This window comes from Pristis pectinata, chromosome 21 (assembly GCF_009764475.1).
Source record: "Pristis pectinata isolate sPriPec2 chromosome 21, sPriPec2.1.pri, whole genome shotgun sequence".
Taxonomy (NCBI): domain Eukaryota; kingdom Metazoa; phylum Chordata; class Chondrichthyes; order Rhinopristiformes; family Pristidae; genus Pristis; species Pristis pectinata.
Window position 1 is genome coordinate 20,999,351 of NC_067425.1, and position 72,089 is coordinate 21,071,439.

Here is a 72,089-nt window from a genome sequence, read left to right on the forward strand (position 1 = left end):
CCTGAAACCTATTCCCGAAATAAATCCTGGAAATATTCCTGGAGAAATTCTTGATTCCTGGAAACCCTGAAAAAAGACTGAGTTCATTTACCCTATTGATGCCCTTCATGATTTTATACACCTTTGTAAGATCACCTCTCAGTCTCCTAAACTCCAAGGATAAAAAAATTCCTAGCCTGTTCAACCTCTCCCTATAACTCAGTCCCTATAGCCCTGGCAAAATCCTTGTATATCTTTTCTGCACTCTTTCCAGTTTAATAACATCTTTCCACAGCACGGTGACCAAAACTGAACACAATACTCCAAGTGCGGCCTCACCAGCGCCTTGTACAACTGCAATATAACCTCCCAATTTCTACACTCAATACCCTGACTGATGAAGGCTAGCATGCCAAAAGCCTTCTTCACCACGCTGTCTACCTGTGACCCCACCTTCAGGGAACCATGTACCTGAACTCCAAGATCCCTCTGTTCTATAACACTCCCCAGGGCCCTACATTTACTGTGAAAGTCCTACCTTGATTTGACTTTCCAAAGTGCAACATCTCGCACTCATCTGAACTAAACTCCTTTGCCATTCCTCAGCCCAATTATCCCACTGATCAAGATCACACTGTAATTCTTGATAACCTTCTTCATTGTCAACCTATTTAATGTCATCTGCAAACTTACTAACCAAGCCCTGTACATTCTCATCCAAATCGTTGATATAGATGACAAACAACAATGGTCCCAGCACCAACCCCTGAGGCATACCACTAGTCAAGGGCTTCCAATCCAAGAAACAACCTTCCATCATCACCGTCTGCTTCTTACCATCAAGCTAATTGTGTATCCAATTAGCCAGCTCTCCCTGTGTTCCATGCGATCTAACTTTCCAGAGCAGCTTACCACGTGGAACCTTATCAAAGGCCATATAGACCACATCTACTACCCTGCCCTCATTGACCTTCTTAGCCACTTCATCAAAAAACTCAATCAAGTTCATAACACATGATCTCCCACGCAGAAAGCTGTGCTGACTACCCCGAATCAACCCCTGTCTTTCCAGGTGTACATATATCTTATCACTCAGAATCCTCTCCAGTAACTTACCTACCACTGATGTTAGGCTTACTGGTTTTATGCCTGCCTCTTGCCTCCAGCACATTTTCTGTACTTCCATACTGCAGTGTGTAGATGCAGATTCAGGCAGTAGGAACCCAACAATAACTTTTTAAGAGGAGGTTGAGAGATGACCTGCTACTCTTTATCAAAGGGTCCAATAAATTGGATGTAGAAAAATTGTTTCTGTTGCGGAAGAGGTCAAAATTAGGGTCCATAAGTATTAGGATAGTTATCAACAAATTCAGATGGAATTCAGGAGAAACTTCTTTGTCCAGGAAATAGAATGTGGAACATATGAGTGTTGTTGACGTAAATACCATGGTTGCCTTTAGCTATTTAAGTACAGGAGAGTGAAAGTAATAGTAGGTTGTGTATTGGCATTGAATAAGAAGTGATGGACAAAGGCTTATGTGGTCAGTTTAATCTAAGGACATGTTTTTTCACTGTAAATTCGAAGTAATTCACTGTATCTCCATCTATGCTGTTGTCTTATTAATATTCAGAAGGGATGAGCCTGTGCTCTGACAAAATTATACTTCTCCCTGGCAACCCTATGGTAGAACCTCCAAAGCTGCAACCTGGGAGGAGGATATTTGTTGCCTTGATCTTACCACAGCTGCTGTGATCTGTCAGGAGTGGTACAACTTCAAGGTCACAATATAGGATTCAACCTTCCTTTATTGAAAAAAAGTTGTAGATGCTGGGAAATAAAAACAAAATAATGCTGCAAATACTCAACAGGTCAGGCAACATCTGTAGAAAGAGAAACAGAGTTAACATTTTAAGCTTAAGACTTTTCATAAGAACTATTATTTGCATGTCAGCACACATCACAGAAATTTCTGGTGCATAGAACCAGGCTCCTTAGATTATCATTGATTCTTATGTTGTGTTTTATTCCTGTGTGTTAAGTCAGACTCAGGCTGTCAGAGTTGTTTACATATAGCTATACTGCAATTGTGCCATTTGGTTTCCTCTGGAAATTTTACGCACTCTCTAATTTTTGTTGAATGTAATTTATAATAGCCAATGCTTAACATTAGATCTCTTCTGCTATTGTTCATGGTTAACCTGGAGTGCAGCTTCTGATGTTTACACCCACTGCAATCCAAATATGACAATGCTTTACCCTTCATTGCAATACAGGCAATTTACTGAAATGACTGAGTAAAAAAGCAGATGATATTACTGAGGAACAAGTAAGCAATTTTAGTAACAAATAGGGCACAAGGGTTGAAATTCATCTTGGAGTTGTTGAGGCCTTGAGGCATAGTTGTATTTATTTAGATGGGTATCTGAAAGTAAAAAACAAATAGCAGGAACTACCCTCTTAAGGGTAATGTCATCAGAACTTAAATGCATCATGAGAATTTTTTCATTGGCATTCCTAACATTAAATAGACAATTGACTGCACATGTTCTATTTTTTCCCCAGAATTGTTCATTTTTATGTTTGTTACATTATTAATGGAAATGGTGGTGTAGTGTTTCTGATGCTGGAATGGAGAAATGAGTTTGAATTCCACCATGGCAAATGGGGAATGTAATTTTGCTTAATTAATTATCTAGAAAAATGATAGCAGTAGTAATGAGGACTATGAAACTACCAGATGGATGTAAAAGCCCATTTTGCTCACTGATGTCTTTAACAGATCTGACATGTATGAGACTTGTATGTATGAGAGACTTAGTGACCCTCTGTGATAGCCTGGTTAATCCATGCTGTTGTATTGAAACAAAACAAAATAAGCTTTAAACTGGATAAATCACACAACCTCAACTTAGATACTGGATTTGACCATGACAGAATGACATATACTAAAATTGACCCTTCAAAGTTGTCCTCACAAACAAATAGGATGTATCTACTTTGGGACAATTGTCTCTCACACCCAGTAAGCAACATAGTCATATGCACAGAATTGTACCTTTCTGCCAACATCCCAAGCTCCTCAGTAATGAAACCTGGAAGGCAAGTCAAAAGATGAGTAGCCTACTGCAAGTGACTTGCCTCACAATTTTGCAAAACCTTCCACAAACACTTCAAAGTTACCAGGTCAAAATCTAGACCTCTCTAGACCTCTCTACCACAAAGAATACAGTGGTTCAAGAAGGCTGCTCATATCCCCCTTTCTAAGGGCCAATTAAAGGTATTAAATGTTAGTCTTGCTAACAATGTCCATAATTCGTGAATAAATGAATGCAAGCTAATTTCCAGGATAACTGTCTTGATCTGCATAAAAAAGACAGCAGAAGCTGAAAACAATGCAAGAACACTTTTATGCTTTGTTACTCAGAAATGTAATGTTTCTGAATCATTCGGTAGTTGAATACAAACCTGATACTGGTGTGTCCATGCATATGATTGCTTCCACATTGATTGTCTTACTTTTGCATGGAGATTCATTGACCTCTATTTGATTTGCGGTGAGAAAATGCCATCATTTGAAATCATTGTTATCACGAGTTGAAAAAAAAGCTTCTTTTCCAGGAAGATACAGTTACTGAAAATAGAAAGAAATTGCAGAAGCTGGAAATCTGTTTCCCTTTCCACAGATGCTATCTTCTCTGCTGAATGTTTCCAGCATTTTCTGTTTTTCAATGTTACATTCCAACTATGATTGGAGAGAAGATTGTTCAGACTAGAGCTATAATTTTATTTTTACTTTAGACAAATGCTGACATTTATTTCCATTTGATCACACATTTATTGTTGAGGAAGAGCAAAGTACAAGTGTAGCTTACTAATTAATTTACTTAGTACACAGTTTTGACACATCAGATTACCATATTACAGCAGTCAATTTAATAAACATGAACTTTAGCCCAAACAAAAATTAAGTAATGACCTTATTAACTAATTGAACAGCATTTTATCTATTAGTTCCAAAGGTATTTACTGAAACAAAGTGACTGATAATAATAGAAAAGCAATAGATTTTACTCATAATGCTAATACTAATTTTACCCTTGAAGTATCAAATATTCTGAGCAGACTGTAAAATATGATACCATCACTCACTGATAATTCAGCTATTCCTTGACATGTTTGCAGTGTGAAATCCACTTTGCATCAATGTATGGTTTAACGCCACTGAATGGTATCCCTTAGAGAAAGAATTGTTCGTGCATGTGTACTGTGTGAGGTGTTTCCTGAGAGTGCTAGATGATTGGGAAATGTTGTTGAGTTCGACGCCCAGGACTGAACAAATTATGTGAAGCACAACACAAAAATCGGCAGAGTTGTGCATAGTAAAGAAGGTTGTCAATAGAGTCAGCAGGATGTAGACCAGTTGGAAATATGGGCAGAGAAATGGCAGATGGGATTTAATCCATACAAGTGTGAGGTGTTGCACTTTGGGAGATCAAATGCAGGCAGAAAGTATTTAGCAAATGGCAGGACCCTTAGGAGCATTGACGCACAGAAGACTATCGAAGTGTATGTCCATAGATCCCTGAAAGTGGCAATACAAGTAGATAGGGTGGTAAAGAGCTGCATGGCATACTTGCCTGCATCATTTGGAGTGTTGAGTATAGAAGTCAGGAAGTCCTGCTGCAGCTGTATAAAACTTTGGTTAGGCCACATTTGGAGTATTGTGTGCAGTTCTGGTTACCTCATTACAGTAAGGATGTGAAGGCTTTGGGGAAGGTGCAGAAGAGGTTCCCCAGGATGTTGCCTGAATTAGAGAGTATTCGCTATAAGGAGAATTTGGACAAATTTATATTGTTTTCTCTGGAGCACTGGAGGCTGAGGGGTGACCTAATAGAAATATATAAAATAATGAGAGGCATAGATAGGGTAGATAGTCTTTTCCCAAGGTGGAAATGTCAAATACTAGAGGGCATAGGTGTAAGATCAGATGGGGAAAGTTTAAAGGAAAGTTAGGCAAGTTTTTTTTACACAGAGAGCTAGGTGCCTGGAACAAGCTGCCAGAGAAAGTGGTGGACGCAGATACATTAGCAATGTTTAAGAGGCATGTAGACAGGCAAGTGAACAGGCAAGGGGGGAATTATAGACCACGTGCAGGCAGATGGGATTAGTTTAAAGTGGCATTATGGTCGGTACAGCCAGTGTGGGCCGAAGGGCCTATTCCTGTTCCTGTTCAGTACACTGTATGCTGATTGCGAACAGCTGCAGTCGGCGTCAATATTCATATATTCCATGGAAACTCTGCCGAGAAAAGGATCGTTAACAAATATAAAGTAATTCCTGCTCTCAGCCTTTCTCTCGGCCCACTTTGTCTACGAGCCATCTCCGATTTCCTGCTCAGGAATCCCCCTCTGTTGAAAATAATGTCATTTGTCGCTGTCCACGTGCTTAAATTTATCGCCTGATATCCAAACTCCTTCCTGCGAGAACACTGTGTCTTTTCTTTCCAAGTTCGGAAATGGGTGTCCGGGCAAATGCGATTCACTTAACCAGTTCTTACAGTTCGCACATGAATCCTTTTGCTCAGAGAACATTTGAATGAGCCGATAGTGTTTCGCAAGCCCTTTAATTTGTGACTGTAGACTATGGGGTTACTTAAAGAGTTCAGCGTTATCATTATGGCAGTGAAATTTCTAAAAATAAAAACGTGTATGTGAAGGTCCCGAAGGTGAGAGTGATCCAGCGCATCCCAAAGGACACCTGAAAAGAAGGGGGCATAAGAGACTACGGTCATGATCCAAATGATGACACTTGTCCTTGTTACGTGGGTCTCGGCCACTCTGTACCTGTTATTAACGTAACCCTGGGCTGCAATTATGCACTTCTGTCTCTTTAAAATAACAATGATGGCAATGTAGGTGAAGAACAGGCAAACGAATGTTATAACGCCGTTAGGAATCGTAATAAAAACCAAGTAATCGATGCAGAGGGGTCGGTAAAGAGCAGAAGACGTTGCTTCATCGTCCAAGCAATTCCAACCCATCAGAGGCAGTGCTCCGAAAAGGCCCGCCAGTAGCCAGCTGGCCACGGCCATCGTCCAGGTCTGAGAGTGGGAGATCCTGCACCTGGGTCTCAAGCAGTTTGCCATGGTCAGATAGCGTTCCACACCGATGCCGATCAAGTTGTAGGCGGCTGACAGTATAGAGATGGCAAGAATGGCATAGGGGTGCAGCAGTTCTCTCGAGCCGTATACAGTATTCTCCGGCTTATAAATGAACAGTAAAGCAATCCAGAAGGAAGATATGCTTGAGAGGAGGTCAGACAGAGCCAAGCTCCCAAATAGAATGAAGATGGGCTTGTGCAGATGTCTTGGAGAAATGGTGTTGAGGATCACTAAACAGTTGCAAATGATGGAAATTAAATTGATGCCCAATTGCGGGATTCCCAGCGACAAAACCAACCAGTAGCTCCAGGTCACGCTGGTATTGCCGTGTCCCTCTGAACCGTTTGACACACGGTTCATTTTGCTGAATCTACGTATAGTGATTGGAACATAAAGGTTCAGCAAAACTAAAGACCACGCCGTGTTTCCTGGACGAAATACATCGTTGATGCTTCCAGCCGGTCTAACTGTGTTGTTTCTTGATAGGAATAGTACATAAGGTATAACCGCGTTACCTAGTTACCTTCAGAATGGTGCACATTTAATACTCGGCATCATTTGTCTTATCTTCAATGTGACATCTGTTTTGTTATCATTTCTCAATGTAAACATTTATTTTGCCTCTGTTACCATTAATTCAATTTTTAATTAATCCAATTTTTACACAGGAAACTATTATTGCAGTTGGAATGCTTTTTCTAAAAAAAATTAGCCGAAGATTTACTTTCACAACTTCACTTTGCAGCGAATGTAACTCCATTCTGACTCGCAGCTTCAGAGATGTTCGGTAATGTGAATGTTAAAAGTTAAGTATTGAGACATCAGTGTATCAATGGGATTATGAGTAGTTAAAATTATACAAAACAAGGGAACATATTTCGAAAACCAGCCCATCTCCTGAGATGATCCATATAAATTGCAATTATGATACACGTTTAAAAATATCCTTTGTTTTTGAAGCTAGAGGGGTTGATTGGTAGCTATTGTTAGATGTTAAATTGATGTTTTTATTGGACAAATATACAAAGAAACGCAGAATGCTGACGTTTTAAGTTCCTCCATCATGCAGTTTCCGCAGGGTTTACTGGACCAGATCTCCACGGTGAGATACCGTGGACTTGCTTATATTTATTTCGAATTTCTATCAGAATATCATTTCAATATTTTGCGTATTAGGACATCATTGCAGTCCACTCCCACTGTAGAAAATGGAATACATTTTTAAAACGGTGATATAATTCAATGCCAATATGGTACAACGTTTAACATGATAACAGCCGGTCAATTTAGCAATAATATATAATTTTAAATGTGAACATTATTGGCAGAATTGCAAGCAGAAAAATATTGTCCATATACACAAAACTAAGAAACTGCCCTCTCACAGGGTTCTCAAAACTGAAAAATACTGTGTCTAAAGTGTATTGCACCCATGGAAGGTGTTAAAGCAATAGGTCTGGGTAGTAATCAAACATTACAGCGGCGATTAACAACACTTCTAAAACACGAGGTCGTGAAGGACGCATGTTCTTAGAACAAGGAAACATGGAAGTCTAGCTTTCCGTTCGCAGTACTTCCTGGAGACAAAACATTTAATGGAGGTGCTACCACAATAATCAACGTTCTCAATTTCTGGGTTTTAACAAAAACGATCTTTCCACCCCTACGCCAAAGCAGGAAATTATCCCCAATTCCCCTTAAATTGACCAATCAGCCTTATTGGTAAAGTATTAGAAATCCATGCTCTAGATGTCGCTGTGCTCCTTTGGCGACGCCTCGCATCGAAGTCGAATTACTAATCACAGTACTTATAATAGCGCCGATAGCCAGGTCACCAGCACCTTTTATCTATTTAATTTTCTAGTTTCAAAACTCTAAATATGTCAAATCAATTTATTCCGCTCTATTAATTAAGGCGTCAACCTTCTGGAGACGAGTTGCTGCAGTATACAGTAGAACGTTGTTTGGTATTATTTTTACTTATTGTATTGTTTGGTATTGTTTGGTATTATTCTGTTTACTTAAGCCGGACTTTTATTTACACAAGTTTCGGATAAGATGTGAAGGGTCGTTGATGTGATGTGAGATAGGGGTGGCGGTGGTGGCGAGGGATGAAATATGAACAGAAAATACTGGAAAAACTCAGCAGGTCAGGCGGCATCTTGGAAAGAGAAACAGTTTCAGGTCGAAGACGCTTCATCAGAGCTGAGAAAGAGAAAGCAAATTAATCTGGGGTGCCGAGACTGGATGGATGGAGCACAATGGATGGAACAAAGGGAGTTGCTGTAATAGGCGTAGTCACTGATTAGATATTTAAACTGTTTTGTCTGTGATGTGTTGCTAATATTGTGAAGTCAGGGTGATTTTGTATTGTCTGGTTTAGTGGGATGTGCTGAGCAGACCAGCATATATCAATGACAGAAAAAAGTGAGGGGGTGGGGGGGGGGGGGGAATGAGAGGGAGGAAGGAATGTCAAGCACAAGTAACCAGTCCTGAGACAAACATAAAGAAAAAGCAAGTTATCTGAAGTTGGAGAATTCAAATTTGAGTTCTGCAAGCTGTAATATTCCCAGATGATACATGAGGCTTTGTTCCTTGAGCTCATGTCAGGCCTCATTGTAACAGTGCAGGAGGCCACAGACTGAGAGGTCAGAGTGGGAGTGGGACAGTGAATGGCAAGCAACCCAAAGCTCAGGGTCACTATTGTGGACTGAGGCTTCTGCAAAGCATTAACCCAACCTGCATTTCGATTCTCCATTGCAAAGGAGGCCACATTGCAGTACACTAGATATGAAGAAGCGCAAGTCAATCACTGTCTAACCTGGAAAGATTGTTTCGATGGTGGGAAGGGAAGAGGTGAAAGGACAGGTATTATACCTCTTGCGGTTGTATGGGAAAGTGCCATACAGTGAGGAGTAGTAGTGGGGATAGAAGAGCAGACCTGAGTGTTGCGAAGGTAGGTGCCAAAAAGGGAAGGGATGGGGATGTGTGTTTGGTGATGGAATCCTGTTGGAGCCAGCGGAAATTGTGAATGATGGTTTGTTGAATGTGGAGGCTGGTAAAATGGAAGGTGAAGACCAGGAGATCTCTGTTCTTGCTCCAAAACTGGAGGAGAAGGGATGAAATCAGAGGTGTGGGAAATAGTTAAGATGCAGTCAAGGGTTTTGTCCACTATGGCAGAGGGGACGCTATGGTTCAGGAAGAAGGAGGACATTGTAGGAATACCTGTGTGGAATGTCTGATCATCGGAGCAAATGCAACAGAGATTGACAAACTGAGAAAATTGAATCGAATCCTTACACCAGATATGTTTGGAGGAAGTATAATCAAGGGAGCTGAAGGGGTCTGTGGCCTTGTAGTTAATTATTGTGTCTAGTTTATCCCCTGAGATGGAGATGAAGAGATCTTCAAAGGAAAAGGAAGAGTCTGAAATGGACCACATGAAGGTGAAGGTGAGAGCAGGGTGGAAATTGGCAGCAAAATTGATGAAATTTTCAAGTTTGGCATGAGTGCAGAAACCAGCACCAATGTGGTCATCAATGTACTGGAGAAAGAGTTGGGGCAGTCTCTCAGGATTGAGGATGGCCTACTTCCACTCTGGTTTTGTCAGTTCTTAGGTTGCTAGTGAGGCCTATGTGGAAACCAAGCCTCTCCCACATATAGGGCAGAACGTGGGTGATGGGGTGAGTGGTTGGATAGTTTGTGAGGAGGTCTGCTCCTCCCGCCATTTATGCAGGCCTCCTCTGTGCTTCAATGTATATGTGTATTGCCTCGAGGTTCACAAAAACAATCTGAATGTTCCTTCTCCATTTTCTGCTGTCATAGGCTAGAGATTCCCAAGAATCAGTGTGGAAGTTGTGCTTCTTTACGGAAGCTTTGAGCACATCATTGAATCTGTTTCCCTATCTGCCTGGTAACCTCCTCCCACACCGGAGTTCAGAACAGTGTATTTCTTTCAGGAGTCTGGTGTCAGGTATGTGATCAATGGTGGCCTGTCCAATGTAACTGACTGAGAGTAAACAGGGTCTTGATGCTGGGGATATTGACCTGGAAAAGGATGCTGACATTGGTTTGCTTATCCTTTTAGTAAATTTGAATGATTTTACCAAGACTGCATTAGTGGTATTTTTCCAGTACCTTGAGGTAATCCTATAGTAATCCAAGTCTTGGAAGCATATAGGAGGGCAAAGATCACAGTTGATCAGTAGATCATGAGTTCTGTGGCAGGTCTGAGATCATGATCTTCCCAACATGATAGATCTGCACGCCGCAATAAAATGATCAACTGTGAACTGGCCTCCAAAAATACAATCAGAAAACAAGTGCCCTCCTTGTCAGCAAAGTTCAGATCTATGAAAGAATGAAACAAAAAACTGACAGGGTAGCACATGTTTTGGAATTTTTTTCCCACTTACCTTTACAAAACGAGTCCCTACAGTTGCATTTCACTGGGCAAGCAGTGGGAAGTTTATTAGTGCTCTGTGTGTATTAATACACAGTGTGGCCGTAGCTAAATCTTTCTCTGGTTTCTATCATATATCATCATCTTCCCTCTTTCTACTCTTCTCAATGACAGCCACCATCTGTCCCTTGATCTTAATACCACTGTTGACTGTCTAAAATCACTCCTTTGCTTCCTTATTAGCTGATATAGCTCATGTTTTTTCCCATCAGGCATTGTCCCTCTCTTTCAATCTGCTGCCATTATAAGTCTCTAAAAAATAATCCTTAACCCCACCCCTCCCTCCTTCACACTTGCAATTTACTGTCCCATTTTAAAGCTCCAATTTCCTCCTTGGAATGTGCTGTCACCTTTGTAATCTGCACATATCATTCCTGGAGCTCCATGTTTCATTTCCTCTAGTTGGATTTCTGCTCCTGCCATAGTACCAAAACAGTTTGTATCAAAGTCATAAAGCTGTAATAAAGATAAATTATCCCTCTCTCCTTTTCCTCTTGCCTCCAGCCTTTGACACGATTGATTGCACCATGCTTCTAAAATATCTCTCTGACATTGTCCAGTTGCATCAGACTGCACTCATCTGGTTTAATTCATGCTTGGTCAAGAGGTTAAATATAATAAGCCCAAAGTCAAGTGTTATGACTAGAAAAATGCATTTAGTAATTCAATATTGTTATCATGCTTAAACAAGACTTGACTATATACTTCTTAATCTAGTTTTCAAAAACTTCCATGTCCTAATCTATCTCTATTTCCAAAACCCACCTTCTGAGCACTCCCAATTTTAATCACATTATTATTGGCTGTCATAGACGTAAAATATTAACACCAATTTATCTGGGGGTCCAAGATGGAGCAAATCTGATGGGTCACGATGCACAAGGCCAGAGAATGGGGGCAAAAGTGTACCCAATGTTGTCCTCATTCTGACGACCACCTTCATGTGTGGCTGCATCAGGCTGTGTGTGGAACCAAAGTACATGGGCACCAAATGTCACTACGTGCTGAGGTTCTACCTGTCCCTGGTGTTGCAGAGGATAGATCTGGCCCCATTGCCATGCAACGTCCCAGTCAGCTGGATGTTGCCGCACTACCTGTCTTTTGTGGAAGAGATCTTCCAAGCAAACACCTTTGACTACAAGTCCATCAGGCTGTGGTCAGCACAGAACATCCTGCAGACATTGTGGGTCAGCGACTCCATGAATACTGTGGGGTATCCCTGAGCAAACTGTCCAAATCATCTGGCAGAACGCCTTATCACTAGAATTTACCATCAAGCACCAAGACTTCGCTTGACTGATGGTGAGAGGGGCTGATCTGCTCTCTCTTCCTCCCCCACACCTGCCTATCACTATCTCTTACCTGCATTTACCAATCACTACATTGTGGCCACCCCGCCTCCCCTCTTTTGTCCACCTATCACTGCTCTGCTTTTCCCTCCAATATATTGGGCTTCCTCTTTTCCTATCTTCAGTCCTGAAGAAGGGTCCTGACCCAAAACATTGACTGCCAGCTTTTCCCCATGGATGCTGCCTGACCTGCTGAGTTCCTCCAGCATCACTGTGTTTTTTGTCTAGATATTCCAGCATCTGCAGTCCTTTGTTTCTCAAATATCATCCTGATTACACGCTGCCCTTGGGATGGCTGCAGTGGGGAAGAGATGCTCACCTACCTCTTTGCAGACTATGGATTTGCTCAGAGGGTATGGAGAAGAATGCAAGAGTCTTTATCTTGGTTCATCCCCAGCAGCTGCGTAACAGAGGACTCTCTGATCTACAGGCTGTTCGCAGGGGCACACACCGAAATAGACATCGAGTGCTGTTGGAAGCTCATCAACTCGGGGATAGACACTCTTTGGCCTGCACAAAACTTGTTGGTCTTCCAGCACAGCGAAATGTCCATAAGGGAATTTGGCAGCATTTCAGGCTGCAGGAGTATGTGCTGAGGGACGCACTGAAGCTTGATGCAGCCAAGGCAAAGGTTCTGTGGGGAAGGACCACAGTCTAGGCTCCTTCCACTACCACACATGGAGGGGCTGAGTCAGATGGGGAAGCCCCTCAAACATTGAAATAGGGTGTCACCCTAGGGGGCTACATAAGTGGCAATGGTGCTATGGTTTTAAAAAAAAAGTTAACATTACTGAATGTATTGACCTTGAATGTTTTGCACTGTTTATTCTTTTGTATATATTTTTGATTATGAATAAAGTTTATTTTTGAAATAAAAAAAATTGAGACCTTTTACGTCTCCCAGCTACAGCTTCCATGTGTGGCTCAGTTCAGCAGTCACAACACAAGTATGTGCAAGCATCATCTGCATACTGCAGCTCAGCCATTGAGCTTGAGTTAACCTTGGTTCTCAAGTGGAGGTGATGTAGTGTGAACAGTTTCCCATTAGTCCTGTAGCTTAGTTCCACTCCAGTGGGAAGTCTATTGCAGGTGAGGTGCAGCACTGGGGCAAGGAAGATGGAGAAAAGTGTTGCTTTGTACTGGTGCACATTGAGATTAGATCTGTTGTGGACCTGTTTTTTTAAGATCATGGCTTGCGTGCTTTTATGAAGAAAATATAAAACAGAGGTGAATTTCTGGAGGAGAATGCTTCACAATCCATCTCAGTTGATGGAGTCAAAGGCTTTCATGTCAGTAAAGGCTACGAACAGTGTTTGGCATTGCTTCCTGCATTTGGTTTGGAGCAGTGACGATCATGTCCATTGTGCCTTCAGGTGGATGGAAAAATACACTGCAATTTGAAGAGCAGCTTTTCTTGTGACAGGCAGCAGGGAGACCCTTCTGTAGTTAATGCAGTCAGGTTTATCTCCTTTCTTGAAGATGATGACAACTATAATGTCCATGATATCCCCTGGCATACCCTCCTTTTCCCAGATGTGGTTGTGGATTTGTAAGTAAATGTTCTCACTACCAAGAAGCCTGTCAACACATCCCCTCAATGCTTACACATGAATAATGGCTCTTTTGGAAAGATGCCAGAGAGCAGTTGGTGCCCCAGCAAGAAGCCAATGCTTTCAAGAGGAACACAAGTGGTGAACAATGATATGCTTAAAAAGAAATTAGATTAAAATAGTTGTAGATTATAAAACCAGGTGTAGGCATGGATGATCAATTGCTCAGGTGTAGGCATGGATGATCAATTGCTTAAGTGGCTTCAACCAGTGATATACATTTGAGGACTCTAGTGAATGACTAATGCAGATTGTAACATTGATTTATATCATGCCATTTTACCTCAAGGTTCATGCATAGGGAATACCTACCAGAGCTTATCCTTATTGGAAATTCTATTTGAAATTTCATTTTTCAGTAGCCAAAGTAATTTTTAAATCTATAATTCCACAACTTGTGTATTATCCACTGAAAGAATTGAGGTTGATCAATGACTTTCTCTCATTTCCTGCTTTTATATATTTTTGTTCATTTGATTTGGTAGTTAGAAAATCCAAGCTCAACTTGTCCACATGTGTTGGATATAAGCTTTCAATGTAAGACCATTTTCCAGTTTCAAATGTTTTATTTTGGAATTCCTGGGGGTAATGTCAGATAGTGTGCAGGAAAAATATCATAATGATAGAAGAGGAACCTCTTCTTAATCCAGAAATCATTTTACTTTGCAACTGAAATTATAACTTGCTTTAAAATTTTATTGTTTTACGTTTTAATCTAACTAACTAGCGTTGATCTAACTAACTAGTCATGGGGTACCATTATAAGTCCTACTCCTGGCCAAGATGATGTTGGTGTGTGCTAATATAATATGAACCCATGAATTCATCCCTCTACCATTCTAATGCGCACGTAGATGCATATACTGAATCTCAACTGCTGCTGTAATGAAACGAGAAGGAATTTAATGCAAGCATTTGAAATTTAGTGAGAATGTCACAGAAGAATTTAGGCCAATGTTATTAGCTCCAGCAATTATGTGCAAAAAAAATCGGTAGACCTACTCCTTGGAGGTGACAATATTCCCCACTGTGTAAGACAGTGGATCGGAAGTCCCCGCTGGGAAAAGCACTTTAGACTCTGTGATCTGATACGGTTAGACGAGCGGGTTTTTAAAAACTCTTAGGGGTTACCGACAATTTTTACGGTTCTCCGTGGATCCCTTCACACTCCCCATTTATCCCTGGTAACTCGCATGGTGACGGTGCCAATGAAAAGCTCGAATTTTCCGTTTCATCCACATTTTCTAATATTTCAGAAACGGTCAGGTTCAGGTTTCCACTGACACACCAAGAAATGTCTTAAATTATAAATAGTCTCAAAAATTGTGAATTCTAAACCAAAATCAATATGTCTCCAGTGGAATTTTGATTAACAAGATATAGAACAGAACTCGTGCACCCAATACATGTCCAGCTCTCGCTAATACCAGCTCTTGTCCCTCTGCAAAAAGTGATCTCTCTTTCCCGCTGTAATATTACAATATTAAGCCAACGTTATTAGTTTGCTCTTGCATGGGCCATGACTCACAAATGTCATAAATTTTGGTCGTCATTTTATGTAAAGACTTTCTTTTAAAAAAGCCCATATAAGGCAAATCCCACCGAGAAAGTAGCAATGAACCGATTTAGACAAACTGAGCCCGGCGTTGTCGCGGAATTGACAGGTACTTTGAAAGACGATGCCCTCCAATCCGAGCTGTTGATTGGCCCCAATGCCGCTTACCTGAATGTGAAACTACAACCGAGATTGCTTCCCCTCTGCAGAGACATTAGCCAACCCCTACCCCCATCTGCACACCCCACCACCACCACTGCCCGGAACTAACAGACACAGAACACCCGCATTGCGTCCATTGCCCTGGTACGATCTGAAGGAATGTGCTGAGAGGAGGATCTCGGAGGAGGAGGAGGAGCTCATCTTCCTGAACCAGGTCCCGCTGTCCCGGGCAGAGATAAAAAGGCCAGCACCCCGTCATCGGGAAGTTGCTGCAACGTCTTTCCCCCCGACAATTTTGTCACCAGAGAAAGAAGAAAGGAGAGAAATGCGCTCGCTTATTCTCTTCCTCGGCAGCCTTTTATTGCCTTCGTTGACCTGGGGAGCAGGTAAGACTTCAATGTCTGCAATGTTTAAATTGTTGCGATGCGACCCAGTTTCCTGAACTTTCTTGTTTCATGTGAATGTTCATTGGGCAGCGAGATAAAGCCGTCTCGAACTGTTGCTACTGGCTTCTGGCGTTGATCAATAGTGCGACCATTTCTCGCTAAACCCTAAATGCTGCAGTGGCCTCGAGTAACGGCGCGGCGCAGCACAGGGGTTGAGCACCAACTCACTTAAACGATGGAAATCTGCTCAGTGTTGAAACCGTGTCCGTGCATTCCCTGCCCTGCTCCATTCTCCTAGCTGCCCACACTCCCGTTTGTGTCAGGGAGATCATTTGGAATGACTATCCTAATGCAAAAATCGGGGTAGCATACAACGAGCCAGATCCAAACTCAAAGGATTTGCGGGCGAGACGGGATTACATCCTTATTCTATTGTTCTTCAGTAAATTAGTGCACTGCGTTAGATGCAGCGTACATCCAATTTCGGTCTTATTTGGTGCCATCCCTGGTCACTGTATTTGCTGACTGTGGGTTAGCTGCGTGTCACTGACGTGTTTACTGAGTACAAGGATATTTGCTCAGAACCCAGAGTTTTCACTGTAAAGTGCCAGCGAGTGACAGCAACCGTCTGTCACCCCAAGGAGACGCTCGCTCACTAGCAGGATCACCAGGAGATAGGAGCGGAGCAGGTGGCCCGGACCCTCAAGCCTGTCCCCCCCCCCCCCCCCCCCCCCCCCCTTCAATGTGATCATGGCTGATCTATGCTGGCCTCAACTTCTCTGCTGTGGTAGTTCCCCTTAACCCTCAATTCCTCGATCTTTCATCTGTCTCCACCTTAAATGTATCTAATGATCTGGCCCCCACCACCCTCCAGGGCAAAGAGTTCCAGAGATTCACTACCCTCTGTGAAGAAAATTCAATGAACCGCAGTTTTGAATGACCAGTCCCTTATTTTGTAACCATGTCCCCTTGTTTGTGACCATCCTGTGTGAAAACACCTAGCATCTATTTTGTCATGCTTCCTTAGGTCTTATCTTAGGATCTTACATGGTTGAATAAGGTTATCCCACATTCTTCTAAACTCCAAGGAATCTCTTGATGGAACAACCCTCTCATCCCAAGAATTAGCCCGGCAAATCTCCTTTGGACTGCTTCCAATGCTACTAAATCCTTTTTTAGGCAAAGGGACCAAAACTGTGCGTATACAGTATGTCAGGTGTGGCCTCACCAACACCTGTACAACTGTAACAAAACTTCACTATTCTTAAATTTTAATCCCTTTTGCTATAAAGGACAATATGCTGTTTGCGGTCTTAACCATTGGTTGGGATTTGTCTGCTAACTCTTTGTGGTTCACTAGAATACCTACAGTATATCTCTGTCACGAACCAGCAACAAAAGAAACACACTGAGCATGATTCAGTGTTAAAAACTATTTTATTAATCACTACTTATGATAATATGTAAAATAAAAGTAAAAATGTTAGTATGTTAGAATTCAAAAATGTTAAACCTTGAACGTTAACCCCTAAAGCTAAACTCTTCGTGTGTGTGTGGCAAAGTCCCAAACTCCAAGTTCAGGAATGGTTCTTAAAGTTCAGTTCCACAAGCCATAAGGTGAAACATGAGCAAAGGCTTCTTCAACAACCACCGTCGTCTGAAGATAAGACGTAGATGTAGAGAACATAAGGAGAGTACATACGAAATCCAAATGTTCCACGATGGAACCCAAACGACACTTCAGTGTTTACTCGGTAGTGAATTCCTCACCCCGAAAAGCATCCGAATCGTGGTCGTCCACACACAAATACCTGTTTCCTTCTACAGGTCAGCAACAAAGTGAACTCCATCGGATTACTTCCAATTTCCATACATGGATATCAGTGGCAGACACAGTTATTGTTTCCCATCCATCGATAGAGAAAACTAGCAGGCTGGTGTCCCTCTCCCTTCTCTCTCTCTCTCTCTCTCTCTCTTTTCTTCTGACTTCTTCAACAATGTCATTATGTCCTTTATCTTCTATTGACGTAAGCGTGCCACACACACACACACACACACACACACACACACACACACACACACACACACACACACACACTCTATCTTAAAGGGATATTCACTGAGTCCGTAACACCTCCCACCTAAAAAGAATTTTTCCCAAGAAAAATTTAACCGCGCATACAGTTAGTAATGTTAATAATTATCATGCTACACAACTACAGACTAACAGATTAGTACAGATACATGTTTCCCATTTAACATCGGGAAAGACAATCAGCAATCACATTATCTTTGCCTTTAATGTGAGTTATCATGAGATCAAACTCTTGCAAGATTAAACTCCAGTTTGACGTAGAATGTCTAATAATATCATTTTCCAACATGTATTTTATCTCCTGATCAACAAGTTTACTTTTTTCCACATTCATTCGATATGGGTGTTGTTTGATTGGTTTTGCATCCCCAACATCAACATCATGGGTAATTATTGATGTTCTGTTTGGAACATCTGGGAACAGATTTTTAAATTTTGAAATTAATTCTCTCATCTGTTGTTTTTGTGAAACTTGTAAATGGTCCAACTTTGTTTCAAGGTTCTCCAGGATATTTTGGTTTTTTAGTTTCGATGGAACAATATTTGGTCTAAATTGGCCTTCCTCAATATCGACATCAGGCATTCTAGAAACAACCAAGGCCACAACTGAATCCCTCTCATAATAAGGCTTTAGCATGTTTACATGACAGAGTTGTGTTTTCTTGCGTCTATCTGGTGTTTTGATTATATATGTTAGATCAGTCACTCGAGATTCAATAACATAGGGTCCAGAAAAACGAGATTGCAAGGGATTATTTGGCTAGGGAAAAATACCAACACCTTTTGTCCCACTGCAAATGTCCTAGGCCGAGCACGTCTATCAAAACATGTCTTCATTCTTATCTGGCTGGTTTTCAAATTCTCTCTCGCTAGCTGGCAGACTCTCTCCAACCGAGTTTTAAATTTTTGGACATAGTCCAACAGACTCAAGTGCACTTCTTCATTAACCCATTGCTCTTTTAACAATTCCAAAGGTCCTCTCACCCTATGTCCAAATACAAGCTCAAACGGACTAAATCCTAATGACTCCTGGATTGATTCTCTAATGGCAAACAAAAGTAAATGAACACCTTCGTCCCAATCCTTGGTGTTTTCAAAGCAATAAGTCTTCAGCATATTTTTGAGAGTAGAATGAAATCTCTCCAGAGCTCCTTGAGATTCTGGGTGATATGCAGATGATACAATCTGCTTTGCTCCCAGCTCATAGACTAGTTGTTGAAAAAAATTTGACATAAAATTACTACCTTGATCAGATTGGATTTCTTTTGGCAAACCAAACAAGGTAAAACATATTAAAAGAGCCTTTGACACCGTCTTGGCCTTAATATTTCTGAGTCAGAATATTTCTGAGGGACATTCACTGAGTCCGTAACAATCCCTCTGAACTTCAATCGTTTTCAGTCTCTCTCCAGTTAGATAATAATCTGCCTTTTGACTCCTGTTACCAAAGTGTATGATCTCGCACTTCCCCGCATTAAACTCCATGTGCCAGCTTTTCACCCAGTCACTCAATCTATCTGTATCCCATACCCTTCCACCTATTTTTGTATCATTGGCAAACTTGGAAACCTTGCATTTCACACCCTCCTCCAGATCAAAAATGTAAATGGTAAACAATTGAGGGCCAAGAACTGATCCCTGGCTACTCTATACTAGTTACATCCTGGATACTTTTATTCTGCACTCTGTTATTGTTTATATATTGTACTACCTCAATGCACTATTATAATGAAGTGATCTGTATGAATGGTACGAAAGACAAGTTTTGCACTTTACCTTGGAACATGTGCAATAATAAACCAATTTACCAATTTACATCCCTCCAGCCTGAAAAATACCTATTTATTCCAACTTTCTGTTTTCTATGTGGCACCTTGTCAAATGCCTTTTGGAAATCTCAATACACTACATTTACATATTCCCCTCTTTCAACTCTCCCTGTCACATGCTCAAAGAATTTAAGCAAATTTGTCAACCATGATTTACCTTACATAAAACCATGTTGACAAAATTTGATTATTTTTAGCTTTCCTAAACGTTTAATTATTTCCTCATCATTATTGACTTGAGCATCTTGCCAACTGAGTGGCCTATAGTTCCTCTCCTTCTGTCTTCATCCCTTTTTGAACTGGGAGTACCATTGGCTGTTTTCCAACTGCTGGTCCTCTCGCAGAATTTCGTGAGTTTTGAAAGATTTCAACCACTATCTCTTTAAAACCCGTGGCTTCAGGCCATCAAGTCCCAGGGATTTGTCCACCTTCAGTATCGTCAGTTTCTCTAATACTGTATCCGTCATGATTGGGATTTTTACAAGTTCCTCTCCATTATTTGAAATTAGCCCATCTGTTATCTTTGGGATATTTGCAGTGTTTCCCAAGGTGAAGTCTGATGCAAAAAGTTGATTTATTGTATCTGCCATTTGTTTCCTGTTACTAATTCACCAGCCTCCTTCTCTGAAGGTCCCACACCCACCCTAGCCAACTTCTTCCTATTTGTATATCTATTGAAACTCTTACTGTTTGTTTTGATATTGTACTTTATGTGCACTACATTTTGATTTTACATTATCCTTGACCTTTTTTGTTAAACATAGATTGTGCCTCTCTCTCATGGAATCTCCCTTTTGAAATTGGATAGATTCCTGCTGAGCATTATGGACAACTGTTTGAGTATCTGCCACTGCTTATCAACTGACCTGTCTCTTAGTTTATTTTCCCAGTCCTCCTTGGACAACTCCACCTTCATACCATTATAATTGACCTTGAAGACGGTGGCTTTGATCTTTTGTTCACCATCAATGTGCATGTGGAATTCTATCATATTGTGGTCATTAATCCTTTTGGTTATTAATCCTTCTTCATTACTCATGCCCAAATCTAAAATAGCCTGTCCCTGGGTAGGTTCTGTAACGTACTGTTCTAAGAGGCAATTCCTGACACACCTCACAAATTCTTCTCAATTGAACCCAACCCAATTGAACTGTTCTCTCCTTCCCCAGTACTGGTGCCAGTAGCCTATGAATTGAGACCCATTTATACCACACCCTGCTTTGGGCTGCACATTTACCTCTCTAATCCAATTTACCCTTTGCCGATTTGCATGTGGTTTAGGTAATAATCCAGAGATTATCACCCTTCCGACTTTCACTTTTGCCTGGGGCTCCTCATAATCACTCAGCGGAATCTCCTTCCCAGTGCTACCTATGTCGTTAGTGCTTACATGGACCACAACGACTGGATCCTCCTTCTCCAACCTGGAAGAGATGACTTAACCCTAGCACCAGGCAGGCAACATGGCCTGAAGGACTCTCTGTCTTTGTGGCAGAGAACAGTGTCTGTTTCCCTAACTATGTTAACCTCTATGACTACTATGTTTCTCTTCCCCACTTGAATTGTCATGGTGCTATGGACAGTTTGAAGTCCCCACCCTTACCCACTCAGGGACCGAGACCCTTGTACATGCTGGACAGGGGAAGGGCTGAGGCTCCTCTGGAACTATCCTCTGGATTCCTCCATCTGCCTCTTCTGCAGTCGGATTGTCCTGTCCCTGACCATTCACTAATATAGAACTAGTTAATCTAAGGATGTAAGTGCCACCTGGAATACTTACCCTCCCTGAGGTATTGAAATGTCTGGATCTTGGACTCCAGCTCATCGACTCTGAGCTGAAGTTCCTCAAACAGCCAACACTTGCTGCAGATATGGACACTGTTTACCACAATGGGGTCCACCAGTTCCAGTATGTTGCATCTACAGCACATTGCCTGCCCAGCTATCTGTTCAATCAATTAGTTGCATTTATTAGTTTGTATTAGATTTCACTACTTCAAATGTGCAAAATTTGCTCACACTGATGTGCCCTGATTTGAAACCAATCAGAATAGATAGAAAATAAAAGAAAAATACCTGTGACCTCACACACAGGCACTCACAATCGGGATGAGACTATGAGCAGTGTTTCTCTGAGCAGGTTATTGTGTCTTTTTAATTATTTGGGACATTACAGAAGAATATTGTGTACTTGTGACTAATCATCAGATAAAGTTAGTTCTGCTTACCCCCAGGTATTTGTGAAATGCAAACCTTTGTCCTTGAATGAGATTAGAGGTCACTTAGAGCCAGAATAGCTCATTCTCTCTTCTTTTATTGGAAAAGCGTGTGATCTTCACTTAATGCCATCCTGTTTGAAGATAACCTTTGACATGAAATAACTAAATGAAAACTGGTAGAGGAATTTAAGGTACAGATACTTCCCTGTGTAACAATAGCCACTGCTTGCCAAAATATTATTGTGTAAAAAATTATTGTTTGAGGTAGTTCAACAAAAAAAGATGCTATACAAATGTAAGTTCTGTGCACAGTCTAGTCTCAATATTATAAAATCTATAACTATAAAATGAGTGGAGGAAGTCCTAAAGAGATGTGTAAGTCTGATACTGAAACAGTGAGGGTACACTTATCAAAAAAGTACTGATGAGACTTGGGCTTTTTTCTTTAAAAAAAACTAGAAGAGCAAAACAGTGACCTGGTAGAGGAAGATCAAAACTCTTGGCCATAAGATAATCACCATTAAATTTAAAAAGCATTTTGGGAGTAGGGTCTTTCATCAGAGAGTGATGAGAATGTGGGATATTATGCTGGTGTGGTGTATGAAGTGTCCAGGAGAAGCTAAACAAATGCTTATTTGATGAAAGAGCACAAGAATATAGTGATGGATGAGATGAAGTAAATCGAGTGGGTGGAAACTTGTGTAGTACATGTATACTCCACTGGACTAGTTGGTTAAAAAGCCTCCCTCCACTGTAAATTCTATGTAATTCCATTTGCCTTATTTTGGTTCAAGAGCACAAAATTCTATCAATTTCTTGGTGAATATGTATTAATGGGCATCATTTCAGGCAATATTTTTAAATTAAAGTTTTAAGATGTCTTTACAGATTGATTGGAGTTCTTCATTTTAATAAATATTTACATAATATTTGCAGCGACATTTGTTGATGCATCTAGGAAGCACAACACTGACCCCTTTCTCTCACTTGTCTAAATGCATTTTTAAAAAATCCTGCAAGTCACTATGACTTTTTACAGTTGGCATTTAATACCATTAGTTGGCCAAAACAAATAATATTTTTCCCGCATGTCCCTTAAATTTTTACAATGTCTCTGTATGTTCTTGCAAACTCTGAAGACGGTCGGTCTGAGTTTTATTTTACATTTATTAATCAATTTATATTACAGCATTTCAGTAATATAAATCAGACAGCCTTACCCCCAGGGACTCCGGGGCACACTGCAGACAAGACTCTCTCGGTATAAAGAAAGCCTTGTATTCATAAGTCGGCTTCATAACCTGGGGCATCTGGTAACTGTTTACAACTGATGATAAACTTTCAAAGTGACTGCAGGAAAGGAGGGAAAATAAAGATAGAAAATCGAGAAAGAAAAGAGAAGTGTAATGAATCCATGACAATAACGGACTGTGTAACATTCCAAGTGATTTTAGCAAAAATCCAATCACACACATCCGTAGATCCAACTACACACATCGGGAGAAAAATCTCCCTTTGAAACTGTTGAAGTGATTGATGGTAATGGCGATGAGGTGACACAAGAGACTGCAGATGCTGGAAATCCGAAGCGACACACAAAAAGCTGGAGGAACTCAGCAGGTCAGGCAGCATCTGTGGAGGGAAATGGATAGTCGACGTTTCGGGTCGAGACCCTTCATCAGGACTCGAAAGAAAGAGGAGAGATAGACTGTATAAAAAGGCGGGGGGGGGGGGGGGAGAGAGGTGGCCAATTATTTCCTTCTCCATCCAGTAGCTATGAATAAGAGAGACTACTTTCGGTGTCCTCATCCGGACGCGAAACGCCAACTCTGCAAGAATTCTATTTTGTTTTGTGCAGAGCGGGACGCTCCGATATGACAGAACAGTGCAGCAGCACTTGCGCTGTATAGTTTACAAAAGCTTCGTAGCATCCTGGCTACAACAACGAACGCACCAAAGGCTAAATAATTGATGATCCATGTCGAGTGGATACAATTAGCATGGGATTGTTCTGATGTGGATATGATCTGTATCTTAGATCAAGGTGGGAATAGTTTTAAGTTACTTTCGTGGCTTTGAATAAGAACCTCATTTATACATAATAATCAAAACGCAAAAAAAAAACCCGTTAGAAATCTGAAATAACACGGGAAACGTTGGAAGTTCTCAGTAGGCCAAGACGCTACCCAGGGGTGCGTAGGTCCCAGGTCGTAATAGGGAATTTTCATTCTGACTTGGTTCGCAGAATTGAGTGAGGCAAGAATGCTACTTTATAGAACGTCTGGAGATTAAATAATTGATCTCTTTTATAGATCACTTCTAGCCTTTTACGAAACTGAACGTCCCCAAGCTCATTCAAACATTTTTTTCAGTTTTTTTAGTTGTCACTCTTTCCCTTCATTTCCTGCAACAGCAGTTTACATACTGACCACTGTTGTCGATCTTAATTCTTTTATCGTCATACCTCTTCCTCTGTTGCTGACGAAATCTGCCTTAAAACTTCACTGCCGGCATCAGGACCCCCAGCTTTCGCCTTAACATAATCCAACTGGCATTTGTTTAACGGCCGTATGAAAGGAGCTTTAAAACAAGCAAAAAAATAGAGAAACAAACGAGTAAAGAGTAGGAGTAATGAATAATAAACACGAAGTAAAAATTCTGACATTAAGGACGACATTGAAGAGTGAAGCTCTGATGCACAATTCTACAGTTGCAGGTAATGTGTGGTACACCCATGACTGGCTGACCACAGCATTAGTCCATCAGAGATGGGTCGTTTTTCACATGGCCCAGATTGAAATAAAACGACAAGAGTCTATTATTTAGCATTTCTTCGTTTTGAATTAGGAAGTCTTTAAAATATATAATCTAATCTTGGCCAGCGATGTAAATGGCATATAAATCCTGTTTACAGGTGAATAGACCATTTAACTCATTGACCCATGGAACTAACAAAGGAGCTAACCAAATAACAAATAACTATCCAATTGATTCGAAGAAAGGAAATACAGTGGATCCCCCACTGGCCACTTTTATGCAGATTCCAAAGCAGGAAAGCCAGTTGTCGGATTGGGATGGTGTAAACAAAAGGCTACCGTTATAGAAACAACAGCCTGTATTTGCACGTTCTGACCGCGAATCTGACGGGACTCGCTGTTATTTAGGTGCTTGTACATGAGAAGTTAAATATGGAAATTCAGAAGCTGAAATCAGTGATACCTTGGTCTTGCACAGGTGAAACTGTTGCAGCCTTCTCCACTGGCAGTCATAGAAGATCTAACGTGACTTCAAGTTATCGCTGAGGAAATCATTGATAATGTCACTGCTTTTGGAGAGAGTTTGAACTAAACGATTACCACTGCTGAATTTTAGGAGTAGAGCCCTATTTTCTCAGAATAATTATTTCAAGATTCAATAGTTTATTAAAACAATGTCCCAGATCGCGTTGGTCTCCGGTCAGCACCTCCAGGGAGAATGTCTGGCTGACAGCATGGGGCTGGAAAGCGCCCTCGCGATCTTTGTGCCCGCATGCTTTGTCCGGACGTAGGGATGATGCTGGAGGTCAGAGCATTCCGCCGCTAGACACAGCAGTGTCATCCCGTTTCCTCAGTTGTGCTAAATTCGGAGGCCGGTACACTTCACATCTGGCCCCCCACTTCTACGTCGTCTATGCCTTCAGTACCCAACGCGAATTAAATAGAAAAAGTAAGTGAAGGCAAATGGTATTTTCTTCATTTCAATTAATGTAAGTATTTTAAATGCTATTTATCGGCAAAATGTGTTTTGAAATAAGTGTATCATTCTTTCATTTCTATAATCATATTTTTAAGATATCTTTATTAGTCACATGTACAATGAAACACACAGTGAAATGCATCTTTGCATGGAGTGCTCTGAGTGCTTCCGGCGCCAACATAGCACACCCACAACTTCCTAACCCATATGTCTTTGGAATGTGGGAGGAAATCGGAGCACCCAGAGGAAACCCATGCAGGTACAGGGAGAATGTACAAACTCCTTACAGACAGTGGTGGGAATTGAACCCGGGTCACTGGCGCTGTAAAGCATTACGCTAACTGCTACACTACAAGTCTGTGTCGACTGTTATTAAGTCTTGCCTGTTATTAGGCATAAAAGGATATGGACCCAATGAGGGCAGATGGAGTTAATGGGCAGACAGGTTGGCATGGACTTGGTGGGCTGACGGAGCCCTTTCTGTACTGCAGGACTCTGTGACTTTAAGTATCTCATGAGCACAGTGATTGCTGAGAGATGAGGCGTGAGCTTCATGCTGGCCAAGCGCAAGATATGGAGAAGGTCAATCCTGTTGTCCAGCAAAACATTACTCATTATTTTGTTTTTTTTAATGTTCATTGATACCATTTTCTTTTTATGTCAATTTCCTGCATATATTCTGATCATTATTTCACCCTTCTTTAACATGTTTAAATCTATTTAAAAATTAAACCCAAAGTGTATTGCTGTGTTTAGACAGCATCACCTGCAGGAGTCACCTGCCAGCAACTCGCACTAAAAAGGGGAATTACATCTCACCAAGCCTTTTTTCAGGTCAACATTCTTCTAGCTCATTGGCAAGTACACTGTCTTTGTCACGGTCTAGAAAGACCCATCCAATAAATATTTTTGTGGATCTTTGCAGAAAGCTGCTGGGAGGCACAGGATGGATCATGGTGATGATATTTAGCTTCCAATATAACCTGTGCCTTCACAGCTATTTCTCTCAATAAGCAAAATGTGTAATTATAGCTACTTAGTGATGATTGGGGGCAATCTAAAAGGACTAGTGTTTTCCATACGAAAGGCGACACATTAACTGTGAGTTAATTTCGAGAGAAAGAGAAATGATGCACAAAGGAAGTAAAATTTTAGATAAGCTTGTGCTAATTCTCTCAGAAGTTTAGACCATATGGTGGACTGTGAAAAATTCTGGCATCAGCATTAAAAAAGCACTGGGCAAAAGTGAAAAATTGATTCACAACAGAGGAACAGAATTTGACAGTTAATTATCATTAAACGGATTGAATACGCTGGGCCTATTCCCTTCAGAAAAGAGAAGTCAGCGATGTGGCCTAATAGATGGTTTTAAACTTATTGAATGGTTTGCTGGCATGGATACAGAAAATGCTTTCCACCCGTGGAAGTCCAAAACTTAGGGCCATTATTATAAATTGGTCCCTAATAACTCAGTAAAGAATACAGGAGGAACCTTATCAGGTGCTGAACCTTATCAGATGTTTGAATGTGCCAGCATGTGTTTAAAGGAAGTTAGATGAGTACTTGAAGGACTGGAATGTTATGTTTATTGTGTTAGGTAACATATGGAGAGAGGAAGTTTGTATTGAGCAATAAATGGAACAGTGGGTTGAATGGTCTGTTTATGTGCTGCAGGTTCTATGTAACCCATATATCAGTGATTATTGTTACTGCTCCTGTCTAGCCTCAGCTTAGGCACTTACTGATGACATTGCTGGTGGCATTTTTCCAAGAGGATAGCCCACCAAACTAGTGATCTTTGTGGTTATCCTGTATCTTTCATTTCAATACCATGTCTGAAGTTATCTTTAAAAACTTCTATCACTGTTCAGATGATGTCAGGTCACAGAAACCTCATGGTGCATTCAATCCATGATAATTCCAAAAATTCATATGACTTTACAAACCAAAACTTTGAATACGTTGAAAATCCTGAAATAAACACAGAAGAAACATTAAAAATGCTGGAGGAACTCAGCAGATCAGGCAGTCCTGCTGAAGGGTCTCAGCCTGAAATGTCAACTGTTTATTTCCCTCCATAGATGCTGCCTGACTTGCTAGGTTCCTCCAGTATTTTGAGTGGGTTGCTCCAGATTTCCAGCATCTGCTGTCTTTTCTTGTGTCTCCATAAAAACAGAAGTTGGAAATGCTCTACAAGTCAGCCAGCATCCATAGTTAAGTCTGTTTCTCTCTCCATTGAAGTTGTCTGACCTGCAAAATACTTCTAACCTATTTCTGCTATTATTCCAGTTCCCATAACTTGTTCACCTTAAAACAGTATTATTAGAAGGAGATACACAGATTATTAGAAGGAGCTGGGAATGCATTGGTGGATCTCAAGACCCATCATCTCTTCAGTGCATAACATCAGCTGGCTGCATGTGCAACAGAATACAAGCCTTAACTGGGATTTGTTCAGAACACTTTTTGAAATTACATTTTTTTATTGAGAAAGAAGAATCCCACCATCATGCCATGGTTTTTCTTTATTTAAATAAGGTTCCTTTTAAAGGCTTGAAGGTCCATTTGGCTTTAGCTAAAGACAGATTTAAACTAAAAGGAAGTTTTATTCCTCCAACATTTTGTGACCTATTGGATTCCTTCTTTTTCAGCCCTTAGCCTCCTCCACCTATCATCTCCCAGCTTCTTACATCACTCCCTTTCATCCCCCCCTCCCCCACCCACCCACCTTTCCCCCCTCACCTGGACTCACCTCTCACCTGCCAGCTTGTGCTCCTCCCCCTCCCCCGACCTTTTTATTCTGGCTCCTGCCCCCTTTTTCTCCAGTCCTGATGAAGGGACTCGACCCGAATCATTGACTGTTTAGTTCCCTCCATAGATCCTGCCCAACCTGCTGAGTTCCTCCAGCATTTTGTGTGTGTTGCTGCAGAATATTTATAGCTTTGTTCAGAGAAGTTTGTAGATTGCAATTGTAATGTGCTTGTTGGTTTTAACCTGGTTAACCTGCAGCTCAAAAGCATGCTACAATTGACACAAACTGGTTACTGTAATAAAATGACACCTCTGTAGCTTGACATACTTGTCTTAATATATCTCTAATAGATCTCCAGTAAGATAATGGTATTGTGATAGGGGCTGAAGTTTTACAGCATAATGCACAGTTTATTATTCTAGCAGTTATATACTTCTTTATGTCACTTTAAACAACAAATTTAAATTTCTGTAAATTGAGCCTTAATTATTAAATGGGTTTATTATTGTCACATATTGAGGTACCGTGAAAAACTTGTCTTGCAAACCATTCGTACAAATCAATTCATTACACAGTGCATTGAGGTAGTACAAAGTAAAACAATAACAGAATGCAGAATGAAGTGTTACAGTTACAGAGAAAGTGCAGTGCAGGTAGACAATAAGATGCAAGGTCATAACGAGGTAGATTATGAGGTCAAGCATCCATTCTTATTGTACTAGGGAACTGTTCAATAGTCTTATAACAGCGAGATAGAAGCTGTCCTTGGGTCTGGTGGTACATGCTTTCAAGCTTTTGTATCTTCTGCCTGATGGGAGAGGGGAGAAGAGGGATGTCCAGGGCGGGTGGGGCCTTTAATTATGCTGGCTGCTTTAATGAGGCAGCGACAAATTTAGTCAGAGTCCATGGAAGGGAAGCTGGTTTCCGTAATGTGCTGAGCTGTGTCCACAATTCTCTACAGTTTCTTGCGGTCATGGGAGAACAGTTGCCGTACCAAGCCACCAAATTAATAAGCATAATAGTTCATAAACTCCTAATATTTAAAAATATTTTTAACAAATCGAGAGCTCTTCATTATGATGCATCACATGGCTAAACTATTTTAATGTGCTTCTTCTATTTGTACTGTGCTCTATGAGTTTTAGTGGGGCCTGTTTTTCTGTACAAAAGTGTATTGTGAATCCGAAGCCTGAACTGGCTATTGATTGATGTGAAGTGAAACTTTCAACAGAGTCTCATTCTGCTTCACCTATATGTTACGATAGCCTGAACTCTGAAATTACATCACATCTATTTGGCAGCAGTGCAAACTCAAGCCACTTCTTATCAATACTGGCTGTAATGTTAGCAGAGGTCAGCTCTGTGCTTTGTGAATTTTCATGCGGACACTGTTCATAAAGATAGAGGATAAAACATTTAATTTATTGATCTTTTGGTGGAGCTGGTGACATAAAGTGTAAATTAATAAAGGGATCAATTTCTGTGATATTCCTTAAATTAGGCAGAATAAGCAATAGTTTAATAGTTTAATAGATTCTGTTAACTGCTAAAGAATAAGATAATGAGCCCTGGCATTTTAATTTAGTTATTTAAGTTAATATTCAAGATTTATTTGAAGACCATTGTAAATTTGGTGAGATTTCCATTATAAAAACTTGAGGGGGGGGTGTAGCCAGGATAGGGGCAGTGTTAAATAAAATGCAAAAATCACAAGCTAATAATTGTTTTTTTTTTCATGTAGGTAACTGGTGTTATGACTCCCAAGCAACGGATTGTGGTAAAGAGCTAAAGTCACTTTATTTCCTCGAATGTAAAGTTGGAATGCCATATTTAACATGCTACAGTTTATTTTCTGTTATATGCACCAACACATCTCAGTAAGTTCCATATGATTCCTAGTCAGATAAAAAAATACTATAAAGAAATTGCAGATAACTACTGCAAGGAAATCCGGAGAGGATTGGATTGGATCAGAGGATTCTGGTTTCCATTACAAACATCACTCATTGCACTGCTTTGATTTAGTTAATGGAGTAATTTTGTTCCATGTCATCTAAGAGTAGTAATATTTTATGATTCAGGAAAATAGTTGAACCTTTATTCCATTCATAAAATGTCAAGGTGCCAGAGCTGGAGGAATAGTCATTGTTGAGTTTGAAGAGGTTGGCTGAATAGGGAAAGATAAGGACACAGAGCGATTTAAACACAAGAATGGGAACTTTTAAATGTGCAATAAATAACAAAAGAATTTGTTAATGTTTGGAGTATTGGAGCATGTGTTCTGAGGACCAACAGCCTATGCTGTAAAATTTTCCTGAAACTTGGAAGTAGAAGTGACTTTATAGAATTAAAAGAGTATTTTGTGAAGTGGGGGAGGGGTGGTGTTTATCTTTTTGGCAGCTGTGCTTTTTATTGCATAGACCAGCACGTTGTCATGGTGCAACGATTCAATGGGCCCTTTATTGAAAGAAAAGTATTCAGTCTCAACATAAAGAGAGAGAAGAGAAATAAGAAGCACTCTTTAGACTGATCTGTGCAGTGCACCGACATTGCATGTGTACATACACATTCAGACGTTGCCCTCCAAGTCATTGTCAATTTGTTTACTGTAGTGTACAAGAGAATGGGCCTTCCTCTAAATAACCACAAAACAAAGGTTCTCTCTCCCTGCTGCATAACATAGTCCCCTTCAATAAAAGTCCAGAAGGAGATTTTGGAAAATGTAGGAAACTTTTCATAACAGGAGAGCCACCTTTCAGTGAAGGCAGGCGTTGATAATGAAACTAACATCCACTTCCAAAGCAACAGCACAGCCTTTCTGAAGAAAAGAGTGTTTAAATTTCAAGACCTTAAAGCCGACACTTCAGAGTCATCGACTATCTACTGTGGGCACTAGAGGAGCACCTCTAAGCTGTCTCCCTAAAATCTTCCAAATCCACTGACAGGATGTGCAAACTAATGTCATGTCTACTCCCAGGTCAAACATCTCTAGCATCAAGGTTCTAATTACGCTCATTCAGCTCCAGGGAGCTGGCAATATTGCCTGCCCGCCTGATATTCACACTCCTGAAACAGGCATTCTACTCTGAAAAGGCAAGAAATTATTGAGATGATGGAGGAAATGATTCAAGGGCGTTCTCAAAAATTCTTTGGGAGAAAAAATGTAACTTCCTCACTGACTCTTAAGGAATTCTCAGTCTATAATTACTTAAAATAGAGATTTGGGATGGCATTGAAAATTTTGTTGGGAGATGATGGGAAATCAGTGAAAACAGAGACTGAGTGCAGCACCTCTTATATTACCCACATGCCAGTACAACACAATACCTTCTTCCTCACCGATGGAAAATTCTTCTTGTCCCACATTGGCCTCATAATTTTAAACTTAATTCAAACTATAACCCATAAAACTTGAGTGCAGGCAATTCGTCCTCAATAAAAAAAAGAGTATATTTTTAAATGGCCAGAAATTGAAAGGTGTTGGTGTCCAGATGAAACTGGTTGACCTTGTACATAAATCACTGCAAGTTAACATAAGATAAAGCAATTTAGAAGACAAACTGTACATTGGCCTTTATTGCTAGAGATTTTTAGCACGGGAGCAAAGATGTCATGCTGAAAAAACTGAAGGAGACTACTCCTGGAATATTGGAGCAGGACCTATGAGCATAGAGGTCTAGTTGGTATAAAATTAAAAATTGACTCGAGCACAAAGACTTATGATTTTTTTGACACCTGAGCCAATTGAACTCGGTACATGTCAGTTGTGCCTTGTTGGGCTCAGATCAGCTGGTTAAGGCTCTACAGTAAACAATACACTAAGAAAAGGAGCCCCTTCCTATGTTACTTGTATGCGCTGGATCAATCAGTCCAAACTGCCTCTCAGTTTGGCTTGTCATACTGTTGTGGCACCTTTTACTTTCCACTTTTTTGCCAGTTTTGAAATTCCTAAAGGCTTTAGATTTAATGTGAATAATACTATTGTATACATATTACATTATTTTAAATTCCAAACTTACAGGTAAATTGAGGCATTTAACTTAACACATTTCAATGCCTTTATTAAACTAATTGAAACAGGAATTTTGCAAATGTGTTAAAAGGTTGCAAATCACAATCATTTCCAGGCTAGTATCTTTCCAAATAAATATTCAGATAAAGATCTTGCAGTTTGATGACAGTATAATGAAAAATAAAATTCCACCTCCTGTGAGCTATATACAGATGTCATCTATTATAACAAACCTATGGACATTTTCACCTAATATTAAAGTGTTACAAACTGTTTCTTCTAATTGGAATGTAAATCCTTCAGTAAAGATAACCTATGCTAGACTGCTGTAAAAACCCAGTTACTTCACTCAAGGAAAGAAATCTGCCATCCTTACTGGACTGGCCTATATCTGGCTGCAGACGCACCGATTTAGTTGACACTTATCTGCAGTTCAGTGGCTGTTAGCAATGAATAATAAATGCCGGCATGGCCAATGATGTCTGCATCCCATGAACCAATTAAAGCCTTTTGCAGAATATCAATTACTTTTTTCAAGTGTTCATGCTCTTATTTTGCAGCTAAAATGGTAGTGCTGCAATAGGAGAAATGGCTAAGTATTTCTTTTGGTTGTAGGATTAATGTCGACTCGGGCTACCTGCCCTTTTATACTATTGCCATGGGATCTTCTACTTTTAGCTGAACAGACAAATGAGACCCTTGTTTAACATTTCATCAACAGCTGACAACCTTTGACAATGCCTCTGTACATGTCAGCCTAATCTAGGTGCTTAGATCCTGAGGATTTCTTCAATGTATAAGTGGTAATGCTGTTAATGAGTCGTGCAAACATTTCACAAGGTTTTAAAGGAATTTGCTTTATGCACTGAAAATGAATTGCATCATCTTTTTTAGGACCCAGCAGCTGGAGCAAGCATTTTCCATCATGTGGAATGAAGAAGCAGTCCCCCATCAACATTGTAACCCGAAAAGTTTTCCTCGATACTGCATTGGGTCCCATTACTTTTGAGGGCTATGATGATGATGCTGTGGAATGGACTATTAAAAATAATGGTCACTCAGGTAAGTTCTGCAAATTCAGTCCATCCCACAGAAAGGATTTACTCTAGGATTTAAAGGAAGAGATAAAGGAATGCAGTAACAGATTTCCAATCCAAATATTCATAGTTCAAAAGTATCTAGAATACAAATGCTTGCTACCCAACAGAGCCCAACTATCTGCAAATGTTTGCATTGGTTTGGCTAAGTATAGGATAATAAATCCTTGGGCTTGGGTCAGCTTAAGCCAGGCCAGTTCAGTGTTTTGTAGTTTGGTGCTGAGTACTTTATCACTGTGCAGCTTCAGTGAGCCTGTTTCTCTTGGATGTATCCAACCAAGCATTAGGAAAAATAATGCTACTGTTAAGGGGGTAGAGAGAAATGAGGAGAGTGGCTTGGTCTCAGGGGTTCTCAAGGAGAGCCAGTGAGTTTGAATGGAAGCAGAGAGGGAAAAAGAAAGTAAAAAAATTTAAGAGTTTTGCATTGGCTTGAAGCTTTAAAATTTGGGCATGTACAGAATATACAATGCTGACTGAGTGAAATGGTGTTCTGGACATGAACAGGTTGGTGATCATTATACTTTTGGCATTTGTAGGGTGGGTCGAGGTTTAATTTTATTCCCATGCAGCTACTAATGCCTGTGCAATCTGGTTTCCTGCCAAGATTGATCAGAAGTTTCAGTGCCTGCTAGTTCTCAGATATTCAATATCATGGCCTTGTGGTGCTGTGCTGCAACCTGTAATGATTTGTGTACCTTTTCCCTGGATCTCTTTGATTCACTACACCATAAAACCAATCCCAAAAAACCATTTTATTGTGGAAGTTATTAAGAAAGGACCATTCCACACTGAGTAGGGTTTCTTTGGGTTCTCTAGGTATAAAAGTTTAATCTGCACATGTCCAAAACCAAAACAGAAGAAAACACAACAGAGCATTGAACAATTGTGCTGTACTTAATGCTCTTTGAATAGTTTTGTTTATTCAGAATCAGATTTATTATCACTGACACATGACGTGATAATTATTTTGTGGCAGAAGTACCATGCAAAGACACGAAAATCTATAAGTAACAAAAAAAAGTGCAAAAAAGAGGAACAATGAGGTAGTGTTCATGGGTTCATGGATCATTTAGAAATTTGAAAGCGGAGGGGATGAAACTGTTTCTGAATGATTAAGTTTGGGTCTTCAGGCTCCTGTACCTCCTACATGATGGTAGTAACGAGAAGAGGGCATGTCCCGATGGTGAGGGTCCTTAATGATAGATGCCGCCTCCTTGAAGCTGTCCTCACTGGTGGGGAGGGCTGTGTCTATGTATTTGTTAATCAAACAATGAAGATCAGGAATATGGGCTGTGGGTGGAAGAGGGAGTCTGGAGTTAGAAGCAGAGGTCATGTGGTGACCTCTTCAGTCATATATCCAATCAGAGCTATCACAGAGTGGGACTCAAACAAGGATATGTTTAGCAATTCTAGTGGCTAGTCAGATGTAACTTATGTTGATTTCCATTTCTGCAATTTGTTTTCTTGTTTATAGTTCAAGTGACTTTAAGTGGAAACATCACTATTAGTGGTGGAAAGCTTCCAGGTACATACAAGGCAGTTCAGTTCCACTATCACTGGGGAACAGCATCTCTTCCTGGCTCAGAGCATACTATAAATGGGAAACAGTATCCCATGGAGGTAAGACAAGTACATATTAAACTGAACATTTAAGAGTAAAATCATATTGTCCCAAAATTTGTGGAAACAAAAGATTTAATCCACCCATTTCTGCCATTTGGGAAACTGTTTAATTTTGCCTGTAACATTTGCTGTCTGGAACCTTTCCAGAGATTAGCTGTAGCTGAAAACCAATGTCACTCTGCAGCTACTCTAGATGTTAGCTACTAGTCAGGTAGCTAATATTGGATAGATCATCAAAGCTGTGCTTGAGATGGTGACTTATTTTGTTTTGCTCTGATTCATTGCTTCAAGCCAACTTCATATTAACTGAGGCAGATTTGTTGAAACAAGAGAATTGGCATTGGGCAGTAAAAAAATCTTTGCCCATTTCATTCAGGTGCACATATCTAAGGGAAAGAGGAGTGGTTGCTTTTCCCACATCAGGGAGGGTCTGTTTCCCACACACTATAATCTATTAAGGACCACTTTTGCAGCCCAACAAATCCTTAACTGAGACACAAGAGATGACAGATGCTGGAATTTGGAGCAAAAAACAAACTGTTGGAGGAAGTTAGCAGGTTGAGCAGCTTCTGTGGTGGGGGGGGGGGGTGGGAAGAATGGTTGACGTTTTGGGTTGAGACCCTGCGTCAGGACTGAAATTGGAGAGGGAAACTGGTATAAAGTGGAGAGGGAGAGGTTTGAGACAGGGGCCAGTAGGTGATAGGTGGACTGAGCAAGCGTGAGGGACGATGGGCAGAAAGAGCCAGGTGTGGGAAGGAGAGGAGTGGAGCTGGGAGACAGAGGCGTGTGGGTGATAGGTGGAAGCAGACAAGGAAAAAAAAAGGGTCAGATGGAGCCAGGTGGCAGGGTGAGGGGGGGGATGTGAAGGGTGAAGTTGGAGCCAGTGGCTGGATGGTGATAAATGGGAAACGAAGGCTACAGGGGCTGGAATGTGGTAAGTAAGGAAGGTGATAATGGGAACCGTTTAAGGAGAGAGATGAAGGGCAGATTGAACCAAATGGGGGAGGGGATCCAGTGGGTGAATTGTGTGGGTAATAGTGTAATTGACATTGGATTACAACAGTCAAGTGCACCATGTAGTGAATATATAATTATTTTCAGGAGCTGTATTATGAAGTCAGTATTGCAGTGGTTCAGACGTCCCCCTGCTCTTAGTTTTTAAGAATCATAACTTTTATGCAGCATTCAGTGTGATTTATAATCTGCATGATTCTGTCTTTTACAGTTGCATATAGTCCACATGAATCAAAAGTACTCGACAGTCGAGGAAGCTGTAAAACATTCAGATGGTCTGGCTGTGCTGGGATTCATGATCAGTGTGAGTATTGATCAGATGGCTGGCAGATGCCCCTTTAGCAAGTTATCACATAATATCTGATATAAAAATGTTCCACCATGACATCATGTTCAAGATTCGATAAATAAAGACATTTAGTCCCTCAAGCCTTCTCTGCCATTTAGTAAGATTGTGTCTGATTCTTGTTCCTCCTGCTGTCCAAAAGCCTTTTGAGCCCAGCCTTGAATATATTCAATGACTGACTATCCACAGCTCTCTGGAGTTCCAGAGATTTCAAAATTCTGAGTAATGGATTGTCTCTTCGCCTTGGTTCTAAATGGTTAGATCCTTGTCCTGTGACTATGCTCACTAGATCTTGATCCACCAAAGGGCAGAGTCTCCCAACATCCACCATACAGGGTATACAACTACAGGGTTTACGATGATTTTCCTCTCAAGAGTTTATTGTGCTTGATTGTGATTAGGTATGGTTTGACTCATAGGAAGAAAGTTTTAACATTTGTGAAACTTGTCCGTGATCAGACTAAATGGAGGGGAGACAAAGGGCTCCAGCCAATTCTTTGTGAGGAGTCAGTTTGGTAAGGAGATTGACAGTCTCTGATTAACCTCTGAGTTTACAGAGTAAGCCCTGGGTCCTCAGACCATAGAATACTCAACTCCTTACATGAGGCGAGGGAAGCTTTGGGAAGGAGTTAAGTGCCTTCACAGCATTTATTTTAAATAGAGATGAACACAGTGTTCCCTCTGAACTCCCCACAGACCCTCCTCCTTACAAAAAGCCTCTAGATCAAACCCAAACCCTACCCCTTTTGATCAAGATTGTGGGTTGAGTTCATTTGGTGAAGCTGTTTGTTATATACAATTGGTGAAAACCCAAGACTTCAAACTGGCCTCTGGAGGAGTGAATGGATCTGTCATGGCCTTAAGGAATACTTAGAATTGAAACTTCCAGAATCTCCTTTTTGAATTTCTACTCCACAACCTATATGACGTTCATGCCTTGCTAGCAAGGGCTACTTCCACCCCTTGCTATCCCATGAATTGATTCTGAACAGTAGGAAATCAAGCCCTTGGTGTCCACAGATTGTTCACACTGCAAATTCATATTTAAGCCAATTTGTGACTGCTGATGTTTGGGGTTTATCACAGGTGATAGTGGCTAGTGGTAAAGAATGGTAATCCATTTTCCCCTTGCTGTTGGTTGGTGTGTGCATAATAGCCACACCATGCTATAACCCTCATCATGCTCAGGAAGATTAATTGTAATTTTTGCCCAGACTGAGATCAGACAAAGGACTGCACTCACACTTACTGAGACGATCAAGCTTCTTGTTTTTGAAAATAAATAAATACTATCTGATTTACCATTCCACACCATGTTGAACAACTTCCTTCAATTTATCTTTTTTTGCAGGAATCAACTGAAGGTAATCAAGAAAGCAATAAGGTGATTGAAGCTCTGAAATATATTCAACGAAGTGGTAAGTCTTAATAACACGAGAGTAACTTTCTGGTAATCTCTTCCTCTGATAATATCTCTTGATTCCCTTCACATTTAATTTTGCTTTTGCCTTTAATTCCCTTTCATCAATCTAGTTACTTCTGGTCTTTGGCTAGTCTAATAATATCCTTAATTTCCAATATCTTCCTCTCTTTTCATCTGTATGACCCTGTTATGCTGTCTAACACTCTCTTTCAACTCTCTCAATAATTTTCCTTTCTGTATTTTAGTCCGCTTCTTTCTTGGGCCATTAAGCTGAGGAGCTTCTACACCTGTCAGAGCTAACTCGCATCAGACTGAGGATCAGTTTTTTAAGCTGTCTGGTGGTTCAGCTCACTTTATCATAGCAGCCTTTTGAATATTTCTGCTCCACTCTTCAAATTAAAAAAAATATTAAAGTTTACTGATACCAGTGCACTCCAAAACAAAAACAAAGAACCAAGTAAAAGAAATCTGAAATAAAAGCAGAAAATGCTAAAGAAGGTTGAGGAGCTAAGAGTTTTGATTAAGAAAAAACAGGGACATGGAACTGACCGTGAGTACATGTCAAAGAGCCAGCACCATACTGTAGGTGCATTAGGCTGAACACTGTGTTTCTATGGTGACTTATCCTATGATTCTCTCCTCACAGAGTGGTGGGGAGAAAAACAGAGTCAATGTTTCAGGTCTGGTGAAACTGTTTCATTGTCCATGCATGCTGCCTGACCTGTTAAGTGTTTCTAACACTATCTGTTTCCATTTTGGTGTATTCCAACACAATTATTACTCACTGAATATTTTTGACATTTAGTAGCATTCAAAAACATTCAGAAATTAAATACATTCGACTGTATTTTTAAAAAAAATCTGACTTTTTTAAAGATTAAGATTAAAATAGTTAATTAAGTGAAAATAATTCCATACTATTTAAATTATCCAAAATTTATATCAGACCTACAATGCTGTTCCCATTGTTTGAATGATTGGCAATAGACGCAGTGAGGAATTGCTGTAATTGACTGCTGCACCTCTTGACTCCAAGAAGAAGTCAACACCAAACCATGGCTGTCCCTGGTCAGCAGCTGCCAGGCATTTCAGGGATTCTGTTTTACTGAATTCTCAAACCTGCTGGCACATTGCACACTTTTACAAGCAAATTCTAGACCAATAAGATATTTCCTTTATGTTATCTGAAATCCTCTAATGCTGCTATGGTAGCAGCACTTCAAATTCTCAGTTTTCTCTTGTCTGCTTCAGCCTTACGGTGTCCAATATTCAATGGGGTGGTTCTTGTGATGAAAGAGATGACTTCATCCCAGATTGTGGTATGGAATTTTAGCAGATTATGTGCATCTATTTTCCAGGCAGTTTCCCTTACTGGAGGACATCCTCATTATTTGACTTGATTCCCAGTTAGATGGGAAATGCTCTGCAGGTTGAGCAAGGCAATAGCTTCTGAGCTGGTAAATGAACGTGCAGCTGGTTTGGTGGGAGCCTGGGTATAGATCTTCCACGTGGGTGTGAAATATGGACAGGGGTTGTGCAGTGCAGAGCAGGCATGGAGAGTTCGGAATGTGGTTGTTACTGAGTTTGAGCCATGTTTCAATCTCTGGAACCAGAGGGAAATTCCTAGTCTTTGGATTGTCTCATTCTCAGTCCTGATGGTGGCCTGATCATGGAATTGTCTTTGTTTTCTCCTGTTGCAGGGTAGCATTCAAAGGCAGATGGAGAAGGTTAGCTTGGTGGTCTGAGGGAAGCAGTATTGCTTCTCTTGTCAGTGCTGGAATGATACTTGCCTCTTCCACAAAGAAATCCTCACATCCCCTTAACTGCGGGGATTCCTGAACTTCAGTAAACCCAGACAATCATTGTATATAATACTTAAATAGAAAGGGTTAGTTGCCCGTACACATTTTTCCCTCCACTCAAACTGGGAGGGGCTGAGTAGGTCAGATTGTGTTTGAGATTTTTTACAATTATAACATCAACTTTTTTGTGGTTGAAGACTACCCTTATAAGAATTTGGACTATTCAACATCACATCATTAGTTCCCTTCTATTTATGCTGGAGTCCAGCATACAACAATTAAAGCATTCATAGACTCATTAGAACCCCTGTTTTAAGCAATTGTTGGTGCACTTGGTGTAAGCAAGTTAATAGCTTGTTAAAACAGTGAATGAAAGAATTCATCTTGTTTGACATTTATATATGTTCTAAACTTTGTACATTGAATAGTGTAAACTGAAGATCATTGATAAGCTGTTTGGATATCATTATAGCTCTCTTCTTTCCCTACCACTTTATTGTTTTAGGCACGACACACATGCTGAAGTCAATTTCATTGGAAGATATGATTCCAGATCAGGAAAAGCTTAAAAGATACTATCGTTATGAAGGCTCATTAACTACTCCAGCATGTAATGAAGCAGTAATTTGGACAGTATTTGCAGAACCCATTCAGTTCAGCAGGTCTCAGGTAGGTCTTGTGCATTCGGCATCTCCTTCTTGAATGGACTATCACTTATTTTTAAACGGTAACCACTAGTTCTAGGCTGTCCCACAAGAACTATCCTCTGCACATCCACCATATCAAAATTCCTAAGGATCTTATATGATTTAATCAAGTCACCTCTCGTTCTTCTAAACTCTAGCAGATACAACCCTGGGAGAAATGGGATTGTTCTGTGAATTGATATAGGTTTAATATGGTGAATGGCTTCCTACAATGTTCTAAGGGAATTTGAATATCAACTGAAATTTTGGATTGACCAATTTCCACTGCCATTGAAGTACAATATGGCCATTTAATCCAATGTCATTTTTGTGCCAATGGAAGTAGATCTCTCTGTTTCTAAGCCTTGTATATTTGCTTTTGTTTCACTGCTATGGATTGCACGTCACAGTGTCCATTTCTTATCTCCCTTAATACTATTCAGTGTGGATTATGCCATGCGATAATATATGATTTGTTGAGCTTTTGTTTTTGGAAAATAGATCACCAAAAATGATGTACTGAATTTTTAATAACTGTTACTTAAAAACTTAAAATGGGAATTATCTCTGTTTTTTTCAGATCAATGCATTTCCTAGAAGTCTGTTCTACAGTGACACAAACCAGATGATTTCAAACTTCAGGCCGGTTCAAAGCTTAAATGGTCGTAAGGTCTATGTTTCGGATTCAGCTGTTAGGCCTTTTAGTGGTGAACTGCTGTGGTGTGTGCTTGCGTTCTGGGCATCTGTACTACTTAACTGACCAACCTAAAGATTGCATTGCTATGGAATTTCCTGTCCTGCCTAATGGATTTAAAAAGAAATCCCGGTAATAAAACACGTCAAACTTCACAGATTAACTCTAAGCAACATCTGACTTGCTGTTAGAAGGTTCCTGAAGGGAAAAGGAATAAGGTAGTCCATCCTCTTATCACCTTAACCTACCAGCACACTTCCAAGATAGGAGATACTCATGTACTAGCTTGTTATTTTCGGTGAATGTGCGCAGTGGTACAGCTGAGGCTGTTTAATCATGAAATCATATTAAAACAAGTTTGGCTTCAATCAACTGATTGCCTTTCCATGCCATTCAAAACAGGATGGCACTTTAAGTTGTTGTAATATGTTAAATACTTACAAATGAAAGGAAAACAAAGCATTTGAACTCCTATGTTAAACTCTTTTAAAGACTATAGCAATGGAGCTAGTGACTTTGTTCTGTTTCAGAAATGGCAACCGTCTGAACAGTGGTCACAAGTTACTTTCTCCATTGAATCCATGTGGCTGGAACAACTTCATAAGGGAAAAAATAGTGAGGGTGATGGATAGTGGGATGGTGTTAGTGGGAAAGGAGGATTTATTTAAATATCTGGTGCAGAAAGAGGTCAAGGTGATTTTAATTCAGGACATTACGTAGAAAGGTTTGGCCTTGGAAAAGGTAGAGGGATGTCAGTTGTATGGAGAGACTGGAAAAGCTGGGATTGAATTAGAGTGGAGGAGGGGAACTTTATGTGCTGATTGGGAATATTGTGGTGGAAGTACTGGATTCAAACTTGAAAAGATAATAAAAAAAATATTCAGGGCTATAGGAAAAAAAATAAAGTCGAGACCAATTGGAGCTTTAGTTCAAAGATCCAATACTGTCCAAATGGCTTCCTTGTTTAGGTCAGGGTTCCTAAGGAATTTGGAAATACAAGAATGCAGATGCTAAAATTTGGAGCAAAAAGTAAAATTGCTGGAAGAACTCAGTGAGCCAAGCAACGTCTGTGGGGGCAGAGAGATGGTTAACATTTCAGGTCGTGATCCTGTGTCTGGACTGAGAGAGTAGAGGGAAGGTAGCTGGTATAACGAAGTGAGAGGAAGGGTGGAGACAGGGGCTGGTAAGTGATAGGTGGAAACAGATAAGGAAGGGATCGTGGGACCATATAGGGAAGGGGGAGAGGATAGCAAAGGAACCAAGAGAGAAGAAACCCAGGTGGATAGGTACATGGGTGATGGGCAGATGGAACCTATCCAACTGGGATTCTTCTCTCGTGGTTCACCTTTGCTATTCCCTCCCCTACCTGGTTTTTCTGCCCAGCATCCTTTCCTTATCTGGTTCCGTCTATCTCCTACTACCAGCTTATCTCTATCCTCCCCGTTCCCTCCCTCACCCAATTCTATCTGCCTAATCTTCCTCCCCTCATCTGGTTCCAGCTATCACCTACTAGCCTCTGTCTCGCCCCTCTCTCTTGTTTCTTTAGACTGTCTGTCTTCCCTCTGCACTCTCAGTCCTGATGCGGGACCTTGACCCGAAACATTGACCATCCCTTTGCCTCCACAGATGCTGCTTGACTTGTCGAGTTCTTCCAGCAATTTATTTTTTGTTCCCAGGGAACTTCCATGAGACGAAACTCTTTGTGGGGTGTTGAGGATCCTGCGTATTCCTCCTTGCCAAGAAAGTATCTTGAACGATTCTATTGTTTTCTCACTTATTTTTACTCAGTGGGAAAGCATTAGTTGCATTCCCACTCAGCGAAATTAAAATTCATGCTAAAATCTGCTGCTGACATTAAATATGTATCCAAAATTGATCTTTATGAAGGAGTCCACTGGCTTGAGAAAGTCAGAACCATATAAGGTTAAATCTGATTACAATAGATCAAGGTGGAATTGACTGAGATTCCTCAACCTCATACTTAAATCTTAAGTAGCTTTATTTTAAAATTCAAAGAGTTAGTCTAAATAAGTATTTTTGAATTTATTTCCTTAAGTTTCCATTTAAAATAGAATTGTTTCACTCTACTAAATGTGATGCATGCATTTTGTATTTATGGAATTGACAGTAAGATAGTCATATTGATCATACGTATACACTTCTTAGAACTGAAGAAAGCCATGTCGCACAAAACGGAATTTCTCTCATCTTCTCATCTTTTCTGCTCTATAAATTAATGTTTAGTAACTAATAGTTAACTAAGAAAATTTGTAATTGAAAATGCATCCTGTTTAATTTTTAGTCAGCATTAACTTTAAGTAGATTGCTGTAACAACTACTTCGGTGAGGAACGTTGTAGTGATGTCAGTTGAACTGTCCAGTGCCCCAAAGTGGTGCCATTGTACCAGCAAGTAGCCCTTTGGAAAGCTAGAATTATTTCATTCTTCAATCATGCTTAATGCAGATACTTCAAAAATAGAAAACTGCATTTGTAACCTTTATAAGTATACCAGAGACTGAATACACTAGAGTAAGTCAAAAGAGGGAATACATTTTTTCTACTTGAAATTATTTTTTTTCCATTAATTTTTAAGATAATTAAAAGGTATTGGATACGTGTTTGAAGCAGAAAATATTTGTCCCCATAATCTATTGAAAAATTACTGTAGGCTTTCTTTTGTAGGATTATTAAATGTTGTGCAGTTTCCCATTGTTGACTTATACCTGAATTTTTGTCTTCAATGGTTATTTTTTATACTTATTACTTTGATTGTTTTAGCCCAGACCAATGTCATTTTTTTTTGTAAAATCAGTTAGGAAGTCCTTAGCAGGAGCTCATTAATATTCCAATAACTTTACCCAGGCAGCATTAAAACTGTACTGTTCTTTGCAGTCACATTCCCTGGATCTGAGTCTGAAATTTCAGGAACGTTTTCAGGGACTAACAGGATTGTCACTGGAAATTAAGATACTTAAGTACACCTCATTGCATTTACCAATGGAGCAGCATTGTTATTGTCTAATGGGAACTATAAGCAATGAGACTTGCAGGAAATAATCTTTAAAATAGCAGGGAAATGAATCTGTTGTAAACAGATAGATAAATTAACAGCTTTTCCATTGAGTTTAGTCAGTGCTGTCCTCAGTAAAATCAGAAATCAAAAATTCTTTACGTGAAAGTGGCTGGGCTGGTTCAGTAATATATGTGTGCCCATGTATTTGTTCCCAGGAAGCTGACTTTCCTTTAATATATTATGCATGCATATAGTATATACATAAATTGAGTTGTGTGAGAATAAATGCCAATTTACTTAATTTCAAGCACTGAGATTCTCTAAATGTAGATATAGAAGGTTTTTTTTCATGTGCCATTTAGATATAAAATATAGATTGTGCCAGAGAGGTCTCAAGAATAGAACAATGTTGACCAAAAAAGATATGGAGTCAAACAAGAACAAAAATTAATCCATCCAGTTCTCTTGTATCCTTTTCCCTGGTGAAAACAGCTGAGCCTTGATCAGTGGATCTCTCCTTGTGTTTTCTGTGTTAAGTGACTTAGCCACAAACTAACAATTGAACAATAGCTTTCTGAATAAGTGTAGCTGCTTTCTTCTTTACCTGTATTGGAGCAATTTATTTTTGTTAAAGTATAATGGTTGAATAAGAATTATAAAATTGTCAATCTTTTCAAATTGTATATTACTGAGAAATCATGGCAGATACACTTGGACTCTACAAACCGTATGCAATAAAGAATTCCTGTAATATTTCTGTAGCTTTTGAACTTGTACAAATATGTGTAAATAAATTTTTATAACTACTTGTAATTTTGTTAATGGTATGAATGTTTCTCAAGGTAGTGTAAGAACTGGGTGACTGTTATTGATATGTAAATTAAAAGATTTTATTTAATGTAAAACTTCTAAAACCCAAGTATTTTTACATTTTTCTTTGTGACTTCTTCTTAAAAAAGAGGTATCTATGTAATAGCTAAACTATTTATTTAATGTGCATGGAATGGACTATATCGCAGAGCTTGACTGATTAGAATGACTCACATCATTTTGAAACATAGTCGATGAGCATCCTAGACCCTGACATAACTTTTCATTTAAAATTGAAGAAAGTCCAGTGCTTTCTCCTTTGTAAGCAGCCACTAATGAATTTGGGTGAATTACATGTTTTATACCAAAACAATCCTTTTAGTGGCAGTTTGATGTGAAGCTGCTACCTGCACCTCCACTCCCAGCCTGGTGACCTCTCTATGGTTGCTGGTCATTGAGCTGGTTATCATATGAAATTATCCGGGCTGGAGAGGGCTCATCCTCCTTGATGATAGACCTGCAGTGTCTATCATCAAGGAGGTGCTGTCACAGTGGTCTAGATAAGTAATTGCAGAGTATTTTGTAGATGATACACACAGCAGCCACAATGCACTGATTGCAGAGGAAAAGAATGCTTAGGATAGTTGATTGGATGCCAGTCAAGTGGGTTGATTTCTCCTGGATGTTGTTAAGTTTCTAGAACACTCATGAACTCCTTCAGTGATGTCCACAGGTTGGGATAAATGACCTGCAACAACCAGAACCTTCTTCCTTTGTGCAAGGTATGATGCCAGCCATTGGAATGCTGTCTATCTGATACCCATTGAACTTCAGTTTTAGCAGAAGCATTGATGTTGACCTCAATCAAAGGCTGTCTTGATGTCAAAGATTGTCACCCTTGCCTAACCTATAGAAATCAGCCATTTGTACCATGTTTTGACCAAAGCTGTGATGAGATCTGAAGCCTAATAACCCAGGCTGGGCATTGATAAGCAGATAAGTGTCATGTGACAGTACTAACTCCATTAGCATTCTCATTCCTGAGGATACATATTGTGCACTATGTGAGGTACCAGAGGACCAGCAGACTGGATGGAATACTGGGAGAGTTAGAGCAGGGAGGGGTGGGATACTGGGAGAGTTAGAGCAGAGAGAGGTGGGATACTGGGCGGGTTAGAGCAGGGAGGGGTGGGATACTGGGACAGTTAGAGCAGGGAGGGGTGGGATACTGGGAGAGCTGGAGCAGGGAGGGGTGGGATACTGGGCGGGTTAGAGCAGGGAGGGGTGGGATACTGGGAGAGCTGGAGCAGGGAGGGGTGGGATACTGGGCGGGTTAGAGCAGGGAGGGGTGGGATACTGGGAGAGCTGGAGCAGGGAGGGGTGGGATACTGGGAGGGTTAGAGCAGGGAGGGGTGGGATACTGGGCGGGTTAGAGCAGGGAGGGGTGGGATACTGGGAGAGCTGGAGCAGGGAGGGGTGGGATACTGGGCGGGTTAGAGCAGGGAGGGGTGGGATACTGGGAGGGTTAGAGCAGGGAGGGGTGGGATACTGGGAGAGCTGGAGCAGGGAGGGATGGGATACTGGGCGGGTTAGAGCAGGGAGGGGTGGGATACTGGGAGAGCTGGAGCAGGGAGGGGTGGGATACTGGGAGGGTTAGAGCAGGGAGGGGTGGGATACTGGGCGGGTTAGAGCAGGGAGGGGTGGGATACTGGGAGGGTTAGAGCAGGGAGGGGTGGGATACTGGGAGAGCTGGAGCAGGGAGGGGTGGGATACTGGGCGGGTTAGAGCAGGGAGGGGTGGGATACTGGGAGAGATGTGGCTATGGGGTTACAAGTAGTGGGGGAAGAAGTTTTGCATTGTTCAGCACCTGAAGAGCTCAGTCAAAAGCATAGAGATCCAAAGTGCCTTGAAAATATGGAATCAATCACCCAACAAATTGACCAACGAATTGCCAACAAATGGTGAAGAAGTGGATTTACCTGAGTATTTCAGCTAAGATAATCCCTGTATCAAAGAGTAGTGTGGGATAATTGGGTTTCAATTCATGGGGCATTGGCATCAGTATTGGGGTAAGAGGGAATTGTTCCATTGGGCTGTCCTGTACTTGAATCAAACTGTGTCGTGTCCTAGTGAATCAAACAACTATGTCAGCAGATAAGACTCTGAACTAAATATTGGGAGGTGAGGATGGATGGGTTCTGGTGAGGGAAAACATAGAAAGTGAAAAAGAAAGGACAGGACAACATTGGAGGAAGTAAAATGGGTAATGATAACCACTCTGTTAAGAAGGGAGAGTCCATACAAATATAACCTTCAATCAGAGCTAGAGAAGAGAAAAGTGGTCAGAAGACAAAATTGAAAGTTCTTTATCTGAATCCATGTACCATTCATAATTGCATTGATGTTTAATGACACAAGTTAAAATAATTGGGTACGGTCGAATAGCCATAACAGATACATGGTTGCAAAATGACCAAAGTTGGGAATTAAATATTCAAGAATACTTAATAGGAGAAATGGAAAAGGAAGAGAGGTAGCCCTGATAATAGAGGATGGTATAGCAGCAGTGGAGAGAAAGTCTTAGAAAATCCAGGATAATCAGTTTGGATGGAGCTAAGGGGTGGAAAGCATCATTGAGAGTTATCTTTTCAGTCTCTCTCCAGAGAACAGTAGTAATGTAGGGCATAGTATAGATCAGAAAATTAGAGGTGTATTTGCTAGAGATAATACAATAATTAAAGCAGCAGTAATATGTGGAGCACGAATTCATGAAGTGTATATGACGTTATTTTTCTAGATCAGTAAGGAACCAATGTGGAAAAAGTTTATTATGTATCTAGCATTGTTCACAGAGAAAGGATCAATTAATAGTCTAGTGGTTAAAGGATTTACAGGAAAGAGTGATCTTAATATGATAGAAGTTTTATATAAAATTGAAAATGGTTTAGTTCAATCTGAATCCAAGGTCTAAATCTAAAATGAGCAAACTTTGAAAGTATGAATTGTGAGTTGGTTACGTGTATTTGGAAAACTGCATTAAGAAGCAAGTCAGTAAATGAACAATGATTAACATCCAAATAATTAATATCTAGTTTATTACAAATAGATTTCCTTTTGAGGCACAAAAGAGCTACCAGGCATAATGGCCTAGAGAAGATATGGGGGAACTGATAAAAGGAAAAGCTTTATATAAGTGCCAGAAAGATTAGGGACACTGAGGACTAGGAGTTAAGCAAAGGATGACTAACATATTGGTAAGGAAAGGGAATGTAAAATATGAGAGAAGGCCATTGACTAGATGTGGGTAAGTAGGATGAGTATGAATGGTCCAAAGTTGGCATGGACATGGTGGGGTGAAGAACCTTGTTCTGTGTTGTATGATTCTATGTCTATGAGAAATCAAATGAGAAATATAAAAACATACTATAAAAGCTTCAATAGATAAGAAAAATGGAAAAGATTAGGAAAAGTTAATGGGGACCCTTACAAATTAAGGAAATTCATTGGCAACAAATCTATTAGAGATTGTTGAGGTTGAAAGCAACAGAATAACTATGGGGGAGTCAGTGGATGTTATATATTTGGATGTTCAGAAGGCCTTAGGTTGTTAAACAAATCTAGTGCAAATGCAATTATTTTGGCAAGGATCAAGGATTTGTTAACAGACAGAAAACAAAGAGTAGGAGAAATGGGTCATTTTCTGACTGGGAAGCTGTGATGAGCCGGGTGCCCCAGGGATCGGTGCTGGGGCTGAATGTGATTAATATCAATTACTTGGATGAGGGAAGCAAGTATAAGTTGTTGAAGTTTGCTAATGATACAAAGCTAGCTGGCAGTGAGAGTTGTAAGGAGGATGTCAGGAGGCTTCAGGGGAATATATGCAGGTTAAGTGAATGAGTGAGGACATAGCAGATGGGACATAACTTGGAGTTATCCACTTTGGTCGAAAAGCTGAAATGCTGAAAAGCTATTTTTGAAATGCTGAAAGACTGAAAGGTTTTGATGTTCAAAGGAACTTTGGTATCCTTGTACACAATTTATTGAAAGTTAATATGCAGGTACAGCAAGCAATTAGGAAGGCAAACAGTATGATGGCCTTAATTGCAGAAGAATGTGATAAAATAAAACTATGTTACTGCAGAGAGATAGAGTTCTGGTGAGATCCATATTTGAACTATTAAGTCTGGTCTCCTTACCTAAAAAAGGATATACTTGAGATTAAGGGGTGTAATGAATGTTAACCAGATTGATCGCTGTGAGGAGCGATTAGGTAGACTAGGCCTATACTTTCTTAACTGAAGAAGAGTGAGAGGTGACTTCATTGAAACAGGCAAAATTCTTATGAGGCTTGATCAGGGAGATACAGGGATGATGCTTCCCCCGAATGTGACATTTAGAACTACAAGTCTCATTCCAAAAATAATACATTTGTCATTCAGGGCTAAGTCAAGAAGAGATTTCTTCGTCCAAAGGATACTGAATCTTTGAAATCCTCTTTCCAGGAGGTATGTGAAGGTTCAGTTGCTGAGTATATTCAAGATAATAGATTGTTGAGTTTAACAGAACTGAATGAAGATGGGTTAGTACAGGATTGTGACATTGAGTGAAAGTTCAGCCATGATTTCACAGAATGGCAGAGCAAGCATTGGGGCTGAATGGCCTGCTCCTGTTCATATTTCTTATGTTTTCTCACATACTGATATGCCTTAACAGCTGCCAAACTACAATCAAGGGAAAAGCTGGGCACAACACCTCCCAAGGACTAAAATTTGGGCACTAAATGCACTGACTGCTAACTTATGATACAAATCTTATTGGAGATAGAAAGTGAATTCCATAATACTTACATGATTAGTTATTTGTTCAGCTAGTATTTGGGTGCAAAGTTTGTCTGGGAACTTCTTGGAAAATTGTGTTTGCTGTTTTGTTCCATGTCACTGTCACTATAAGGGCATGCTTGAAGCTGAATCCTTGCATTTGATAACTGGCTTATTATTAGGGTGCAGTAAGTTACATCTGGACATTGGCCAGTCCTACATTCTGGGAATATCCTTGTGCATTCTCATTCTGGGATTGCTTACCATGGGGAAACTAATCAAGTTTATGCAGTTTTTGACCTGCTTATGCAGTTACTTATGTACTCTCACAGAAGCTGAACAAATGTAAATGGTGAGAGCAGTTTCAGGCAATGGTAGTGCCAGGCTTGTGGGAACATTAACTGCAGATCACTTTGCAGAAGATCATACAACCAGCCTTCACTAGGAATTCTGTTATTTTTCATCACTCCCAGGTAAAATAGCCGTTTTGCAACTATAGGCTACAATAGCTGCAAAACACTATGATGCCAGAGGAACTCAACTGGCCAGGCAGCGTCCGTGGAGAAAAGCAGGCGGTCAATGTTTCGGGTCAGGACCCTTCTTCAGGACTGAAGACAGGAAAAGGGGAAGCCCAATATATAGGAGGGAAAAGCAGAGCAGTGATAGGTGGACAAAAGAGGGGAGGCGGGGTGGGCACAAGGTGGTGATAGGTAGATGCAGGTAAGAGATAGTGATGGGCAGGTGCGGGGGAGGAGGGGAGTGCAGATCCACCGGGGGATGGGTCAAAGGTAAGGAGGGAAAAAGGGTAGGAAAAAAAGAGATAGGCTAGAAAAGGGAAGAAAAGGAGATGCATTGTTGTGGTTTGTGTGGGGGGGGGCGCGGGGGTTGAGGGACTAAACCCCCGCCCCTCCCCACTTTGAGGGGATAAAATGGGAGAATTCAATGTTCATGCTGTTAGGCTGCAAGGTTCCAAGATGGAAAATGAGGTGCTGTTCCTCCAGTTTGCGCTTGGAATTCTCCTGGCAGTGGAGGAGGCCGAGGACTGACCTATCAGTGATAGTGTGGGAGGGGGAGGTGAAGTGACTGGCAACGGGGAGATGCAGATCGCGGTTACGGACAGAACACAGGTGTTCTGCGAAACAGTCACCTGGTCTGCGTTTGGTCTCGGCAAAGTAGAGGAGGCCACATTTGGAGCACTGAATGCAGCAGATGATATTAAGGGAGGTGCAGGTGAATCTCTGTCTCACCTGAAAAGACTGTTTGGGTCCCTGGAAGGAGGTGATGGAGGGGGTGTAGGGGCAGGTGTTGCACCTATGGTGGGGGCAGTGGAAAGTCCCTGGGGTGGGAGCGGGATGGATAGGGAGGGAGGGAGTGAACTAGGGAGTTGCTGAGAGGGCAATCACTGCGTAAGGCAGAATGGGGTGGGGAGGGGAAGATATGCTTGGTGGTGGGGTCCTGTTGGAGATGGTGGAGGTGGCAGAGAATGATGTGTTGGAAATGTAGGCTGGTGGGATGAAATGTGAAGGCAAGGGGGATCCTGTCCCTGTTGGGTCTGGGAGGGGTGGGGGGGTGAGACCAGAGGTGCGGGAAATGGCAGAGATGCGGGTGTGAGCTTACTTGACCACAGTGGGGGTGGGGGAAATGCCACAGTTAGTAAAGAAGTGGGACATCTCAGATGTCCTGGAGTGGAAAGCCTCATCATGGGAGCAGATGCAGTGGAGGCAGAGAAATTGAGAAAAAGGGAGAGCATCCTTGCAAGAGATAGGGTGGGAGGAGCTGTGGGCGTCAGTGGGTTTGTAGACGTCAGCGGATAAGGAATCTCTTGAGATGGAGATGGAAAGGTTGAGGGAGGAGAGAGAGGTGTCAGAGACAGTCCAAGTGAATTGGAGAGCAGGGTGAAAGTTAGTGGTGAAATTTATGAAACTGTCAAGTTCTGCACGGGTGCAAGAGATGGCTCCAATGCAGTTGTCGATATAGTGGAGAAAGAGTTGAGGACCGGGGCCGGAGTAGGTCCCATTCCTCAATTACATGATTACAGCTCCTCCTACCCTGTTCTATGTTCTAACATAAAAGTGAAACGGAAAAGCCTCAACAAATACGTAAAAACAAAAAAAGAGAGATTAGTGACATCAGAGTAGGTTCTTGTGATTTCTGGAAAGGAACACATGACAAACCCTGTGGAGTTTTTGAGGACGTATCTGGTGGGATAGATAAAGAAAAAAAGAGTATATGTGATGTTCTTGGATTTTCAGAAAGCCTTTGATATGTTCCCACATAAAAAGTTAATGAGCAAAACTAAAGCGTATAGCTTTAGAAGTAATATATTGGCATGGACTGAAAACTGGTTGACAGACAGGAAACAGAAAATAGGAATAACGGGTCTTTTTTTGGGGTTGCAGGTGATAAACTAGTGCAGTGCTGCAGGGATTTGTGCTGAAACTCTCTTATTCATGATATATCAATGAATTGGGTGAAGGAACAGAATGTAATAATTTGAAGTCTGCCAAAGAAACTATACTGGATCAGTTTGTAAACCGTGAGGAGGATGCAAAGTGATTTCAAGATGACTTTGATATATTTATTGCGTGGTGCAGTACAATATGGATAAATGTGAAGTTATCCACCATTGGTAAAAACAGAATATCAGTGTCTTGTTTAGATGATATTAGATTGGAAGAGTTTATGTAAAAAAGACTTGAATGTTCTTGTACACCAGCCACTGAAAGCAAATACTGTATGCAAGTGGAGCTTAAGTTGGGCTTTATAGCAAGAGGATATGGTGTATACAAGCAAGAATGTCTTGTTAAAATTACTCAGGGTTAGATCATACCAATATATTTGTAATGAAGGTTTATCAGACTAGTTCTTGGAACTGTCTGACTGCCATATGTGCAGAGACAAGGTTGACTAAGATTTTATTTATCAAATTTTAGAAGAATAAGAGAGGATCCAGTTGAAGCTTGCTAGATTCTGCCAGGGCTAGACAGACTGGATGGGGGGAGGATGTTTCCCCTGACTGGGCTGTCTCGAACTGGGGTTACAGTTTCAGATTACAGGGCTGATGGTTTAGGACTGAGATGAGGAGAACTTTCTTTATTCAGAGGGTGGTAAATGTGTGGAATTCACTACCAGAGGGTTGTAAAGGCCAAGACACTGAATATATTTAAGAAGGAGATACATACATTTCTAGACATGAAAAGCAGGAGGTGTGGGGACAGAATGAAAATCTTACACTGAGATAGATGATAAGCCATGACCATATTGAGAGTGGAGCAGACTCAAAGGGCCAAATTGCCCACTCCTATTCCTATGTTCTATGTTTCTTTATAAAGTCAGCTTCCTAGCCATTTCTCAACGAAATAAATATGCATACCAACTGCAAATGTTAAAAGGGAATCTTTTCATCTGCAATGTTAAAAGTGTCAATGCCACTGGCAAGTGGGAATGTAGGACAAATTTCACCTCAGGTGATCCTCATGCAACCCAGAAAGTGGAAACAAGACAAGCAATTTAACTGCAAGTCCAACCTCATGGCGAGGGAAGATAGCACTGCCCACCCCGCCGGTCTTCCTCCCACCCAGCTGTCATTGAATTCTTGAAACCCAAATTCAATTGAAGCCATACCAGGAAACCAATGAATGAAAACAACTCACTTACAGAAAGCTGTTTTGGCACTTCTCAGCGACCTAAAGTACTGGCTAATCCCAAAAGACCAGCTGTGAGGTGTGGAGATAAGAAATGACTGACCACCAAATTCTGAAGGGCAGTTCTGATAGTGCAACCTACACTTCCTGGTTGATAGAATAATTTAGTCATTTTTGGTGGTTTGGGACAATGCACTGTTGTTACACGAAGGCAACGACTTCCTCCATTTGGGATCTGAGTAAACAAGAAGGGCTGCCTAAATGTGAAAACCTTATGAGGTGGAAGTGGCCACCAAGGTAAGCTTGGAATCTTACAGTGGGATGAGATCATATGATGGCAACATATGGATAAGAAATCAGGTTCTATAAACTGCAACATACCAATGCAGTATAATTTCAATCTATTAACATAACTACCACAGATTGGGGGGAGGGTCAGATAATACAATGGCAATATAGTTAAAGTCAAAGTTGAGTTTATTGTCACATGCACAAGTACACGTACGCACAGATGCAATGAAAAACTTACTTGCAGCAGCATCATATAATTAGCATTCACAAGAAAAACATAAATTAAACACAATTTATAAAATAAAGAACATAATTAGAACAAAAAAAAGCAAAGTCCATTTTAGTGCCAAGTGATCAAAGTGATCAGAGTGTTACTAAACTGTAGTGATTAGGGTTTTGCTGGTTGGTTCAAGAACCGAGTGGTTGAAGGGAAGTAACTGTTCTTGAACCTGTTCTTGAACATATGAATAAGTTATCAGTACAGCAGCACACCAATGTAGTGTAGTGGTTAGCGTAACGCTTTACAGCGCCAGCGACCCAGGTTCAATTCTTGCCGCTGTCTGTAAGGAGTTTGTACGTTCTCCCCGTGTCTGCGTAGATTTCCTCCCACATTCCAAAGACGTACAGGTTAGGAAGTTGTGGGCATGTTACGTTGGCGCCGGAAGCGTGGAGACACTTGCAGGCTGCCCCCAGAACACTCTACGCAAAAAGATGTTTTTCACTGTGTATTTCGATGTACGTGACTAATAAAGATACCTTATCTTATCTTATCAACTCATTAACATGATTACCATAGATGGAAGTCAAATTCACTATATTTTACTGACTGAATGTGAATAAATTTGGAACTGCCACTCATCACACTAATGCATGAACCTGGTAATTTTATCATATAATGTACCACGTCATGGAAGTTTATTGCTAAACAGATTGCTCAGCAGTCCCCGAGTGATGATTAATTGTCTCAGTGACCTCCAAACGTGTAGAGTGTTTATACACTGAGACATCTAAGTAGTCTTTGTCGAGGTTCACCCTGACTGACTGTGCAACACAGGACTCGTTGCTCAACAGCCTATTTCGGGGAAGCACACTCATTCAACCATCAACTGCTGCTGACAACTCTCCCTTACCCCACAGGGGACATTCAATCACCACCTGCAGCCCCCCACCTTGTCCAAAACCCGACCCCTGAGGTTCTGATGCTTCCTCCTCCCCAAGAGAAGCTCTGGACCCCAGCCCAGCCTTGCTCCATTGCAATTCCCTTTCCCCTCCACCACCACAACCTCCACAACTCAAAATGTGACAACCAGCTGAATTCCACAGAGGAAGCGGAGGAAAGGTCCTTGTGCACACAGTGTTTTGTTGCCTTCACACAAAGGCTCTGGAGGAACTCGGCGGGTCAGGCAGCATCTATGGAGGGAAATGGACATTTGACGGTTTGGGTCGAGACCCTTCATCTATACTGGAAAGAAAGAGGGAAGATTGCCAGTACAAAATGGTGGAAGGAAGGGGTGGAACAAGCGCTGGTGGGTGAGAGGTGGATCCAGGTGAGGGAGTGACAGGCAGATGAGGGAGCAGGAGAGTGGGAATGATGTAACAAGCTGTGAGGTGATAGGTGGAATTGACAAAGTGCTGAAGAAGGTGGAATCTGATAGGAGAAGATGGTGGGGCGTGGAATAAAAGGAAGGGGGTGGGGAGGGGAACCAGTGGGAGGAGTGTGTGGGTGATGGGCAGATGGAGGGGGTGGGAGAGGTGATGGGGGCCACTGGATCAGGAGGAGGGAGACTAAAAAGGGGGAAAGGGACAGTGGGGAGTGGTTACCGAAAGTTAGAGGAGCTTTTGGCCCTGAGTGCAAAAGCATTTCAAAATGGGGTCACGCACACAGGATATCTGTTGGCCCACTGCGCCTCACTAGTTTGCTCCACCTTTCCAATTGGGGAACGGTGTATCTTTCAGGCAGAGTGAAGAGGAGACGGGTGCTCACAACAGGAACTGCAGGAAACTGAAAATTCCCTAAAGAAGCTGTTGACTGGTTATGAGGCAATCCAGTCATATTTTAATTAGAAATGTAAGAGTCATTGTTGCATTGACATTTACAAGACACTTACATTTACAAATAAATACCAGTCACTTAAATTACATTGTAAGCAACTTGTTCTGTGATTTTATAATATCACTTAAACATTTTATGTGGCTGCCTTCATGGCTTACTCACGTATTATTCAATGCACGGCATAATCCTTTGTTAAAATGGTTTTGAACTTGATTCCCTAGAGTTTAAATAGTTTAATCCAACAGTCACTCCTAGGCTTAGGGAACCACCTTTTTCCAACAATGGGCTGTGTGTTTTCTCCAGAGAGAAATCTGAAAAAGACTCTGAAATCAACTCCTTTCCTAATACATTTTTTTACTTTGACATTTTTTCAGTTTCCACCTTGAAAATACTCAATCCCATCTTCTCAAAGTTTCCTTGAACTCTATCAAAGTATTCAAGATGCTGAGTTCTTCTTCAAGCCCTAATTATTTCCAGTGAGTGGACAATTTTCTCATTATTTATTCATTTCCAGAATGAGGTAAACTCCTGCCAATTCAGCACTTATTGACCAATCCCAATGACCTCTGAGAAAGTGAGCTGCCTTCTTAAATGGCTGTAGTCCTTCTGGTGAAGATATTTCCACAATGCTATTGGGTAAGTTGTTCTCAGAGTTAGACACTACCACCATGAGGGAACAGTGAAATATTTTCAAGACAGAATGAGTGTGATTTGGTGGGGCATCTGCAGGTGATGTATTTACTCCTTTCTTTCTTGCTGGTAGAGGTCAGTCATTTGGGGCCGTGTTGTTGAAGTCTCTTCTTTTTCTTCTTAGGCAACCCCTTGGGATCAAGGGTGATTTGCTTCCAGTCCAGTTCTGTGTGTTCACAGGGGGAGCAGTGATGTTTGACAAGATGGGCAGGTTAGCAGTTTGTGAGGTGGTGGTATGCTTTATCTGCTGTTTCTACTGAGCTTCTGTGTGCTCTTGACAAATGATGTTTGTTGTGCCGTCTTGAATGCTTTGAGTGGTCATGGATCACCATTGAGCAGGCACGGGACAAGGGTTCCCAGGAGTCAGTGGGGATGTTGCACATTTTCAAGGAGGATTTGAAAACTTCCTTAGATTGTTTCCTCTGTCCACCTGGTACTAAAGATGAGCCATTGCCTCCCATGTCTCAGGAGTCATCACCTAGTCAAGGCAGATATTGATGATGAAATTCACCATTTACTTCAATAAAACAACACAGCGTTTGACCATCTGAGGAAAGGGGTGTTTGATGATCAAAATCACAATTCCAGTGTAAAGCTCATGGTTTACTGGGTAGCAGTTCTCCCTGCCCTCGTGTGTGCTTCTGAATCGTGAACTAACTACTGCAGGCTCCAAAAAGCATTATAGAGATACCACCTACACTCTCTCCACAAATCCTCCAAATTCCAAATCGGCAGGATAAGTTAATCAACACCCATGAATATGTACATTTGTAGTTTTGTTTTACTTTCACGTTTTAAATTAACTACTTCAGGAGATTTGTTTGTGACTACAACTAACCATTATAAGTAACATTCTAAGCATAATATATTTATTAAGTGTCTCTTATTGTATTTACTTTAACTACTACATTTATTAAATAAATCTTTCTCTCTTTTCTCTTTCTTTTTCTCTCTCTCTCTTCCCTCCCCTTTCTCTCCCCCCCCCCCACCACATTCTCTCTCTCCCTATATTTATATACAGTTTTTCTCTTTGATTTTACCTGCCAGTTGAGAGTCTCCTGAGCTATCTTACCCCTGGTGACCTGTGGTGACTTCAAAATACATTTTATGTTTTATTCATTGCCAGTCAGGGGCTTTCTTCACAGATTCATCTACTCCTCATCAACCTTGTTTGTTCAGTTGCAAACTGAGAAATTCTTTAGATGAGACTTTCAGTTTAATTGTCTTGCATTCTGTTATGAATGCCACTTGCTTCAGAACATGGCCTCCTGAATGTTTCAACCTCTCCTTTGTTTTCTCCATCTCTTAATCGGCATTCTACCACTACTTGATTGGAGTTCCATAATTCATTAGCATTTTCCTGGTAGAATTAATACACTTGCTCTGCCCCAGGCTATCTGTCTTCTTTCAACAAAATACCATAGTCTAAATTAGTGGCCTGACAGTCGTGGTCTGCAAGTTTTAAACAAAATTGTTTCAGCGCATTCTTTGCAGTTAGATCTTTCTTTGACTTAACCGACCATCATGACTTGTTTCTAGCCCTGATGTCATATATTTGCTTTAACAACCATTAAAATACAGGCAGTCGAGGGGTTACACAAGGGCTCCCTTCCTGTAACCAATTTCTCCATAAATCAGAAACATTCGCTTTCTACAGCTATCCATATTGTATCGCTCTGCATACGCTTCCTATAATTTTTTCACTTCACTGAATATCTTTTATGTTCACCCTAACACTACCCATATTAATGGAACATATACTGTATCCAATTTTTAATGAATACCGCAAAACATTAATATTAATACTAACCTGAAAAATTCTTTAAGAATTTATGGGAGAATTTGTTATAAATCAGATTTCTGTAATTCAGGTTTTCTGTAACCGGGGAGCCCCTGTACTGTTCCATTAAGCAACAATATTGAAACATCAGAAACATTCTAAATTAGGCTTTTACATTTCAAACATTTCACTGTTTCGGCTACCTCTTGCACTGCTCTGAGCTATAACTAAATCTACGAATGATAATTCTATCCAGATGTCTCAGCTAACGTGAGAGCTTCCCCTGACTGCACAGGGCTTTCAATAAAATATTCTTTCCTTATTACCAACAGTCAGTGACCACTGCTCTGCATCACATCTCTATGGGTTCCTTCGAATTCACAATACACATGGTTATGACTGGAATACCCTGTGCATCTAAAACTTTGCCTAGAGACTGAGCAATGATATCAACTGCGGGGCATACCTTAATCTCACACCTACCTCCCTTCATTAAATTTGCATGCCTGGCTCCTGAACTCTTGAACAACTGATTTCCGTTGACCTTAACAATTCAGTTTGGTCTGCACTACAAAATTAACAAGTGGCCATAAGGGGTCATCCCAATAACAGAAGTAAACAATTTAGGAAGCACGAGCTTTAGTTTTGATGAAGGGATTTTTGGAAGGGAAACAGGCTTCACTTGATTTGTTTAAAAATATTCCCTCAGGAATTGAAGAGAGAAATTTTTGAGAGAGAGGGAATAAATACCATATTAGGTTTCCTGTAAAGTATTTAAAACTAATGGATTCAGAGAAGTTTTGCTGATGTCCAAAGATTTAGCATGAGCGACAGAACAAAGGTATTGCACAATAAAGATTGCACCAATAAACTGGCAACCCAACATTACGATCTATATAAGATCTTGTAATGTCCTGTTATATGGTGTACCTTTATCTTTTCGACCTTTATTTCATATATGCGTGCAGCAGGTTACATCCCTTGTGACAGTCAAATTGTAAATACAGTTCTTCAGAATGCAACTTGCATGGGTGTCATGTCTGAAATATTTCATTTATTGTTATATAATCTTTCAGGAGACACTTGGTACAGTTGATACATTGCAGGAGAGGTTTTTAAAAAAAAGTCTGGTTGCAGATACATTAGTGCCTGCTCACAGGTATGCCCCTGTACTTTAGGAGAGACACCCATTCGGGTGCTGCTGTGCTAGGATACTGAGTGCCTGGAATCTGCCACGATTCCCTACCTTCCACTGATGCTCCAGCAACAATGATCTCCCAAGGTTCATTTGGGGAGGCTGTCTGTGAGGACCAGTGTAGGGTGAGCTGGGACAAGTGGTGTCACTGCTCAGCGTGGAGATGTATGGCTGAGGGCTGCACCTGACCAGCAGTGTGAGTGCGGGCCATTGTTGGGAACTGGCAGCACATGCTCCCTATGGTGATAGACCACCTGGTCCTACAAACAGAGCAGAAGAGAGTGATAATATCATAGGGTTCTGGAGGGACGTTGTGACGGAGCTGATAGGTAACTGTGGATAGGTAAATGATGGGTCAGAGGCAAGACAATTTTGACATAGTTAGTGAGTGTTGTAAATCAGGAAAGAACTTTTTTCTAGATGTGTGCTTGAAAGAGGGATAGGGGATTTTTAGTAAGACCTGAGTAAATGCAAACCATCCTTATCTAAACACCAGGAAGCAGTGCCCCAGATAAATGGTTGTAATCAATGATTACATCTTCAAAAGCCAGGTCCCACCAATTGCTCTGCTAGCACAGAGTCCTCCACAATTCACAACCACCACAGCCTCCACTTCCCCACATTATTCCATTGCTCACTCACTCAAAGGGTAGTAAATCATCCCCCCCTTCCCTAACTCTCCCAGTGACCCATTTCCTCACTGCTTCTTTTTAACAAGTACCCATGTGAGTGAAAGTAGTTCCCTGATATTGCTAACAAATGGCCTCTTTGTTTTGGATTTTTGCAAAATATTTGTCCATGCTACAGTTATTTTTTCTCCAGTTTGCCTTTGTCTGATGGCATGGGATAGTTGAATAAAGTCAATGCTTCTTTGTGGAGTATTTGGGAAACACATTAAAATTGCTTATTTCTTTTATTGAAAACAGCCAAGGAATTTTGAACCATAGGAAACAGAATTAATGCTAAAACATAATCCGAGGCACTCTGCCAAAGCAAGGAATGGAGAACTATTCTCTGTGGGAGAAGGAGATAAGAGAGATGAGTGTAGAGTTTAAAAGAGTAAGGATATAGAAAATTATAGATTCAGGGTGAATTTGAGAGAGGGTTGAGTTACTGCTGTGGATGACAGAGCTGAGAGAGTTGAAAAGCCAGGGACAGAGTTTCAAAGAGGCTGGCATTGGACAACATTACAGATGAGTGGGTGATCAAATTGCTATCTACGCAGACATACATGAGCCAGAGCTTCCTCCAATTAAATTAATGTCATTGTTTTCAACAAATGGTAATAATACTGTACCTTTGACTTCAATTTTTGTGATTACTGGCTGATGTTAGACCAGCTGTAATCAGCCTCAGTGTCCCATTTGACTCAGTGTTGAGATGGACCCCATTTCCTGATGCTTGCCAAGACCATATTTCTGCTTTTACTTGCCCCCACTCCTATTTCATTCCCATGAACTCAAGGCCGTACCTTTTACACGCAGCTAGAAACCAGAAAAGTGGACAGCCGGTACATGAGATTTGGGGAACATATTCAGAGCCTGGACATGTTTGGACTCTAGCGGTGAGTTTTGGAATGATAGGATTCAGATGTCACCCTTGCTGGCCTGCCCTGAAATCAAGGGGCAGAAACAATGCTGTGGAAATGTAGTCCTGACAATTAACTGAATATTTAGGTGTGAAGCTCAGCTCTGGGTCAAAGTGAAGTGTTAACAGCTGGTTTAGCATCATTGTGCAACCAAAGAGAAGGGTGAATTAACTAGTAAAAGAAAGGCATTATTGCTTGGTGAAGTCTTTAGTTCAATTGCTCTGGCTCATCGATGATTTCATATCAGACAGGATTCTGGCAGCATTGAAGGCAAAGAACACCATACCCCTGAAGACGCGTCCAGCATTGCAAACTCCTCTGTTCCTCTGCCTCTGACAGAATAGGTACAAGTAACTAGTGCAGAGGCAGAGACAAGTGTTCTTATCATATATATTTGGAATCTGAAGCTGGACCTATAAGTGCACTGGAGAAATATTTGTGGACTGGTTGAGTTTCTGGCTGAATCCAGAGGTGACAGGAGGAGCAGAGTTATTAAATTTAGTGTCACCTCTAAACTTAACAATCTCCCATGTGGCATCAGTTTTTCTAAATGGGGAGCAGGAAAGCTCTGAACATTTCAGATCTAAACTCCCCACTTCTGTGCAGACAGCCATTCGAACCCCCAGCATTACTATCTACAAACTGACTGCATCAAACTTTATACATGGTCTCAAAATGTACCCTGGATGTGCAAGGTTTTCAGAATGTACATCAGCCTCCTGTTTCCTGACCAGGTTTTGTCACTGCTAAGTTGTTTGTACCTCTGCTTTAAGTAATATGTTATGCTCCAATTTACCATTTACCCTCTGCCACAAACCCAGCTCATGTTGACAAATGGTACTGTAACATTTCCTTCCAAAGAGAGATTTGTGCACTGTTTATAAAGTTAGTTATGAACTAGAAATCCATTGTGGTTGGTCTCCTTCCCAATCTTTCTCTTGCTGCAGTTCATTGCAATTCCACATTTCTAAATTTGCCATCTGAATCACTTTGTCAGCTGTTGGTGTTTTAAAATGCAAATTACATGACAAAACTTTTTTTTTTGCTCCCCAGGGGTATGTTGGATTTTTAATAAGATTCTGTTTTATATTATTTTAAATGCTGAATGCAGACCATTATGAAGCTTAATAGAAAATAATGAATGATAGAAGGTTTTTTGCTAGAAAACAGGAAAGAAAAAGAAAAAAGAATATTTTAGTGGCAGAGATTTGTGTGTACTACTACACTAGTGTGTGTATTGCTTTGAATATAGAACATAGAACAGTACAGTGGAGACACAAGAGACTGCAGATGCTGGAATCTAGAGCAACAAACAATCCTGATGCGGGGTTTTGATCCAAAACGTCAGAAATTCCTTTCCTCCCACAGATGCAGCTCGACCTGCTGAGTTGTTTGTTGCTATAGAACAGTATAGCACAGAAATAGGCCCCTCGGCCCACGATGTCTGTGCCAACAATGATGCCAATTTAAACTGCGCATGGAATACGATCCCCACATAGTGTGTTTCTTACCTTAGATAGTGCAAGGTATTTGGATATACACTAAATAGAAACCAGAATGTGTGACTGAAAATTGAAGGAAGGTTAACCTTTCAGCATCCAATAATACTCAATCAGCAGAACAGTGCATAGAATGCTTTCCAGCTCATTTATAGAGAAGGCAAGAGTGTGAGTTTGGTGGAAACTACATAGTGATGAGAAGAACTTCAGAAATGGATTGATTAAAGAAAAGCAGATTCCCTAAATAACATAGTGGAATAAATATGCAATGATGACCACAAGTTTAAGAAGTGAACAGACTTTGTCATCTAAACCCAATGGATTTTCAGGAGAGAATTCCATCATCATTACCCTGTCTGGCTCCAGTCCAAGAGGTATACATTTCACTTGTCTTTGCTTTTCAGGGCAGGAGGCCATTTGTGGGAATTTGGTTGTTATTATGACGTAATTAGCTGGCAATTTCTGAGTGAAGTGGACCACTAAAGGAGACCAGATGTAGTTGCCATCAGCTCTCTTGAGCTATTTCTGGACTTCAGCACAGTTCAGATAAGAGAGCAGTGCCACGGTTCCAAAGGAGCAACTAAGATGCCAAGGAAGACCACAAGGTTTTCTTCCTCAAAGCCTCACTCTAAATAACTGGTGTCACCTAGGAAGGACTTTTACACTCTTTTTAACTAATGGCAGCCAAAATGGAAAAACAAAATTGAAGCTGGGTGGAAACTCATGGGGAAGTCTAGCCAGATCATTCTGTACAATGACACTGGCCCTTGAGAACACTGCTGCAGAACACACTCCACCTCAGCAGCAAAGTAGCTGCTGCACAAACGTAACAGATGTGCTTCTAAATGGCTTCATATGGGATGGTAACGGGAATCTAGATTCCACACCAGCTGAGTGGCTACCAGCCCTACCTCACTTTGTCCCACTTGCCAATCGCTGAAATTCAAGCACCTTCTAATAGATGGAAAGAATCATGAACATCACCAACTACCCCCTTCACAAAATATTGGCAAAGTCACACAAGACATTTTGGGCAACACCAGCTAAATTCCAGATTACAGGCACAAACCCATGGGACACATCCAAAGCATGGAAAAAATGCCTCATCATTGACTTTTACAGCAGGGGTTTCTGCCTTTAACCAAAGGCAGTGAACACAGCTCAGCAGAATCTCCATAGGCATTCGCCATTGTGGTCACCCGCTCCACAAATGAAAGTGCTGGATGAACCAAAGAACAATGTGGCCATACATCCCAAACCACAGAACACATCCCAGAAGGTCTGTTGTTTATTTCTTCGCTCAATATCTTTGGATGTTGACAGACTGGACCTTCAAATGTGAAGCTTTTCATGTCATATGAAAGAAGAAAGTGACTTACTATATCTTGCCTCTGAAGCTATCCAACAAGCCACTCCATTGTACCAAATGCCACATCAGCTGGGGTTGAGCAATAAATTCAGTCCTGCCAGCCAAACCCACAACTGGAAGGTAAGGGAAAGGAACGGAGCTTGCTGCACATCAAAAGGCCCCAGTGAATGGCCATGTGAAGCAAATTGTTTCAGGGTTGGGCTGTGTATTGTTCTTGCCTGGTATTACCACAATGTAATTAATGGATTAAAGGTTCTTCTTAATGATTCATGTCAAAGATAACCTTTGAGCATCCGCCATCTAACTATGGAGTGGGAATGCTCCGCTGGTGTGTACAAGAACCACACTAGTGCAATTATAACCTTACGACTTGGAAACACTGCTATATATAGAGTTGTATATAAAAAGTAAAACCATAATTATGCCTATGTTCCTTTTTTTAGATGTGTACCATAAAAATATAACTGTCATACTAAAAACAAAACAAAAATATAATGCACTCTTCTCCTATTCATTCACAAGGCTTCCGCTTAGACTGTTCTCCAAAAAGGAAAAGGCAGGGGCTGAAATTGCATACACACATTAACATATTCTATGAAAATTACTTTGTGCTATTAGCTGGCAAAGATATTTCATTAAAACAATCTTTCATATCAGTTCACATCATAGTTCACACTCTACTGCCCTTAAGCCATCTCTTAGACTGATGGACTGACTGATAGATTCAGAAATTTGATTAACAGTTATTAGTTCAATATAAAAATCTGAATTTTAAATTAATAAGTTATCAATGGAGATGAATGCAACCAAATTAACTGTAAGCATCAATTATTCATGACATACATTTTCTCAGTCTGCAAAGGTCATTTTCAGCTGCATGTTTATCTGCTGTTCTTGCTTTCCCAGATTTGCTGTCAATAATTGACCTCCTTCTTGTCTTTTGACATCCACAGGACTGGAGTCAGGGTATCCACTCAGCACCTAGGAACAAGAACAGGAGTAGGTCATTTGGCCCCTTGTATCTGCTCTGCCAGTCAATAAGATCATGGCCAATCTTTTACTTGAGCAACACTTTAATGCACTAACCCCAAATTCTTTGACTTGTTTCATATCCAAAATCTGTCAATATCTGTCTTGAAAACAGGCAGCCACTGAGTCGCCACAGCTCCCCTGGGTAGAGAATTCCAATGATACCTAAATGTAATAGTAGAGGAAATGGTTGATAAAAGAATAAGTAAGAATATCACTTGAAATTTACAATGGTGAGAGATAAATCCTGTCTGCTATCTATGACACATTGAATAGAATGAGTCGATACTGGCCTGCTCGAGGGACTATGCACCAAAATTTTCCATTGTTGAAAGATACCCAATAGAATTTCCCTCCAGTCTGATTTATTTTATTTGATGAGACTTTTGGATTCAGACCTGGTCCTTTTATAATTTGAAGTGCTATTCAACAGTGGAACCTGTTTTAACCAACAAACTGAACCCATGGGTCGCATTGTCAAAGCCTTTTTGCTTTCCTAGGATGCTGCTGATTGGAAGATGAAAAAGTCTATTATTGCAGTCGGATCAAGCTTAGCCTTTTTGTTTGAGTAGCCCATAAAGTACCAAATGTGATTGTTAATTATAATGTGCCACTCTTCTCAGATAAATACAATACTTCCTGTAACATCTTTTATCACTCTCTGCTGTCACAATTTATCCATCAGACTGAGATATCTGTTATACTACAGGGACAACTTACAGTAGACAATTAACGTAACAACCAGCGCCTCTCTGGGATGTGGGAAGGAATGCAGCATCTGGGGGGAAACCCACACGGGTTCAAACTCTACAAAAGAGCACAGGTAGGCTGCGGATAGTAACATTTGCAGTCCTCCAATCATTTGGCATCACCACCATATTTAGGAGATTTGCATAAGTGTGGTCAGCACCCCTGCAATTTGTACTCTTACTTCCCTCAACAACCAAGGATTCATTCCATCCGGACTGGGTGACTTATCTACATTAATTACCACTGTCCATCCTACTGTTCTCTCGTTAACTATTTTTATCTCATCCATATCCATTTTTAACCCAGCATCTTCCTTGTTTATCATTGCTTTTGCAAAGTACATTGGTAAATACTGATGTAAACTACTACTTTAATTCATCACTTTTTTGCTCTGAAGCACCTAGCCCACTCTCAAAATTAAATGCAGAGTTGGTCCTCTTTTATTCTGTCAGATCTTCATCCTTTCCAAGTCTGACTGTACCATAATGCACCTTTACCATTTACTGACTGATCCCTTTGAGTGTTATCTAGCCTGGAGTATTGTTGTGTGTGGGTACTACTCCCACTGTTACAGCTGTGATGGTTGAGGGCTTGCCTTACTCAGGTACAGGTACCACTGGCAGATTGTTGGAGAGGCCCTATATTTAAACATAGCATGGATGAGAGCAGCAGAAAATAAGTGTTTCTCAGGCTCAGCAAAGAGGAAAATTGCTGCTTATTAGTTGTCATATTTTTTGTTGTTTGTTCACAGGGTGTGGATGATAGTGGCCAGGCCAGCATTTATTGTACATTCCCAATTCACTCTGAACAGAATTGTTTGCCCAGCCATTTCAGAGAGCAGGTGACAGTCAGCTGGAGTCACACAAAGAACAGACCTGGAAAGGATGGCACATTTCCTCTCCTGAAACAGGCGAGTTTTTTGACAATCCAGTAGATTCATTATCACCATGCCAACTTTTTATACCAGATTTAATTCATTGAATATACACTCTCCATCTGATCGGATTTAACCTCATATCTCCAGATCAATAATCTGGAAACATGATGAATATCACATAACACTAGTCCACATAAAAAATGAAGAAATTTTGTATTTGGAATCTTAAGTGGAACAACATCTTTCTTGCGGCATTGAAAGGCACGGAGGCAATCCAGATCATGCTGATAAATTGAATATTTGAAAGACTGCATTATAAATACTCTATATTAATGTTTCCAACAGAGTGAGTAAAATCCAATAAACTGCATTAAAACTTCCAGCAGCTTAGGAATACATATCCAAGAGATATAACCTATAAGTATTGTGTCAGCTACTGAGATCGTATAAAGGTCAGCATTCATATTAAATATTATTTCAGATGTGACTTCCCTGATACAGCATATAGATACGTGACCTTCTGGTAATATGGCTCTTTACAGGTTCATATATTTTTAGAATAATAAAAAAATTAAGAAGACTGGCACTTGGAGAGTTGAGGCTGAGGGAAGAACGTTAGTAACTATAGTACCCATACTTCATAGACGTCATATAATGCACAGAGAGAGCAATATTCTAGATGATTAGATCGTTACTTACTTCTCAAGCATAGCACTCTTTAAATTAAGTATTATGAAGCAACCTGTGATTTGAGTTTGGATGGGTAAATTTGTTTAAATTTGCGAGTTACTTATCTGGTAGTTGTGCATAAATTAAGGTGCTAATCCTTTTACTTCTCCTTTTCTATTCCACACTAGAATAAGGCCCTATACATTCCAATGGCTTGTGCAGCATATTCTGGGTGAAATCAGTCAAACCAGCACAAAAAAACACACACACGCGCACAACTTTAAAAGCAAGTTACATCAATTGTAAATTGATTTTCCTGATATGTTTGATACTTGTGTGACATTTGTATAATACTTGTTTACAAAAATACAGCTTTGGAAACTGGCCCACTCCACAGTAAACAGAGCGCATGGTAAGTTTCTGCTGATCACACTCGTTGGTGACTGTTGGAAGATGCTCTTCAAATTAAGCTACTTTACTAAGACACAAGAGATTCTGCAGATGCTGGAATCTGGAGCAACACACACAAAATGCTGGAGGAACTCAGCAGGCCAGGCAGCATCTATGAAGGGAAATAAACAGTCGATGTTTCAGATCGTGACCCTTCAGAGAGGAGGAAAACATCTTCAGGGTAGGCATACCTTGAAGAGACTTTGCAGTGGATCAGCAAAATGGAGACGCAAGAGATTCTGCAGATGCTGGAACCTGGAGCAACACACACAAAATATGCTGGAGGAACTCAGCAGGTCAGGCAGCATCCACAGAGGGAAAGAAACAAATAATTATTTCCCTCAATAGACGCTGTCTGACCTGCTGAGTTCCTCCAGCATTTTGTGTGTAAAACTACTTTACTAGCTGCACTCACAGGCAAAGTTACTAACAGATGATAGGCTAAGTGGGACTATTAAGGTGCTCATGTATGGTCATAAACTTATTTGTATTAACCAAATTTGCAGAAGGTTGCCCTTCTATCAATCAGATCTGCCTGACTATGCTGGTGTTCAAATTTGTGACGGAAAACTGAAAAATGACTTCAGTTCAAAAAAGAGCAACTTCAAATGTGCCTGATTATGCCCAAAGTGAAAATTTGCCTCTGAAATTCTTTGTCTTTAAGGAATCTACTCTCTACTCTCTCTACACTCATAACTGTGTGGCAAGGCACAACTCAAATGCCATCTATATATTTGCCAATGACACCATTGTTGTTGGCAGAATCTCAGATGGTGATGAGGAAGCGTACAGGAGTGAGATAGATCAGCTGGTTAAGTGGTGTCGCAACAACAACCTCACACTCAACGTCAGCAAGGCCAAGGAATTGATTGTGGACTTCAGGAAGAGGAAGTCTGGAGAACACACACCTGTAATCACTGAGGGGTCAACAGTGGAAAGGGTGAACAGCTTCAAGTTCCTGGGCATCAACATCTCAGAGGATCTATCCTGGGCCCAACACATTGAAGCTATCACAATGAAGGCACACCAGCAGCTCTACTGCATTAAGAGCTTGAGGAGATTTGGTATATTACCTCTTGAAAATTTCTATAGATGTACGGTGGAGAGCATTCTGACTGGTTGCATCACTGCCTGGTATGGAGGCTCCAATGTGCAGGATTGAAAGAGGCTGCAGAGGGTTGTAGACTCAGCCAGCTCCATCATGGGCACAACCCTCCACACCATCGAGGACATGTTCAAGAGGCGGTTCCTCAAGAAGGCGGCATCCATCACTAAGGACTCTCACCATCTGGGACATGCCCTCTTCTCATTACTACCATCAGGGAGGAAGTGCAGGAGCCTGAAGACCCACACTCAACATTTCAGGAACAGCTTCTTCCCCTCCGCCATCAGATTTCTGAACAGCCCATGAACTCATAAACTCTACCTCGTTATTCCTCTTGCGCACTATTTATTTATTTATTTATTTATTTATTTGTAACTTATAGTAATTTTTATGTCTTGCACTGTACTGCTGCCACAAAACAACAAATTTCATGTCATAATAAACCTGATTCTGATTCTGAATCTTATAACCTTGACGCTTACTTTAAAGACGCTGACAGGTGAGGGAACTCGAAAAACTAAAATAGAGCAGATGCTGCAAATTTAAAAATGTGTAATTGTAGAAATTACAAGTACCCAGCAGGGCAGAGAGAGCTGGAAGTGTAACCGGAGTCAGTCAGTGTGTTGCTGTTTCAGGTCTGAAGACTGAAGTGTGAGATCATGCAAGTACCAGGGTCCCTGATGTAGAGGGGCCAGTGGACAATCTGGGTACTTTAAACTGACAGCTAACGATCAAGGGAAAGGTAGATAAACTGAATAAAGCCCAGGCTTTCGGAACTTTATATTTTAAATTGGCCAATGCTGGGTACCAAGAATGAAAACAAATCCCTGATATCAGGGCATGGCTATGGTGCAAGTGATAGAGAGGGGAAAGTCATTATTTAGATACCATTACTTCATGTTGAAATATATCCATCACTTTGTGTCCTATTCTTGATTCCATTAAGGAATTAGTAGAAGGAGGGTGGTAAATCCAAACCAATGACTTTTATTGCAGTTCTGTCTCCTTTAATCATTGGGTTAGGTCTCCCTGGTCTATTTGAACAAGATTCTTTCTGGATCAGTCTACCCGGATTATAACAACAGTCTCAATGTGACATCTAACTCCCTGGAACACGTTTCCTTTGCTATCAAACTGGTGAGTGAAATACTTTAAAGTTCGTCACTTTCTCCGGCAGTCTACAGTTTTTCTCATTGCCAGGGGTGGTGGTGGAGGCAGATATAATAGAGGTGTTTAAGAGGCTCTTAGATAGGCACATGAATATGCAGAGAATGGAAGGATATGGCCCATGAAGGGATTAGGTGTCATTGTTTAATTAGACTGGCACAACATTGTGGACCAGGGGGCCTGTTCCTGTGTTGTACTGTTCTATGTTTGTTGACAGAAGATTGACAGCTCCGTGGGTCAGTCAATTTGATGAAACTAGGATAATCTGTACTATTTTATGTGCTAGTCCCATGGTTAGATCTTGCTAAAGGTCCTTCAAGAACTCCTCTATCAGAATTATGCAGCAAGTATGATTTTTCCTTTAATGGTGATTAACAATACTGACTTAATATTCCACCATTTTGTTCTGCTTCTGTAAACTGTTTATTTCAGCTGTTTCTACTGTTTCTTCCACAGTGCTAAAACATTGTCGACCACTTCAAACTAAATGATGAAAGAGCAACAGGAAATTCTTTTGGATCCTATGTTTTTTATTATTATATCTGCCAGAAGCTTCCCAGAACATTGACGTTGGTCACTGTAAGTGACTCAGTTCTGCAACCATTTTGCTTACATCAGGTTTTCCTGATAGTAATGGAATTAATGACCCTGTTGAGGAAGGAGGCTTAGTCAGGACATCTGGAATTTTTATGAGGGGTTAGTTCCAAGTCTTTAATATCAGAAGCCGGGACATGATGATAATACCACATCTGTCCTTTAGCAACTCCAGCAATACTACTTCCTCAGCACCATACTGAACAGCCTGTTCAAGGACATCTGCTCTTGAGTGTGAGTGGAGTGTACACCCCTTTGATTTCGCATCATGAATGCTAGCAAATGAACCAAAACCCATTAAAAGGAGTAGATGGAACTGATAAATAAATCAGATGGCTGAATAGAATATACTTGCCATAAGTGTTGCATTCATCAATGTCTGTAAGTTGGCATTAATATAATACCATTGACAGGAACTTGAAAATTATGGATTGCATTCCAAAAAAAAAATTCTCTTAATTGGCAACGTCAGTGAATTTCTGTTATTCCCTAAATCTTGGTTTATCTATTAAAATTGGTTTAATGAGTGCTTTCATCAATGCATATTTATCTATTCCTTTCATCTAATTCAATATTTAACAAGTAGATTTGTTCTGATTTTGATAATTCTGCCTTAATTATTGCCAAATAAATGTTCCACTAAAGCAGTAACATGTGGGCTTCTTATTCTATTCCTGCACCTCCTGTTTTAGCCAAATCTTAAATTTCCATTTTATGATTCAAAGTTTGTGTTTGCTATTATTTCTAAACCGAGTTAGGATTACTGCATAAATTTAAGCCACATTTCCACCATCCTGTGCACTGTTCTTCCAGACTTACCTTATATGGAGCATGAATGGAAACCATATATCAAAACCACAGAGAATACTCAAATGAGTACTATAGTCTGGAGCTTGAAGTGCTCACTTGAGATTAGTCACATAGACATTATGAGACAAATGTCCTGTAGACATTATAATACAAATATACTGATAAAATGAAAGGTAGAAGGGTGAATTTTATGCTCACAGGAATGTTGGGACAATGTTTAAGAACTCACACATTTGTCACAACATGGGTAATGAAGTTACTTTTCACGACAGATTCTGCCTGCTCTCAATGAAAACCAGTTGGTGGCTTTGTGGACAACTTGTGATTTGCCAACACATTACGAGAAATCAGTTCGTGCGGTCCAAGATCACATCAATTAGTTTCAATGCAGTTGTCCAAGCAGTTTGACTGAGAAAGTCTAGTGGTGCCTGGAAATGAACCTCATCAATATTGGGCTATGAGTGGTAAACTCCTATTACTGTCATTAGATAGCTCCCAGCTGAGGATGACTCAAAAATTAAAGGAGAGTAGGTAGTATTGTCAATGGGAAGGATGGATAACCGGTAGGTTCAGGGAGGATAGAGGTATGACTAGGGTTAGTGAGAGTGATTGACAGCAGTTGGGAGGGAGTAGGGGAGTTGAGAGAAAGAGGATTAGAGCTGTGGTTAGAGCTACCACTGGAGAGCAAGTGATGTTATTTAGGAAGGTGATCGGTAGTGATTGGGGAACTGGGATGAGATGGTCAGCTCTTGCTCTTGATGGTTTTAATATGGGCTTACGAGGTTTTCTCTGCTTGCCTTAGCTGTGGTCTGAAATGGACTTAAGGATACCAGACAAACATACTTTCCTAAACACAAATTCCCAAACTCTAGCTGCTTCACAAGAACCCAATAATGC

The 72,089-nt window shown here is 40.6% G+C and overlaps 1 protein-coding gene across 1 annotated transcript; it reads left to right on the forward strand.

Annotated features, from left to right (window-relative positions):
- The first annotated feature begins 9,529 nt into the window (after window positions 1-9,529).
- On the forward strand, window positions 9,530-44,901 carry ca4a (carbonic anhydrase IV a). The gene is made up of 11 exons (XM_052035960.1): window positions 9,530-9,592; window positions 13,325-13,500; window positions 15,143-15,225; window positions 15,326-15,664; window positions 30,036-30,071; window positions 33,201-33,368; window positions 34,878-35,023; window positions 36,252-36,344; window positions 37,738-37,804; window positions 40,117-40,280; window positions 40,878-44,901. Exons 1-11 carry the CDS (start codon window positions 9,530-9,532, stop codon window positions 41,055-41,057), a joined length of 1,515 nt encoding a protein of 504 aa, XP_051891920.1. The 3' UTR covers window positions 41,058-44,901.
- The last annotated feature ends 27,188 nt before the right edge of the window (window positions 44,902-72,089 follow it).

Bases quoted from the DNA above. Each gene is read 5' to 3' on its own strand.
- ca4a (XM_052035960.1), top strand. From the start codon at position 9,530: ATGGAGATGAAGAGATCTTCAAAGGAAAAGGAAGAGTCTGAAATGGAC. The intron at 30,072-33,200 runs GTAAAGAGCTAA...CATCTTTTTTAG, and splicing joins CTCCCAAGCAACGGATTGTG to GACCCAGCAGCTGGAGCAAG. The intron at 33,369-34,877 runs GTAAGTTCTGCA...TCTTGTTTATAG, and splicing joins TAAAAATAATGGTCACTCAG to TTCAAGTGACTTTAAGTGGA.